At 31.9% G+C, this 72,089-nt stretch overlaps 1 protein-coding gene across 3 annotated transcripts; it reads left to right on the top strand.

The window, feature by feature from the left end:
- Positions 1-17,318: 17,318 nt before the first annotated feature.
- LOC115878412 (proton channel OtopLc-like) lies at positions 17,319-62,298 on the top strand. 3 transcript variants are annotated; one of them, XM_030894926.1, is made up of 14 exons: positions 17,319-17,681; positions 17,905-17,924; positions 24,985-25,185; positions 30,657-30,732; positions 30,793-31,036; positions 35,416-35,536; positions 35,596-35,866; positions 38,745-38,920; positions 51,128-51,332; positions 51,386-51,517; positions 53,657-53,900; positions 57,412-57,667; positions 59,597-59,850; positions 62,136-62,298. In XM_030894926.1, exons 1-14 carry the CDS (start codon positions 17,540-17,542, stop codon positions 62,197-62,199), a joined length of 2,406 nt encoding a protein of 801 aa, XP_030750786.1. In that variant the 5' UTR covers positions 17,319-17,539; the 3' UTR covers positions 62,200-62,298. The 3 variants fall into 3 exon arrangements, with proteins under 3 accessions (XP_030750786.1, XP_030750785.1, XP_030750787.1); XM_030894925.1 differs by lacking the exon at positions 17,905-17,924 and having other exon boundaries at positions 17,319-17,701; XM_030894927.1 differs by lacking the exons at positions 17,319-17,681; positions 17,905-17,924 and adding an exon at positions 24,644-24,670.
- Positions 62,299-72,089: the final 9,791 nt, after the last annotated feature.

Below are 72,089 nucleotides of genomic sequence, written 5' to 3'. Positions count from 1 at the left end.
ATGTTTGTTGATATTCGGCCCTTTCTTCAGTCAACAGTTTAGCAAAGCATTCGTCCCATTTTGGTAATGTAATTGGTGAGATGATATCTTTAGTCTTCTCTTTTCGAAGGGACCTTAATATTCTCCAGCTTTCGGTACTTCTAGTAGCTCCTATATATGTATTAATTCTTGTGCAGTTTCTTTCCCAGCTTTCGTTTTTCTTTTTTGTTATAGCTGTCCGTACAATTCTTTGTGCTGTTTTGAAATTTCAATTTTGAATGTACATAACTTTTTCAAATACAGTTCATGCTAATATAGGATCTGCATTGGCCGCACATGGATCGGGCACATTTGATTCATGAGATTTGTGTTTTTTGTCATTTCCTCATTGGCATATGGTTGCCATATACCACATCTCTTTCTTTTCTGGTATTGATTATTTAGTGTTCTCTCTTCTATAAGTAAGAGATGCAGAATCGGAGTTCTGGTTACTCTTCGGAGAAAAATCAATGTCTCGATGATTTTTATTTCACTTAAGCCTCTTTAAATTCATCAAACTACTCAATAAATGCTTCCTCAAAATTAGCGTCCCAGTGAGGCACATTTTTTAGACTATCCACCATCCTAATAATGAAACATTCTTGGCGTGGTGGTGCCACACAGACCCCAATGAAACTTTAGCCACCGCTGATAGGAACAATACTTAATAAAATCAAGTGCACCTTTAACAGTTGCATATTGGTACCCTAACTTGTTTTATGTTTAAATAGCGCTTGGGGGGTCCGCTGGACCCCACCACGCCAGTTGAGGGTAAATGTGTTGTTTTCATGTTTTTAACATAAATTTATAAAATAAAGTCTTATTGAATAACAACAAAAAAATAAAACTAAAATTCTTACCGTGGCGTCGCTTATATCTTCTGTTTTAAACTAGCCTGTAACTTTACAGTCTTTGAACTGTTCTTAACACTTTATATCTTACCTTGGATGTTCTTTAAATGTCACTTTAATAGAAAAATATATCAATAGTGGTTTCATATATTTAATCAAAATTAAATATTGGAGATTTACGCCGGCAATAAAGTTTAACGCTAAACCTTATTAGAAAATAAAAGAATCTCTCTTGAAAAGAAGATAACCGTAACTGTTACCGGTATATTGGACACTAGCTTTTTGGTATGTTATTAAATTTTTAGTGGATTCTTTTTAGATGGAGCTATACATGCGCATAGGCATACCATGTTTTATTATACTCACATTATATGACATTCTTCTTCCCAGTCTTCTGACAGGCTTCTCTTTATATCACAGTGACTGTGGTAATAAAAAAATTTAGACCAGAAAGTTTATTTGTCCAAAAATTTTAAATATGTTTTTTTTTTAAAGACTGTTAATGTTAGGTGATAAAGAGAATTTAAATATGCAATAAGAAATAATGGTACCTATTTAAATTAAAAAAGTTGCTGTCAACTTCCGGTATCTCCGTCAGTGCGGCCATATTGAAAATATTTTTAGTCGATAGATTTTGTTGTGAAACAATGATGTGCAAACTGTGTCTAGAGATGTGTCTAGAAACTTCTAATACACGATTAGCTTGGAATACCTAGTATATGTTACAGTGAAAGTCGGAAATTCAGTGATTGCTAACATTTACTAGTAAATGCTAACAATTACGCATTGGACCAATGAATGTTGTATTTTACAGAGGTTTGTCGACTTTTCCTAGTATTTTCTAACATTTACTAGTAAAAGTAACATTTACTAAAGGTTGCCAGTAAAAGTTATTCTATTGCACAGGGCGAGTGTGGCGAGGAAGAACGTTGGTGGAAGTTAGAACCAATAAAACTTTTAAGAATATTGGATCACCTCAACATTCAAGCCGATCCACATATCTTAAAATTACAATTTACTTCTTTAGTATATTTATTAAAAATTATAGAAAGTAACGACATAACATTCTAAATACTAAAAGGGAAAACATAGTAAACATTTTAAAGCGTACCAAACAATTAAAAAAAACATTCATAAACATAAGATTACTTATTGGTAATCTTATGTTTATGAATAAACAAAATAGTTATTTTTTGTAAACGTTCCCGCGTTAATCCAACGGAGCCTAATTGTCCCAGCAGTGGTTTACTAATAAAAAAACTTCCTAACGAACAAAACAATGCTTAACATTGCGGGAAGTATATCTCTTCCCGTGGTCGGAAGCAAAAAGACAAAGAAAGAAACTATTTAAAATATCTAAATGCAACTATTCGAGAACACTTTTTAGTTTTTTTTTATAACAGATAAGTCTACAAAAACCATTCTTATTATTTTTGAAAAATTTAATCTATTACTGTAAAAATATACAATTCTGACGGTGTTAAGGTTAGGAATGATGAAATGGACATATGAATATTTCTTTTTGTCTAATGTTTTCAGAGTAGAATAAAATAGAAATTTTTACAGTAATGGATTAAATTTTTCAAAAATAATAAGAGAAAAATTGTAAGAGACCTTTTTTGTAGAGCATTCAATTCTGTACAAGAATGTATGATTGTTATCTGATTATATGATAAAGGCTGCGAGAGAACAAGATAGAGAGAAAAAAATTATTTGCAAAAAGTGGCAAACTCCCATGTAATTTAAATGAGAAATGAATCGTCTTTGGGGTAAGGTTTATTGTGAATATCAAGGGTTTACAATGGTCTGTTATTTTTTTAGACAATAAAGAGGTCTTCGTGGGTGAAATGATCAACTTTGTAAATAACGGACACCTTAATCTACAGATGCATGAGGAATACATTTGTTTTTATTAGATTGTATTAAAAAAGCCTCTTATTTTTTTTAGAGGCTATCGCTTCATTCTTTTTTTTAATTAATATTGCACAGGAATAAATAAAAAACAACATAAATAAAACAAAATATTTTATTAATAATACCACTGAATTTTATACCTTAAAATTTGATTAACTAACTTTAATCTTAACTTTGTTAGATACCCTGCTGGCAAGTGAAACCTTGGTTCGGCGTTTACATGTTGTGTAGGGATGAATCGCTATGACAATTTAGTAAACCGGAGAGAACAAAAATATGAAGTATTTATTACATAACCACTTAATCTGACGCTAGATTCTATGAGCTTGGGAAAATACTTACCTTCTGTCTTTATTCAGTAGGTACATCTTATTTTGCTAAGCGTGTTGACCGTAATCTTCGTACACACGGAAATCGGTACCCGAGACCAGAAATACCAGCCCTAGTATAACATTATTTGTCACAATGACCAAAATTATCATTAGTGCATCTCGAACGGTAGTCTCAAAGCTATTACCTAACACCTATCATCTCTTCTTGTTGTCCGATGTTTTCCTTGCTAGCTTGAGTATACATATTTTAAAAATCAATAATTATTAATGTATACAGAGTGTCTTAAAACTGAATGTTTTGAATTTAAAGAAATTTATTTATTTCCAAATTAGAGGGTCATCTCAGTTTCTCATCATGGATTCTCTCTATAAATGGGGAAAGGCCTCCACTTAAGTATGTAATGGTGTAGCTCTACGACATAGTGTTCGACATATTAGAGAAGAATGTGTCTTTAAGGCCTATGAGATTTCCTGAAGGCAACACTAAGTATAATTGATTATGTAAAGAGAATAGATGTTTGTTTGTAACAAATTTGTTTTTTTACAATTTTTTAAATTTTCCTTTTTTATATTTGTATTTAACATTTACAATTTTTGTTCTTATTTATTAAATCTTTGATAATCAGGTGTAATTTTATGTGTACTAAAGCCATAAGCTAGATAAATAAAATAAATCTCAGTTCCATATAAAGCAGGACGCACATTATCGCGGAACGGAATGAATCGGAACAGATCGCAATGGAACGGAAATTTTAAAAAATATATAATTAAGTTAGAGGCCGCACACTACCGCGGACCGGAGCCGCGAGGAATGGATCGGAACGGAAGGGAATCGCTGGGATTGCTTGCCGAGCGAATTTTTTCCGTGGTTCCACAAACCCCTCAGGTTTTCAATAGAATGTTTACAAAATACGCACGATGCACAAGAATTTTAGACAGGTTAGAGCAAGTTATTTATTATATTATCACGCAGTTCTGTGTTTGTGGATACGATGGATGAAGAACAATTGATTAATTTTATTCGTGGTTATCCACATCTTTATTTATTGAGTGATAACAATTATCATAATCAACAAATGAGAGAAAATGCATTGGATGGAATTCTAAAGTATCCATCGCAAAAGAACAACACACACTAAAACTTAAACCAAGCCAGTCTAGTCGTAAATTACTCAAATATGTACAAATAATTTTTTCCGAGGAAGTCCGCGCTAATGTGCGGTGATTCAAAATTTCCATTCCATTCCGTTCCGATCCAATACGTTCCGATCCATTCCGTTCCGCGATAATGTGCGTCCTGCTTAAAGGTTGATTCTCACTATACATTCCATATCAGCTCCCTTCCGTTTACATAAAATATTATATTATGTAAATGAATAGAACCTTTTTTTCCATTTCCCTTCCATTCCATATCCTTTCCTTCCATACATTTTTTTAGCAGACGGACTGAAGCGTATCGGAAACAGCCTGGTCAAGTTCTTAAAATTGTACCAGCTCTGTTAAAATTTTGCTGATATTTATATATTCTTTCATCTCTTAATTAAATCTATTACCTTTTTCGAAACAATTCTCAAATTTAATTATTTTATATTATTATTATTTTATTATTATTAATTTAAGAAAAATCTAATAAACGTCAAAAAAATTACAAGGTTCGCGAATTGATAGCAATGTGCGAAGTGACACTTTTTTCATTTTCCTACGTTACCATGACACGGTGCGCGAAGTAATGCGCGAAATGCCTATTTCGCACACTGCATGTAAATTACATGGTATTTTGGAATTTTTGTTTTTGGAAAATGAAAAACTAAATCATAACTAATTATTTATTTCGAAATATTCAAGAATAAACAAATAACAAATATCAAACTAAACACTAATGCATATTCTAGTTATTATTTATAATATTAACATTAATAGTACAATCAGTACACGAACCAATATTTATTCCCAAACTAGATAGTTCTGATTTTGCTTTAGATATGGGGGTTTTGGGACTTGCGACACTATCCAATTTTGATGTAGAGGTACTTGATCCCGGTATTTGACACACTAAAATTTTATTTGATATTTGAATTTTATTGTAGATAGAATCATCGACGTATCCCTCGGCTACTGTCGAAGATTTCCGTCCTTCGTGGCACTTCAAACTAAATATATCACCCCCTGCATTAGCAAGGAGTGTTCTCCGGAAACAATGCCCAGTGTAGGCTTCATAATCTAGCAGCTTCAAGTGTTTTGCTATCATGCTTGGCATCTTACCAATAGAATTTATGCCGACCACTTAGTTAACACATCTTTTATTTTGATATTTTAAAAACTACGACTTGTATCATTTCGTGGACGAAGAGCTGCGTATTTTCTGTAAATCTCAATATAATTCAAATTTGACACTGTCGGTCTATGTTTGTTTTTGTATCAAGTATTTTAACAATCAAAACTGAATCTTTATCTTCTATGTTATCGACCGTCATTTTAGTAAGTTCCTCACGGCGGCTAAAAGAAAAGCACCAGAAATACGAAGTATTAAAACGATCTAAAAAGAAATCGATGACGATGTTCAGTAATAAAAAAAAACATACATTTAACTAAAAATGTAATGTATGTTTGTAGAAAAAATGTTGTTTGCAACTCGTGCGCGAACTACTTTGGTGATTTCGACTAATTTTTCGACTAAAAAATCAATTATCGATCATCAAAGTAGCACTTCGCGCACTAGAAACAAAAATATCTATCGTAATGAAAATTGGAACTGATACGGAACGGTAGCTTATATATAGCGTCAATACAATAAAAAATACGGAACGGATATGGAATGGAAACGGAAGGTATAGTGAGAATCAACCTCAATGCGGACTTTTAATATTTTACATTTATTTTGTTATATTAAAGTCGATATATCTTACTGAACAAAACAAAAAAAATGCTAAAATAAGGGATTTTATATGGAACGATATATTACTCTCTCTTAGCATTTCCGGCTATTTAAAATGCATAGAGAGAGAGAATATTACGCCGTCCGATAGAAGTTCGGCGATAACCTATAACTCTTAACCTATAAAATATTCATATTCGGGGAGCCTCGTAATTCTAAATTGACCGACCGCCGACTAGAATGGAATAACTTCTCAAACGAAACAAATTGCGTATCGAATTGAGAGTTAAATTGTTCCGCTTTGCTAAGAACAGGGTATTAGATCTGCCTCGCTGTCTTTTTGATATATCTTAAAAGAGTTCCGGAGTTATTCGATATTGTAGAAAGGCGGAAACGCCGTGTCTATTTTATATTTCGTAATGCTTTTGGGTTTCAAAGTAGAAGAAATAATCGATTTGGACGCTCTCATAATATTACTAGAACTAGATAGATCCTTAAAATTAGAAATGTTTAAAAATATCGATATTAACAAACATCGATATTGGAGAGCGTGGATTAATGTAGACTGAAACCAGTAGAGGTTAGTCTTCTATCTAGCCACGCATCCCTTTGACCTGGTCCCGCCATCATAGGATTTAGGTTTTTGGTGAAGTTATCTCCTTTTGGTTTGGGCGGTTAAGCTAAGATCCCCTCCCCACACCCTCTGTCCGTGATACATGAGAATCTATTATCATTTTATCATTTTCTCTGTTTAAATAGTTTACGATTTATTATTATTTTTTTCTATTTTTACCCAGATTTTTAATACAATTAGGCTATAACATCATAGTTACCATGACAAAACAAAACTATTTATTATCTTTAACAAGTAGCTTAATAATTAGTTACAATTGTTAGTATTTGTTAAAATTGATTAACTTTACTAAAATAAACTAAAATCGCAGTCTTGAATAGCTTGGTGTATTTCTATATTATGGAAGATGACTACTGATATAGGATTTTTTTTCGACACACAGTAGTTTTTTTTTCGTAGTTATTCTGGTATATTTCGTAAAGATAATATTACTACTGCCGCGAAACCGTCCCATTACACTCTGAAAATAATATGTAATATAATATGAAAACGTTTTCTAGATAATCTACATCTATTCTAATAGTACTTAATGAAGTACTATACTAAGGGCTGGCAAAGTCTTGGGTCGAGATTTCCGTATGTAAGAAGAGTACAATGCGTTTATAATGTACTGAACAAAAAGAGAACGGTAAACACGTTGCCAAAAGTATGAAATAAACCGAGAAACTGTGCACATCGCTAAGATACGTGGAAGGGGATTTGTCGCAGTTGACCGGTCGACCCAATAATCAATACCTCTGTCAGTACTTAAAGTTCTAGGAAAAGGTGCACGTCATGCGTTCAGCTTCACGATTTAATTACGTCTCGTGATAGGTACTTAATTTGTTTATTTATTAACGAGTCGTTGTAATTTTCCCTATAGCATGAATTTTTTTAAGTGCAAGCTAGAAACACTTGCATTTTTGGTAAAAATAAGTGGAATTGAGTGGGTGTTCGATAGTGGTCGCGCTATTAGAACTCTGAATTCAAAAATCGATATTTCGAAATCTATTAGAAATAATAGATTGTAGTTTTTTCAAGAACTTTGTTAATATTTCTGCTGTATTTTCTTTGTAGACAGTATGTGAAAATCTTTATCAATAAAAAAATTACACGATTGCTGAAAATTGCTATGCTCTAAAAGTAAAAAGATGGATTGTTTACAATTTTTGAATGGAAAAAACAACCTTATCGAATTTTTCTTATGTTATTGTAAAATATCCGATCTTGAAAATAAAAAAAAGTTTCAATATCTAAAGTGGTTCTTGAGTTATGGCCTGTTATGTGTTAAAAAGTTGAGTTTTTAAATTATCGCTATTACTGACGTTTTCTCGTTATAAAAAAAATGATACCCTAACAATATCCTTATAATACCATTTCAGATGCTCAGAAACATGTCTAATGATTTTATCTAGTTATCTCTTGAAAAAAAAGCCTTTTAAAAATAAGCGGTTTGCGATCGTGATTTTACTTTACTTGATAGGGAATGGCGTATCGGCAACGCCGCAACAGCACACAGTCGCGCGTCGCGTCGGTCGGTCGCATTTCTCTCACTCCGACTTAATAAGATCCCTATGCGATTTACTTCCACACATGCAAATGCCGACCCAAAAGTAACAGTTGCCAGCACGGTATAATATAATATAGTACTGAACCAAAAAATATGTTTTTCTTGGCTTGTTCGTGTATATCAGTCACATTGTCTAATTCATTTCAGGAAAATTTTTAACTGTTATCTCTACCATTTATACTTATAACAACAAATTAAACTAAAATTCACGTTTTGTTCTTGGTTTGCTTAACAGACATGAAATTTTGATAATTATTACTTCTTGTCGTGGTAATTTTTAATTTTTGGATGACTAAATAGAATTACTTTTTAGGACCATTAAACTTATCATGCAGGCATTGTTTCTTAAAGTCAAGAACATTAAAAAAAACCATGAACAACAAGTAATCGTGAATGTTTTGTCGGTATAAAAATATAAATATTGATTAGGTTTGTTTATTTATTATTGTTTTCTCTGGGCCAAGATGATAGCGGCGAGGGGTATGTTGGAATACCTCCGCAGCGGTTTTTTGGTAGTAACGTTTGCGAATTGTGAGCTACTGCTTAACCTGGTGGCAAATGATGCCTAGTGCCTCGTTTGCTTCCCTTTTTCTTTTTTCAGGATCGCTAGTTCATCGTTGCTGATTTCTCCCGTATTGATGAAGCCGCCCACCAAGCGAGAAACCTCACATTACATTTGCAACATTGCAGACAATCCCAAAACAGCTTGCTTTGTAATGTTGATTTGTAAACGTTTTGCCGTGATTGATGAAACTTTGCTACAGAAATATTGTTTTTGAAAGGCGATAAAAATGTTTTTTCTGCAACATTGCAACAAAGATTCAAATGAAAGATCCGCGCAAGTTCATGTTCATACCGTATGATCGAAAAAATACGGCGTCCAGCTGTAATTACCCATATAATTTTACATATAAAATGACAGCGATCTTCAATTCATAGCCATCGCTGACGCCGTTTTTTTTTATCATAAAGTCATAAATAAAGTTAGGTTAGGTTAACGTTAAACTTGTTTTTGACGTGTTTTGTATTACGTTCTATGCTTTTTGAATGAGATTTTGATGAATATAAATGTAAGTAAACAAAGCAAGAGTAATGATATATAAAACAACTATAAAACAACCCCAGAGTAAGTAAGTAAACAAAGCAAAACCAAAGCAAGAGAAATGATATATAAAACAACCCCAGAGTTTCCAACTGACACAGGAGTACGATAAGGAGACGTGATATCCCCAAAGCTATTTACAGCAACACTAGAAGAAATCTTCTGTCAACTAGACTGGACCAACAAAGGATTAAAGATAGATGGAGAATATCTTAATCTTCAATGGAACAAAATATGCTGGGAATAACCTTGGAATAACCAAGAAAGACCATAAAAGAAAAGGGTGAATACGACAAAAGACCCAGGTAATAGATGTCATCCACAGAATCATATCCCTCAAATGGCAATGAGCAGGATACCTGGCAATAAGGACGAACAACAGATTATGGACCACAAAAATTACCGTATGGTAGCCACAAGGAATTAAGAGACCTAGAAGTAGACTGAACCTGAGATGGGAACCTGAGACCATAATATTAGGAAATTAGCAAGGATAAATTGGGTCTACATAGCCAACAAAAGACAAAGAATGATGATGAGACGATAAGTGTAAGTATAATTTTATTATTATGTGAGTATTAATAACCCCTAGCTATGAATAAGTATAACAAATTGTGTTGTTTGTTTTTAAAGGAAATTTTATATTTTAGTTTAGTTTTTAACCAAGTGAAAACTGAAGTAGATAAAACATGGATAAAACCAGGGCAAACCTATATATTCTTAATATAATGATAAAATCACGAACAATATTCATTATTCATTATTGTCAATGTTGGATTACGGTTGGACATGCGGAAATGTGTTGGTACACGGACAGATCCAAAAACGAAAAAGGATCTGGAGCAGGAATTTACTGCAGCAGTCCAAAGACTGAGATCTACTACAGTCTTGGAAAACACACCACGATCTTCAAAGCTGAGCTATATGCTATTGAAACCTGTGTGCAACTGCTGGTAGAACAGCAATACACCGGGAAAACAATATGCATATTTTCGGATAGTCAAGCCGCGCTGAAAGCACTTGAGGCAACGAAAAGCACGTCTATGACGATTCTTCAATGTAAGAAACTACTCAATATACTGGGAGATAGAACAAAGTGTCGCTAATATGGATACCGGGACATGTCGGCCTAGAGGGAAATGAACGTGCTGATTCCCTCGCCAAAATTGGTGCAGGCTCGCCATTCGTGGGCCCAGAACCGACACTTAGCGTTCCTAAAAATCTCGCAAGAGACAGGATCTGTGAATGGGTTAGGAGTGCGACGTTCCGGGACTGGAATGACAGTCCCGGAATGGAACATGCCAAGAAAATCCTAGCAGGGCCATCCAAACATAGAACAGGAGAACTTCTAAAGGCCGGTAGGAATGGAACGCGTGTGCTCACTGCAGTGTACACGGGCCACTGCCGGCTGAGAACTCACCTACAGAGGACGGGACTGGTGGAAGACGCCGAATGCCGACTCTGTATGGAAGATGACGAAACAATGAAGCACGTTATGTGTAACTGCCCCGCTGGGAGCAGGACCAGGTTTGAGATGTTTGGCAAACCCATTCTAGACCTATCAGACCTAGGAGACATATCGCCCTCAGACATAACGGCCTATATTAGGAGGCTGGGTCTTGAGGGTGAACTTTGACGCTCTTGTAAATTAGAGCGTATAGAAACTGAGCCACAATAGGCCCTCGCGGCCTCAGTGGAGGGTCCCCCCATGGGACCCACTCTTAGTCAATACAATACAATATTGGATTGGTTAATCATTTGAGATTTTTAAAATAAGGACTTAAAATAAGGAACATCACAAGAGGTAAGTTTCTCATGCTATATATATATTTATTACAACTGATTGTTTTTTATTTTTACTACTTTAGAAACAATTGGATATAGATTGGAAAACTTTACCGAAGAGGAATTTGAAACCATGAATAAGACAATTCAACATGCGAAGACAAAATATGAAAGATCCAAAAAATCAATTAAAATATAAGTTTGCTTTTCCTTGTACATATATTTAATGTTATACTTTCCTTTTGTATTTTTGAATAAGAAATATATAATAATGTTTAAACTGTACCTATATATATTTTGTATTATTTCAGACCTTCAACTTTTAAGATTTTTTTTAGAAATTCGATTCAAGAGGTCAGAGTTGAGTAATTCCTTATTTAATGAGCAGCCGAAAAGATCAGTAAGTTCTCAGTACTCAGTACTTAACAGTATTTTTGAAACAAGTAAGTGATCAATTTCTAGTTTCTATTTGTTTTCTTTTTTAAATTAGTTCGACAAATTCGACTTTCTTGGTAGGGATATATTTACCGAGCATTTTTAATTTTTCTAAGTCAGTGGATATAGAGATATGCATATTTTTATCAATATTGTTTATGTTTTTCGTTAATACAATATTAGTAAAAGTAGGTATATTATACCTATCTGAAAGTCTACAATTTAATACCCATTAATGTTTCTGTTGATTATAACCTATTACTGATGTATTATTGTTAACATAAAATTGCATAAAATTGCTAATGTTGCTAATGAAATGTTTTTTTATTGCAAACATTATCTATGTTTTTTGCTATATTACTGTAGGTTAGCAATAAGTCAGTTAATAAGTTATAATAAAATAGAAAGTTTTTTGGATAAAAGATTTAAAATTAACAATATTACTAATACATCTTAAATTAGTACTTTCCTGAACGTTACATTAGCAACGTTTCAATAATCTTGTGTTTTTCAACCTTGCACTGCAATGTAATTTGGCGGAAGATTAAGCTACCCTGCCACCTTGCCTAAACCTCCCTACAATGAAAAAAGCAATGTTACACCTTGCTTTGCGAAGTTTTGGCAATGTTCCAGCAATAAATTTTGCTTGTAGGGCGGAAGGCAGAAACACTGAGTGTCTACGGGTAGTCATATTTTAGCAATGTTTCATGGCTAATCTTACTGTAGGTTTGCCCAATAATTTCGTTCTTGTTTTTTATTGTAGTCCCTCGATAACATCTTTTGTTTGAAACTTTAAAATACATAAAAAAAATTAAGGTGCCCCGTTTTTCGTACCGGTGAGTGTATTTTCCAATTTAACCATCGATCTAAATATTTCTAACACACTTATGTATGTAATAAATAACTATTAAGTTGTTTAATAGCGAATTGTAAAAACAATTCAAATGAAAAAGAATCCAAGTTAGCGCCATCTGGTGCTTTCATGACTTAACCTAAACGTTTTTCAGGAAATCGATAATTTCAGGGCCTCTACTTACTTATCGATCTCAAACACGAAATCTAGGCCTTCTGGACAGTTTCCTATTTTTACTGTTTTGTTAGTTCGGCACGATACTTTTAGATGATATTAGAGGGAAGTTTTGATACAATCCCTAATAATTAATCTATTTACTAAAATTTTTATTCCATTATTTTTTATATTTCCCAGCTGATCAAAATTCTAAAACGCACATGTATTAAAACTTTTTTTAGTTTTACACGATCTGTCAAAATATTATTTTATACAGTACTTTTATAATCCCTTATCAAATAACAATAAGTCATGTTAATTACTATTTATTAACTTAGAGGAAGTTGATATATTGCTGCTACTTAATTGCTACTTGGAAATAATTGTGTCGGCACATTATCGCAGGAGAATGTTTTTTATCTCTAGATAAGTGTTAATATACTGTAATATCATCAATTATTATTATATACATACATACATTTAATGCAACTATCCGGGAGTAATAGTATGTATATTTGATAAATAAACCAGAGCGATATAATAAATAAGATAATAGTTAGTAATTCTATATCGGATGATCATGAATAATTATCATTATAATACAGTGAACAAATCTGAAGATGCTATTCGGCACTCCTTTATTTTGTAGTTTAGTTTATCATTATATACAAGATGATAATGAAAGCATTACACATAATGAAATTTCATTAATTTTAAATCTAAATAGAGAATTTAAAATCGTACCTTGTATTTGTCACATATCTTATAAATATGGTAAATACATTAAGTTAGTGTATTTACCACATTTATAACTACTGAAGAACAGCTGGACCGGTTGTAATGATATCTAATTTGTTGGATTATATTTTAGGTGCTTATTTTCTGATCTTGCTGTACTTGAAGTATTCCACGGTACAGTGGCGGCTCGCCAGGGTAGGCAAGGTAGGCGGCGCCTACCCTACAATTTTTTCAGATTTTTCTTTACATTATAATATTTATTTTACTCTATTAATGTTGCCAATACATATATAAATACTATTAATACACGGAAATGAGTTGTAACAATTAATATTATTTTAATATTTGTAGTCTTTTATATTAATATATTAACTACCGCTGGCGTATGGCAGCGTTAGAAATCAAAATGATTTTGACCGTTGGAGTATAATGCCTGCCGTCTTTGTTCGGCGATTTCTAGCATAGAGAAAGTTAATAGTTTAGAGAGTGGTGAATCGCGTGGTAAAATGTTGGGAGATTGCGCTTTTAGCGCCCTCTACTTGGCTACAGGTACGAACTATGAAAGAGCGGGAGATTTAAATTATTATTTTTAAGGCAATTAAAACTAAGAGTGCCCTTAACCAAAAACAGTGATATAAATGGAGATACCTACTCAAATTTTATATTATCATGATACTAAAGGATATAAATACAGCATTTATAATCCTTTTACACCTTTTTATTCAAAGTCTTACACGCTAATATAAAATTTGACTATCTCCATTTATTTCACTATTTTTGGTTAAGGGCACTCTTAATTTTAATTTTCCTTTTTTTTATGGGAAAACGATTAAATGGGAAGAATTGAATGGGAATGGAAAGAATGACCAATTATTGTATTTTGTATTAATTTATAATACCCCTATTCTACTAGAATAGGGGTATTATATCTAGCTACATTGTACTTACAGTTAAATAGCTACATTGTACTAGTTATATACATATTTACAGTTTTATGATGGCTATTATTTCTTTTCATCGTGCTATCAATTGATTCGCTCCGACTTGAGTACTATACCTCGAGATGGCTCCAGGAATTATTTACCTTTATAGGCCTAGAATATGAAGAATCACAGTAGAATTTTTGGTTTTACTGCCTATTAGAAACAAACCTACCCCCTTACATCAAGGGACATACAATTATGCCTTGTTCTCGGCCATGATATTCCTTCCATTCTATATCCAACATCCAACTTAGCAGACCTTCTGGTTCACAACAGGGCCTAGACTGGTCGGATGATATTTTAACAGAATTGCCCTTGATATCTCTTTCACACTTTCATTTAATAATTAAATAGGAGGATGGTATAATTTCTAGAAAGAATAGCCAGTGAAATAAAAACTTAGGCATGGACATTACCTTTCTTACCTTTGTCTGCTATTTTTTAATAAAAAACAACTGTTTAGTTTGCAGAAAAATAAAATTAACAATCAAAAATTTCTTAAAAAATGATGAAGCCTTGTACTACGCCGCGTGCCGCTTTTTGAACAAACAACAAACAAAAGAATGCGGTTAGCGGCGTTGCCAATGTCAATTTTCTAAACTACCCAAAAATCTAAATTAAATTCGCCAATTTGGGGAGAAAAATGTCCCGATTCACCAAAAATTCCCCATATGATTATTTTAACAAAAAAAAATAATTTTAATAAAAATAAAATATTTATTATATATGAGAGATTAAACTGTAAATTACCTCCTTGTTTTTTAATCCCTTCCCTAGTAGTCATTAAATAATTTGAGGTCACTAAATTTTCTTTCAACTGAAGCATTTGCAAAGGGAAGCACAAGTAAAAAGCAGATTATAATTTTTAAGTTGGGAAAGATATATCGTCCCGCTCCGTTTTTAAAGCTAAAAATTTTACGCCATTTATAATCAGCAATAAAATGTTGAAACTCCCTTTATTTTCGCCCCCTATTGCTAAAATCCCAACAAAACTCCCAATCGGCTCCGGATTCCCCAAAATTTGGGGAATTCCCCACAAATTGGCAACGCTGGAGGTTAGCGTGTTCTTTCTGAATATGCTAAGACTAACGGACTAGTGTCGAAACACAGATAGCTAGATGGACGTATTTCGGCACTTGCGTCGATGCGCTACAGGTACATTTGCCTGCGCGTCGTATGTCTTCTGGCAGTCTTTTAATTTTTCTGTTTGTCTATGATTTCTAGCATCGCCTTTCAAATTAAATTTTGATCTCCCACTCTTAGCTCCCACTCAGCCGTCGATGTGTGTTTTTGTCTCTCTCTGACTCATCGCTCTGTAGCGACGAAAATCGATGACTACGTCGAATTAAGGCGGGGTTTAGGCGATATCTTCGGTCGCCTCAGTTCTCAGCTTACGCGTGAAGCTCGATAGGTTTTAGAAATTCGGTGGTTCCCATATTATATTATTCATCATATGTTATCAGTATTTAAAACTTTAATTAAAATGTGTTTGTCGACTGCCTATTATTGACTTGAATTATTGTGTACAGTGCATTTGGTGTTCCTGTTAGTGTACACTGCATTTGGTTGTTAATTTCTCAGTTAACAATGTTATATGGATAAGTATTAATTTAGATTCAAATTTGGAGCAATTAATTTTGATTTTCAATATGATAATCCTATTCATACGATTTATGCGACGTATAAATACATTCATACCATTTACAAGTACTTCGGTTGAGAGACACTTTTCATGTTTGAAATTCATTAAAAATTACACTAGAAATTCAATGAAAACTAAACGTTTATCGTCACGTGCCTTACTTTGAATGGAAAGAGATATTTTCATAGCCCTTCAACAATCTGATAATTTTACAGATATAATAATAAATAAATTTTCTTTATTAAGAAATCGGCGAATCAATAAAAAAATCGATAAAATCGAATCAATAAATAAGCTTCAGTAAATATTTAGTAAATATTTAGTATTAAATAATAAACTAAATAAAAACTTTGATATCCTCGGAGAAATGAAGCCTTAAAAATAGAGTAATTATAGTATATTAGTATCTGTATATTAATTTGAATGTTGAAGAAATGTGTCCTCTTTATTTTAGTCATTTGCATCTTTGACTTACCCATATTCTTAAAGTTTAGAATACCTAGAGAAGCTGAACAAGTTAAGCAACGAAAATAAAGTCCTCCCACTCTGGGTGCCCGCTCACCAAGGGACAGACGACAATAAAAAAGCAAATGATCTAGCTAGAAAAGGAGCGAACACTCCACTATTAATCCGTAGATTTACGGACTTTGGATACAGTACGTTTAATAATACGAATTTTCTATCATTAAACAATTTAATATATTATATGATTAAACAAAAAACGGCATCAGAGTTGCCTTGGAAATGAAAATCGCTGTTATTTCATATGGAAAATATTATGGTATATGTCGTCATTTCCAAACCAACTAAACGACTTTCTCAAGAATACGAAATATTCAGTAACTATGAACGAATTTTTATTTTTGTTGTTTATTCTATATTTAACACGAATAAATTTTCAATGCATAAACGCGGATTTTTCATCCAAAGATATTTTCGTCAAACTTATTACAGATATTACACATTTTAATACGGCAACACTGTCGCTGTCAGTTCCACACTGTCTTCCATATATCTTCGCTAGCCGAATTGGAGAGAATGAGTGTTTTATGCGTTGGCCGCAGAACGAGTAGAGGCTCCACCATACAGCACTTGAGTTAAACGTAAGGGAAAATCAATTCAAAAGTATAAAATTATTTATTGTACATGCGACATATTGGATCTAAAATTTTCCACCTAAAAAGATTTTATTTTCTATCGTACAGAGGATACTGCTTATCCTACACATTCCAACTGTATGTTTGAACACAATGTCTTCTTATTGTTTTAAAGCATTACTACTGCATGTCTGTTTGTAGGCGTTATTTAAAACATTTTTCAATTCGCTCAATACATACCAGCCTTATCTGACGGTATGACTACAACATATTGTTTTAAACAAAACTAGCGCCAATCGATTATAAATTTTCATTATTCACAACGGTAGGTACTAATCGACACATTCACCTAAAGTCAATAAATCACATTAAATAAACAGTGTCAACTTCTAATTGTTCACTTGAATCATAAATTCATCCAATCTATTCGATAATCCCTTTATCATCTGTTGACGTAGCCAGCATAGATCAGTCGACCTGAAAATAGTATTATTTCTTCGCAAAATTGTCTTGAAAACTGATCAGAATTGGCGCCCAGTTTGATACGTTTGTTGGTGCTGGATTTTGATCGGGTTATGATGGGTGAGAACCCTGTTACTGACGAAGTGCAAAATCCGTATCGTCTGGCTAGTTTTGCTGCTGTAATACCAAACGTGGAACAATTCAAGATCATCAAGAAGAATGAAGATGATATCAAAGATAAGAGCAAAGAAGAAGATAACTTGGAAGAAGTAAACGTAAGTTTCAGTTCATTACCAAAAACATATTATCATTGTTAAATTCGATGTCACATTTCATTTTGTTTACAAGAATTTATGTGCCTAGTTCATTCTTTAGACTGTTGACTTATTCGGTATAGGCTTTCCGGAGACTGAGCTGCGAACAAATCTAACACAGCGGGAATACTGTTCCCAGGAAAATGCAAAGAGCAAAGAAGAAGATAACTTGGAAGAAGTAAACGTAAATTCTAATTTCCCTCATCGTGAAATGGACCAATCAGCTAATCTAATTTTTCGAATAAATTTTGTTTAGACAAGTGATTAGATCCCAAGACCAGTTTTCCTTTTGGGTTTTCTTTTTGTCGTTTATCACTAAATCTGAGAGATTTTTGGCAACAGTTCATTTAAAAACATTGATTTACAACTCTTATGTATGACTTAATAACGATTTTAATCGGTGAAAACCCCTTATTCGATATTATTTTGAACAAATAAGTGGAGAAAAATACGTCAGAATTTGATATGTTGACATGCGAAACGGTCCTCGATGCATTGTTGGGATGCGTAACCAAGGTAGCAGAAGCACAAACATTACTTACGAGACGTCATTTTGAAACGTCTTTAAATCTTTGCCTTTGATCTTTGCTTTAAATTTTATTTACCGCTGTAGTGAAAATGAATTGTTTGTAAAAAAATGTTGTCCGAAAATGTTAAATTTTATAGTTAATAAAATTCTTATAGTTATTTGCTTCACCTTAAGTCATTCGCTTCATTTCTAAGTCATTCAGGAAATAATCTAGCCGTATATCACTCAACCTATAAATTTAATTCATTAAACTACCTAAATAATTTTTTGCATGATTTTGCTTTTTAGAAAATAGTTTCATGCACAATAACTTTAGAATAAAAACCATCGACCGCTTCGCGGTCTCGGGTTTTTATTAAATTATTGTGCATTCAACTATTTTCCAAGCAAAATGACGCGCAAAATATATGTGAACAGTTTAATCGATTAAATTTATAGTTCTCGTGATATAATATACCGTGCTGGCAACTGTTACTTTTGAGTCGGCATTTACATGTGTGGAAATAAAGCGCATGGGATCTTATTAAGTCGGAGTGAGAGAAATGCGACCGACCGACGCGACGCGCGACGGTGTGCTGTTGCGGCGCGGCGTTGCCGATACGCCTTTCCCTATCAAGTAAAGTAAAATCACGATCGCAAACCGCTTATTTTTAAAAGACTTTTTTTTCAAGAGATAACTAGATAAAATCATTAGACATGTTTCTGAGCATCTGAAATGGAATTATGAAGATATCGTTAGGGTGTCATTTTTTTTATAAGGAGAAAACGTCAGTAATCGCGATAATTTAAAAACTCAACTTTTTAACACATAACAGGCCATAACTCAAAAACCACTTTAGATATTGAGACTTTTTTTATTTTCAAAACCGGATATTTTACAATAGGTATGTTTACATAAGAAAAATTCGATAAAGTTGTTTTTTTCCATTCAAAAATTGTAAACAATAAACAATCCATCCATTTACTTTTAGAGCATAGCAATTTTCAGCAATCGTGTAATTTTTTATTGATAAAGATTTTCACATACTGTCTACAAAGAAAATACAGCAGAAATATTAACAAAGTTCTTGAAAAAACTACAATCTATTATTTCTAATAGATTCCGAGATATCGATTTTTGAACTCAGAGTTCTAATAGCGCGACCACTATCGAACACCCACTCAATTCCACTTATTTTTACCAAAAATGCAAGTGTTTCTAGCTTGCACTTAAAAAAATTCAAGCTATAGGGAAAATTACAACGACTCGTTAATAAATAAACAAATCAAGTATCACGAGACGTAATTAAATCGTGAAACTGAACGCATGACGTACACCTTTCCCTAGAACTTTAAGTACTGACAGAGGTATTAGCTTTGTTCGGGTTCTTGTTATTACTGATTCTGAACCGTCCTAGAACTGTGATGCGTATGCGCAGAAGGAAATATAATATGAAGACATTATTTCATTTGCACATGTGCTGCAGAGCTCTAGGACGGTGCAGAATCGGTAATAACAAGAACCCGAAAAAAGCTATTGATTGGGTCGACCGGTCAACTGCGACAAATCTGCTATATCCCCTTCCACGTCTATTAGCGATGTGCACAGTCTCTCGGTTTATTTCATACGTTTGGCAACGTGTTTACTGTCCTCTCTTTGTTCGGTACATTATAAACGCATTGTACTCTTCTTACATACGGAAATCTCGACCCAAGACTAACCTTTGCCAGCCCTTAGTATGAAAATATACATACCGTTTCAAAAATGGTCTAATTCAGATATTGTGTTAAAAATGTTCATTTCAATTTATTTCATACCATGTCGTGCATCGGAACACGGGAGAGAGGAAACCCCATGTAAAATTTAAAAAGGTAAAATATTATCTTCCCAGATGATTTTATGCGAGAATTTAATGTTTTCTAAAGCAACTGTTAATATTGCCTTATATCTATCAAAAATAGTAGATAAAATAGTACTTCAACCGCGAGAGTAGATTAAATGGTACTTTAACAGCGAGGATAGCTTAAAAACTTTATTTCTTCTCGCACGTTTTTTAATTGCTTCCATTTTTGAAAATTTTGTATTCCTTTTCATAAGTTATTCGGGATTTAAATGGAAGTAGTTTGGATATGGCTTTTGTCGCCTCAGCCTGAATATCTGTTGGTAATTTACTTACTTCGTTTTGAGTCATTTCTGGCTCCAATTCAATCAGCAATCGACACGAAAGATAATTAAAAAATATTGACTCAAAACTGACAACTAAAGAGATAGCTTTATTTATTTGTCAAATTACATGGAAACCAACGCCAACCCAGCACAATATTTTTTCTACTCGTCATAAATTCCTTGAAATAATAATTTCTGAATATTTTTTAAAACGTAACTCGCTATGAAAAAAAATATTGTTTTATACGCGACGATAAAATTGCATTATCGTCTCCCGAAATTAATTCATAATTAATCTTTTCAGTCAACGATAAAATACAATTTTATCGTCTTAAATAAATATAAAAAATTACTATAAACTTTTTTGAAGAGGCGTTAAAGTCGTCTTTCGTCTAAAATTTCGTTACATTTGGAATAGACATCTAAAAGCTATTTGCAGAAAGCTACAATTAAAATACCAGCAAAAATATGATTTTCGATGTCACATTTAATTTTGTTTACAAGAATTTATGTGGTTTGGAAAAGATGCTTATTTTTTTCTGAATTGGAATGATCAAAAGAATTAGTTGAACTGAGAATAGTATTCACTTGATTGCTGTTCATTACTTGATCAGTCGCTGGCCTCGCTCATACTATATACATTCACTTTTATATGAAGACAACATCATATCACATCCATAACATCGATTTTTCTCCTTTTTGTTCGGTTTGGTTTGGTCAATAGTAATAGTAACTTTGTCTAAAAGAGTCTAATTCCCAAAATGATGTAGGTATGTTACCATTTTGCTATTAATGCTTACTAAAATTCTATACGAAGACGTCCGGTATTAAGTAACAACAGTATAAATTATATATATTTTAATTATTGTAACAAAACATTCCAGGACGATTAGATATATGGTATTTTATGTGTGTTTATTACAAGTTTTTAAAAACAAGGGAATAAAAGGTCATAAATTATTTTCATTTATATTTCTATATTTGTCATAATACATGTATATAAGATCAAGAAAAAAATATTTGTTTTGCGGATAAGATAAGCAAATAAAGGAATGGTGGTCCAAAATTACAAAATGTACTTTTCTGATAATTAATAATATACACTGAAAAAAAGGATCTCTCAGTCGAAATGGATATGACTTTGACCCAAAAGATTGGTGCTTTTCAATAGGGCCAAGAACGACGTTTCTTTGCCTATTAACTATCTTTTTGCCCATTAACTATCTTTTCATAAGCTTTAAAAATTACTTTAGAGAATAGAAGAATCTATCTGTCCAAAGTATTTCACTATTGACCCAAAATGAATATGCAAAGAAGTTCTTGGTACAGGAACAATCGAGGGAACAATAGTCTCTTTGATTCATGCAAAATTTCTTGATTGAAAAGGGACATTTCTTGATTATAGAGACACTTTTCTTAAACCAATAGCGAATACTATTGACTCAACTAAAATTTATTTTGATATAAGAGAACTCTATACATCATATATACAGACATATTACGAGGTATATTATTTTCTGATAAATTTAGGTTTTCCTGGTCTGTAGTAAAAGTAAACTGATATTATTTTCCTCGATAGTAGTTATTTCTGTTTCTTCACTCCTTGGTATTTTTAGGGTGGTTCATCACTCTACAAATTACAAAAAAATGTTACATCACGATTAATCAAAGTAAAGAAAATAAATTATTAAAATTATAAGCTTTGGTCACATTTTGATTTTTGACGACTTGAAATTCTAAAAGTTTTGTAATTATTTGCATAAAAAAATCGATACCTATATTCTTATTCTATCTATAGTCACGCATGCATTATCTATACAGGTTCATTAGGTAAATATCTCTTACCTTCAAATATAGCAAATAAATGCTCTAATTTCCATTTTTTCAGAACCTCCTTTAAATAATCCATATATCCTAAAATTTGTGCATAAAAAATGACAAATGCATGTTAATAACGATCACTAATTTGTTATACGATATGCGTTTAAAAAGCAAATTATGCAAAATTCCAAGTAACAAAACCCGTGCGTACTATATATGTGCGATCTATGAAATCTGACGTACGACTGATCGGACTGCCGACTGATTGTAATATACCGTCCTTCGTCATCGTCTTTGTGTGTCGTTATTATTTTTCATCAAAAGAGTATTTTAGCTATTGGAAAAATGGCCATGTTTCTTGAATGAAGTACTTCCTAACGTATTTTTCTTATTATCTTAAAACAAAGTAACTTGCACTTGGTTGAATGAAAATAGATTCAAGAGAAATTTTCGAATTTTTCAGGAGAACCAGCTTTCTTGAGTTAAGAGAGTTTTTCTTCAGGCAAATTATTTTCTTTTACGCTAATATAAATTCTCTTGCCACTAATTTTTTTGTCAAGAACGATGACGACTTTAGTTCAAGTCTATCTTTTTTATCAGTGTACAGTAAGGTTTTGCTTTGGGTTCCGATTTTCGGGTGTACGAGGAGTACACTCAACATGCTCAGACTGTACTGAACAAAGAAATAGCCAGTATTTTCGTAAGCAGAGAAGGGGTGAAACAAAATTTTTCACCCCTTCTCGTGGTGAGAACAAGATACTGTGGGTGGGAACCATACATACATAAGTATGGGGGGTAAAATGTATTAGTACAAGAAAATAGGCCTTTTAATACAAAGTTTTGGTAAAAACTTGAATTTTTCATTAATGACATTTGCTTCCATGACATTTACCGTCTAACTTCATCCACAAAATTCCACCATTATCCTTTTTAATTGGTATTTTTTTTCTTTGATCATAGATTGTCAGATAGTTATTTAATTTCAATTCTATTAGATATTTATTAGATTAATTAATATGACATTTTTAATAATCATACGTTAAACAAAAAGTAAAATATCAGCATTATAAATAATTTGCAAATTTGGGCATTATATATATTATAACATTATTAATTAAATTTTTATTCAAACATTAAACGTAAACTCGTAATTAATTAATTTTAATTTTTAATGTGGCTAAGTTTATTACGATATAAATTAATTACAGAAGTGGGATGTTTAAAAAAATAATATTACAAAAATAGTTTCTCTAGTATACTTCCTACAGTGCCATAGTCTATACGAAGCATTGGCTACCTCTCGCATGTACTTGTTATGTGTGTCATCAGTGTTTCACAAGTACATTATGTACAGGGTGTCCCACTAAGAATAGCTCTCGGCTGTATCTCGGAAAGTATTAGCCGTAGGACTTACGGTAAAAAATATTTATAACTAAAGGAGCTAAGAGAAATTGCTGGAAATTATTTTCAAGTTAGTAAAACGACCGCTAGGGGGCGCAACTGCTATGGAAAATAAGAAAATAGAATTTTTACAGAATTTTGTCTAGATAATGGGTACTAAAAATAATAGCTTCATAATCTTCAGCAAATATTGGATTTTTTTTGTTAGAACCATTTTCCCCTATCTGCTAAAATAAAGTGGCGGGGGGAAGGTTAGATCTATCTTTATTTAAATGTTAATAACTCCGGACTGGATTATCAGAATCCAACAAACGAGTGCTCGTTTAAAAGAGCGTTTCTTAGTCTATATTATACCATAAAAATAATAATAATAAGGTTTTGAGCGTAGACGCTAGGGGGCGCTTTCTTACAATTTAACAAACATAGCGCGTTTTTTCAAAAAAAATAAATAAATACGATAGTATATGTAATTTTAGCTGAGAATAAAGAGTAGTAAAAGCTTAAAAAGTAAGCGAAAACCGCATCATGATATATTCTTTCAAACCGAAGGTATTAGCAAAATTATAATAAATACCAAAAAATAAGCCCTTAATTACCTTATTGTTTAATAACGATTGTTTTCTAAATTTTCAAAGTAAAATGACTACGCTATTTTCGACTTGTTTGAAAAAAGGTAAAGAGAAAATGTGTCTTTTTTATCGAGATCTACCAGCCCTGTGAAAATATGCGCACTCATTTTAGATTCACCCTGTATAACAGATAATTTCTATAAAACTGTAGATCTGTCAACAATGCCTGCATGCCAAACCCTTCTGATAACACTGCATGTACCTGTTCCATTTTTTATTCAAATAAATTTTATACAGAATCATTAATAGATACTCGTATTAACAATACTTTTTTATCTTTGTAAATGAAGATGATTCATTGATTTATGATTATGAAAATATATTTATATTTTGATGATATGTACAATTTATTATTTTTTAAGATTGATCTACTTAAACAGGTAGTCTACACATCTCAAATGGAAGTAAATTAGTTTTTGTTAATCCTATATTAAATACATTATACGATTAACTGATTAAATTCATTAAGAAACAAAAGCTTTATCCTTTTTTAGGTCTTAGGGAATTTCCGCCAATGATATAATTCTATAAAATTCAATTAATAAAAGTATTATCTTCATTCTTATACCAAATCATATCGAGCGAACTAAACAAGCATTTTATTTATTTTTTCTTAGTTAATATTAACATTGTTATATTTATATTGAATGATAACTATTCTTAACTAAATATATTATATTAAGAAAAAATGTTTTAACTGAATTTTAATTATTTACAGGCACCAAATTATCCTACCCCTCCAATTCCAGTGGCAGAAGAAGTTACGGATTCGCAAGTATCTTCAGAAGTCGTTTTAAGGTATCCTCGTCGGACCGATAACAACATGGATAATAGAACAAGCACGTTACGATCACAACATTCACACTCAACATCAGATCTGGTAAAATACAGATCGCAACCCTTAAAATACTACCCTAAGGTATGTGTAATATATTATTCTTTCAAAAATGCATACACTAATATAACCTAAAGTAGACATAAATTAAAACAACTTTCGTTGCACGTCATCAATAACACCGTGCGTCGTCTTATGGAGTTTGCTGGTGGTCGTATTATGATGTGCAACGAAAGGTATTTTAATTTCCCCATAGTATATCATCATCATCATTATCATTTCAGCTTATTCAACCATTTCCAATTATGATATAGCTTCCCTTATAAATTCTCTTTGTAGTTGGGTCCATTGTTGGTAATGTGGGTCCAAGTTATCCCTGCTAATTTCCTAATATCATGGTCCTATCTCAGGTTATTCTGTCTTCTTCTAAGTCTCTTAATTCCTCGTGGGTACCATATGCTGTAATTTTTGTGGTTCACCTGATATCCGTTCTTCTTGCCAGGTATCCTGCCCATTGCGATTTACTTTTACTTTGGTCTTTTGTCGTATCCACTTTTTTACTGTCTCTCTTGGGTATTCCCAGTATATTTCGTTCCACTGAACGTGATGCGACCTGCAGTTTCTTTATAATGTCCGTTTTAAGTGTCCAGGTTTTTCATGCCTAAGTCACAATTGGTCGAATGTTTTCTTCTTTAGATAGAATGGGATTCTAGATTTGAATATGATTGAGTTTCTTCCATAAGTACTCAATGCTAACTTAATTCTTCTGTTGATTTCTGGTAGTAGAGATCCCGAGCTGTGTATTAGTTGTCCTAAATATATATATTCTTCTACTATTCCCAGTGTTGTTGTTTTTTTATTAAAATGTCTTTTCTTTCCACTAGTTTTCTTGTACATTACTTTAGTTTTTGCCAAATCCTTTGTGAAACCCATTTTATTGCTGGCTGTATTTAGTTCATTAGTTTGTGCTTGTAGTTCTTCAGGATTAGGACTGTCATCAGCGAATCTTAGATGGATAAGATATTCTCCATCTATTTTTAAATTTTTGTTGGTCCAGTCCACGGAATATTTCTTCTAATGTTGCTGTAAACAGCTTTGGGGATATCGCGCCATCTTGTCGTACTACTTTGCCAGTTGGGACCTCTGGAGTTGTTTTATATACCATTACTTTTGCTTTAGCTATATTAGCGGGAGTTTTTTTATAAGGGTTGTTAATATCTTGTTTCGCTAGAGCTTCTATTATTGCCTTAAGATATATCAAGTGGAAAGCCTTTTTAAAGCCTATAAAGGCTATGGCTAGTGGAAGTTCGTATTCTTTTGTTCGGCTGTTAGTTTTTTTAGTGTATGTATGTGACCAATCGGGGTGAAGCCGCTTCTAAGGCCTGCTTGTTCTTTCTACAAGTATAAGGGCGGTCCGAACTGTATACCGGAAACTTTGGCAGCATATTCTGCATGTAAAAATAAGTAAAAATGTTCGTATAAATGTCCTAAAATGCTTAGTTTCGGAGATACAGGGTTTCCTACACCCTGTATCTCCGAAACTATTCATTTTTATTTCGATCTTTTCATAATAATTGCTGAAATAACGTCAATATTTTTATGAAAATGGGTGGCTGGGAGTTTTGTAATATGAGAAATTTGATTTTGTTGTCAATACGACCCTTATTTGTAGGGAGCGCCACCTACATGTGTTTTAACTGTTATGAAGAGTAATAACTTTTCATCCGTACCTGTATAAAACTACTGAGTAAAGAAATATACATTTACGAGGATTTTTACGTAAAAAAGGTCTCTTGCTAAAAATTGCTACGAGTAATGGTTCTCCAGATATTTGGAAATTATCTATACCTCTCATCACTGACATGAAAATTAAACATGTTCACTAAATAGTTATTAGACTGAAATCATAAATCTGAAATATTTTTGTATCAAAAGTTCAACAGAAACTGTTTTATCATCATTTTTCCGCAGAAAAATTTATGATTAATTTAAAAAATAAAAATTTTCCAAATTTATTATTTCAATCTAACTATCTACTCAACGTGTTTATTTTTTTGTCAGTAATGACATGTAGGTATTGACTATTTCCATTCGAAATATCTTGAAAACGGTTGCTCGTAGCGATTTTTACCAAGAGTTTTTTACGTAAAATGTCACGAAAATGTATATTTTTTACTCAGTAGTTTTATACAGGTACGGACGAAAAGTTATTACTCTTCAAAACAGTTGAAATACATGTAGGTAGCACCCCCACCAACAGGAGTCGTATTGACATCAAAATAAAATTTCTCATGTCAAAAAACTCCTAGGAACCAATTTTCATCCAAATATTGACGTTACTTCAGCAATTATTTAGAAAAAATCTAAATAAAAATGAAACTTCTACACCCTGTATCTCCGAAACTAAGCATTTTAGGACATATATTTATACGAATTTTTTTACTTATTTTTATCTGCAGAATGTGCTGCCGAAGTTTCCGGAATACAGTTCGGACCACCCTGTATCAAAAAGTGGATCGAAATTATTTTTTAATGCTATATGTAATAAAAACGCGCATATTTGCGAAACCGTTTTACCGATACTTTTAAATTCTAAAAATACTAATTTTTTAATTATCCATCTAATCATCTACATATACATATAAAATGCTAATATTTATCTGTGTCGTCTCTACTGAAGTAACGATTGCTCTAGAAAGTTGCTTTTTTTACTAAAAGATAGCTAATTGGCTCTTCTAAAAACTGTCGTAGCCGGATTTTTTATTTTTCATTTAATTAAAAAAATAAAATAAAAAGTATTTTTTTCCTGATGTCGTGGTGGATGCGCCAGGCTTCAACTAGTAATATATATTTTAACAAAAAGGAAATGATGAGTGTACTAAAAAGATGAGGAGTGCAATTTAAAAAAACTTAAAACTTTATCATCAGTTTTTTATGACACCCTGTATACAACAAAATGTTATCAGGATATGCACATGCACCATTATAAAACATGCAACATCTGTATAAAAATATTTGCTTATCGTCAACAATAATGGCGATATAATTACGATACTTCCTTGCACTAATGGGCCGCCACCCTGTATAAGAAGGACATAATATAATTTACCACTAATAATCTATCTAAATAAATAAAACTTTATTATTATCTTTTTGATGAAGTAAAACTCATATTGTAGAAGATAACAGTGAGCACTTTCTGGAGAGACTTTAAGTAAAGAAATTGTAAATTTACTTGATTAAAGTCAATCGAATTTCATCCGTATTTTCACAATTTTCTCCGAAATCGACAAACTGAAAAGGAAATTTTCACCACTTAAGGACGCCGAGTTGTTAGATTTGGGTCATTTATCTTTTTTTTTCGTTTTAGACGCTTGTTGTTTCTCCAGCTTATAAAAATACGGAACGCTTTTAAAGTGACGGTTCCTTTATCCCAAAGGGAAATTCGAACAGACAGCAGCAAGATATTTTTATTTAATCAATTTAGTCGATATATAAAAAACAAATAAATAATGTTTTAAACAAATCGCTGGTATAAAAATGAAAGTGGTAAACGGAAAATCCATTATTAACAAATAATACTTTATTAACGTGTATTTTTTTGTTTTTTTTACATATGGACATGAACAATAATTCTGTAATATCAATTTGTGGAGTTTATGAAAAAAAAGTTCATTGTTTACTATTGAGACGACTTGTAGGCGCTGGTAATGAGCGCTTATAACCAGCTTTCTTTGTATCCGTACACTTACAAACGTCTGTTAATATTTTGAGGTTTTAACTGTTGTTAATGTAGGCTGCAATTGTGTGGAGAGCAGGTTTTCAAATATATACAATGTTTATGTTTGTAAACCTGCTCTTGTACAGGGTGAGTCAACGATAGAGTAAAGTCTATTATCTCATTTGTTTCGCTGTTTACAAAAAAAGTTAAATATAAAAGTTGTTGGGAAGATTAAGATACATATTTTAAAATTATTACAGAGTATACAGGGTGCTTCCTAAAAAACGTGGCGGGTATAACATGATTTTTTAAATGCAACTCCCTATTTTTTATTTTGTTTTTAAATTTCATAACTTTTTTATATATAATGTTATATACCTAAAATTAATAGTTTTTGTAATATTTGAATTTATTTCAACAAATGTTAAATTTCAGTGTGATAAAAAATTGTCAGTCATGCCATTGTTTCTAAAGTTGGACAACTAAAATTTGGTAGGCGAGTTTTATAGAGATATAGAAAAAGATATATGTAAAGATATTTTAGTTAGATGTTACAGGGTGTTTAAAATATATTTATGAATTTCAACTACCTACTTAAAATTAAAAAATCGCAATTTTTTATATGGTACACCCAATATATTATCATTTTTTATGATAGTTTTTACAAAATTCTTCAACTTTTATAAAGTATACCATATACCTATTTTTAACAGTTTGCGAATAATTCTGAATTTTTCAATTTTTACTTTTGTTTTAATTCATTTATGTTACAACATCATAGTTGCCATGACAAAACAAAAATATTTGTTATTTATCATTAACAAGTAGTTTAGTAATTAGTTATAATTGTTATTATTAGTTTATATTAATAACCAAATAAACTAAAATCACAGTCGTGAATTTTTTAATGTATTTCTATATCTATTATGAAAGATGACCCTTTGATTTTCCCTTGGAGCGAATAGCCATAGATTAGGGCAATATTAAATTACCTAGTTGAACACCCTTACCTAGTTTAACAAATTAAACTAAAATTCAAGTTTTGTATTTAAGTTGCTTAACAGACATGAAATTTTGATAATTACTACTTTCTATCATAGCAACTATGATGTAATGTGTAAAAATATGGATAAAAATAGAAAAAATTGGTATATTATAATAAACTATTAAAGATAGGTATATGACATACTTAATAAAAGTTTAAGAATTTCGAAAAATCTATCAGAAAAAATAATAATATATAGGGTGTACCATTTAAAAATTTTGAGATTTTTTAATTTTCAGTAGTTGAAATTCATAAATATATTTTGAACACCCTGTGGCATTTAACTAATATATATCTTTCTCCATCTTTATAAAACTCTCCTACCAAATGTTGGTACTCCAACTTCAGAAACAATGGCACCACTGCAATTTTTTTACCACATAGAAATCTAACATTTGTTTAAACAAATTTAAATATTACAAAAACTATTAATTTTAGGTATATAACATTATATATAAAAAGTTATGAAATTTTACGCAGAATCTAAATTAAAATAAAAAATAGGGTGTTGCATTTAAAAAAATGTATGCTATATCCGCCACACTGTTTTGAGACACCTTGTACACTATATAATAATTTTAAAATGTGTACCTTAACCTTCCCTATAACTTTTCTATTTATTTTTTTTTTTGTAAAACTCGAAACAAATGAGATTTTATTCTATCGTTGACTCACCCTGTACAATTACAAAAATTTGAAAGTTGGCCCCAGAGTATTTGATATGTACCCGCCTTCATATTAAATTTAAAATAGGCTATATCAAATTTATATATAAATTCTATCTTTCAGGAATCTAAAAATGACAAGACATTAGTTCTTCCTATAAACAGATCCAGACCTTTATCTTCAGTTGCATCATACGATGGTAATGTTTGTCAATAATTGTAAACTTTAAACCATTTTCTATATAATATTGTGCTTACAGGTAGTTTTCGAGAGCATAATAACAGGCGACCAATTTCAAGCCACCCAGACGATTTCAATCCATACAATGAGCTAGTAAGAACGACATCAATAAGCAGCGCACTCCGCCATGGGACATATAATAATAATGGTTTTGTAGAATCTAGTGGTGATGTTATTAATGGTACACTTCGCAAGTCACCATCTAGCTTTATTTCGGAATCACATCCACCTAGTACACCGTTGGAAAGGAGAAGAATGTTTGTGTAAGTAAATGTAATTACAGTGAAAGTGGAAAATCCAGGAAATAATGATCACTAAAGCTTCATTCAGAACCTCCCAATTAGTTTACGATCATTCACAATGTCTAAAAAACACAATTAAAATTAATAAAATATCCTAGCAACAGCTTGCGATAGTCTGTTGTATCCATAGAGAACGCATAATATTTAGCTTATAAAACAATAAACTTCTGATTTCTAACCAAAATTTTTCTTGACGGGTGACGATCAGGGACGCGAAAGTGAAATAGCAAAAGCGGTTCCACCGTTTCCACGGAAATTTCAAATAAAATAGTTCCTGCCTCAGGCGCTAGGTGGTAGTGCAATTAATTTTTAGGTTAAGAAGTTGCTACTAGTTACTGCCAGATGGCGTTAAATCAATTTTTTTTGTAGTTTCCATAGTTTCCAATGGCCATTGTCATACTATTGTCATATTCTCAAAAAATATTGTCGTTGTCATAACGCCAATTATAATATTATCAAATGATTATCAAAACGTTTTTCGAACTATAATTTGTTATATGTGTTTTAATTAGACAATTCCTTTTGTATGTGGTCCTAAAAATATAATGTAAGTCTATTTTTGCCATCATTTAAGTACCTATTTATATTTACTCCATTTACAAAACTTTGGGTGTATTACGTTGGTCTTGTTTTATTATAATAAACGATGTTTAAATATTTAACTTATAAATAAAAACTTTAAATAATAAATAATATTTAAACATGTTTGGCTTTAATTTTATTTACTAATTGTATAAATTATACTGTTGAATCTTATTTTTTATGCATCACAACGATACTTGTTATTAGTATTGTTGAAATTTAATTATTTTAGACTAAAATTCAATAAATACCCTCATTTAAAAAGCCCGCGCTTCGATCCGTTTAAAACAAGCCCTACTCAATAGATGGCGCCACTTCTGTAGGACCATTTTTCAGTATGGCAGAGTCCATTCTTTTTCTAGCTAGGTATATTCTTTGGTGACGATCTCGCACTCAGTGATAAGATGTTCTAGTGTTTCCTCATTTTCCCCACAGAATCTGCATTAGCCGTTGTTTCTCAGCTTCAGCTTACTGAGGTGTTCGTTGAGGAGACAGGGTCCTGTTAGAAACCCCGTAAAAATTCGAAGATTGTTTTTACTTAAATCCAGGAAAACCTTTGATTTTTCTCGGTCGTACGTTCTGAGGAACTTTTTTGAGTGTCGTAGACCGTTGAAGGACACCCATTCCGGGTTACGGATGGAGTCTTTTAGATTCTGCAATTATATACGCTTTCAGTTGTTTTCCGCCTGGGAAACAGAACGGTTCTGGTCCAGTTAGTGGAGTGTTTGCTCCTTTTCTAGCTAGATCATTTGCTTTTTCATTGTTTTCTCTCCCTTGGTGAGCAGGCATGCACCCAGAGTAGGAGGAGTTTATTTTCTTTGCCGAATTTGTTGAGCTTCTCTAGACATTCTTTGACCATCTTCGAATTGATGGTTACTGAGTTGATTGCGTTTAGTGCTGCTTGACTATCAGATATCGGACTATCTTCCTGGTATAGGGGGGACAGAATATTTTCCATCCTCCCTGTTCCACCCTCTACGAATTTTAAGTGGATAACCTCACGGTTGACTACACCCAACTTCTTCAACTGGCTCACAGAGTGGCAAAATTTAAAAAAGGTGGTCATAACTGGTTTCCGAATATTATCAGTAAATACATTAGTTTTAATCTAAATCGGGTCGCGAGGCATCTACCTTTGAATTGGTACAAAATATTTCTCATTTTTATCAGTTTAGTATGTCCAGTATTTTATCAAGCGTGTTTGTTAGTGAACATCGATAGGTTTCGAATTTTGATACGCTTGCTTTGGAGTATAATTAGTGGAAAAGTCAAAAGTTTGTTAACTTTTTCCAATAATTGAAAATTACTACCACTAATTATGACGTTATGAATCCATTATAATTAGGTAAACAAACTTCTACGGCTAATTGAAACATTTTTAATTTATACCACTGATTTCGAGGTTCTGAATGAAGCTTAAGAAATGCTAACAATTACACATTCGGCCAGCTTCAGTGATTGCTGGATTTTAAATTGTGTGGGAAGGATTCCCCCTCACACACAATATTAACTTCCGTTAATCACCCTGACCTTATAGATATATTTAGATAAAATCTAAGATCTATTATAGATCTAATATAGATCTATTGTGTTCCCATTTCATGAGTTACAACTCATCATACAGTCTCAGGGATTTGACAGAAACCAGTATCTGAGACGGTTTTATAGAGGTTAGTTCTCCACCTCCGATATCAGTCGTATCAAAGCTTATTGCACGAATAACTACCGTCTCGGCGGATTTACTGATGAAGTGTTCTGGTGTTTCCCCATTTTCCCCACAGAATCTGCATTTGCCGATGTTTCTAAGCTCCAATATACTGGCGTGTTCATGTGTTCATTGAGAAGACAGAGTCTTGTTAAAAACCCCTTGACAATCTAAAGATTATTCTCACTTAAATCAAGGAATATCTTTGATTTTGTAGGTCGTATATCCTGAGAAAGAGTGTCTTAGACCGTTGGAGGATTCCCATTCGACGTTACGGATGGAGTCTTCCAAATTCTTGAGTTCTGCTTTAAACCAGTGAATGCTATAGCATTCACTAGTATTTTTTTTTTCAAAAATTAGTTGTTGCACTTTTACTGGCATACTGTCAACATATTAGTGAATGTAAGTAGTTACTAGTGATTGTTAACATTTTGACTTTCATGGATATAACAATACCTGCAGCGGATAGAACTGACACTAAAGGTAGGTTCACTATACCTTCCGTATCAGCTCCCTTCGGTTTCCCTTCCATTTACATAAAATATTATAGCATGTAAATGAAGAGGACAATGCACACTCTGCGTTCCGTTTCCCTTCCGTTCCATATTCTTTCCTTCCATACGTTTTATTGCCGGACGGACTGTAGCGTATCGGAAACAGCGTTGTCAAGTTCTTACATTTGTACCAGCTCAATTAAAATTTTGCTGGTATTTATTCATTTTTTTACCTCTTAATTAAATCTATTACCTTTTTCAAAGGATACAAATTTTTTAAATAAAACTTTCGTAATGATATAAATTGTACAATAAAAAGTATAGAACTTATACGGAACAGAAGCTTACGTATAGCGTCAATACAATAAAAAATTCTGAACGGATATGGAATGAATATTATTGCTCTCATTGAACAAGGAATGCCCCAAATGGACGTAGCAGAGATAGTAGGTGTTATCCTGGGTATTCTATCGAAAACATATGCAAGGTACTTGGAACAAGGAACTCTCAAGAACAGGCCCAGACAAAGTTGTCAAAGAGTCAAAACTGAAGAACAAGACCGCTTTGTGTGCAAATTGCTGGAAGAAATCCCATTGATTCTCATCCAGAGCTACAAAGACAACTTCTGGCAGCTACAAATGTGAACGTTTCAGTTGAAACGATAAGAAAAACACTTTTCGTGCTCGTGGGCTGTACAGTAGGAGAGACTTACGAGTCCCACAGTTATCTCGGAAAATAAAATTTATCGGCTAAATTGGTGCCTTCAACATCAAAACAGGACAATTGAGAAATGGAAAAATGTTCTTTTATTAGATGAGACCAGAATTGGCCTAAGATCAGATGACCATCGAATTCGGGTTTCCAGAGCTCCAGGAAGACAAGCGAGACTCCACGCTGCTAAATCTGTAAGATATAAAAGAGGAATTGTAATGTTCTGGGGTCTTAAAGGTGTCATAGTTTTGGACTAGCCTGCATGTTTACCAGATCTAAACCCTATCGAGTACTACTTGTGGGAGCAGCTCAAAAGAAGGGTTAGAGTTCGTCGAAACAATCGAGGAAATATCGCACAGCTTATTGATACAGCATAAGCAGAATGGGAAAACATATCCCAAAACAACGTTGATAATTTAATAAGAAGCATGTTAGCGCGGATAGAAGCTTGCATAAAGGCTAGAGGTGGCAACACGGATTATTAAAATTATTATCAATTTTCTTTTTGTTCCAAACCAAAAAAATATCATTGTTTATTTTGGGAACTGTTTTTTTTTATTGCTATATGGATTATTTTTCATTAAAAGTCTTTGGTATTTTTTAATTTCAAGTTGCCGTTTGAGCCACGGCGATCAAACTTGGACAGAATTATGAGCGGTTTCTCTTGGCCATCTTGTCTATTAATGTTATTAACAATAACCCTCTTGTTATCACCCTGTACACAAATATCTTACCTAAAATACAATCAGAAATGTTGTCATGTAAAGAGCACCTCTTTTTTGTATGTAAAAATTAAAAAAAACAGGTTTTTGAACAGAAAATATAATATAATCATATTTATTTTTCAGGGAAACACTAAGTACGATTGCAAGTATTATATACGCTGTACTCGTTGTAACACTAGGAGTATCGTTATACGTAGTAGATTTTCTTGACATAGAATCCCAAGATATGCATCTTTTGGCTGAGGTAATTAGAACTATAATTTCCTAAACAGATTTGTCAAATAAATCTATATTTATTTCTAGGGTCTCAGCCTGTTTGTTTTACTCGTAGCCTTACTCTACCTGCTATATCTCACTGTGGATATTTCAATTTATATGCGCAAAAAAGGACAGTTCGAAAAACTAACCGAAAATTTTCCAGATGAATCTCTAGAGATAAAATCAAGTGAGGAAGGGGTGCATTACAATACCGATCTACAAAAAGCTCTTGCTCTAAATAAGTATTTAGATCATAGATATTGTTTAAATAAAGATAGGCATTCTAGCAATTTCTACTTAAAAGTTGGAGCTACAGGTATGTACTACAGTAGATAATATTTAGAATCTGGCAAGTTAAAGGAAAATTATAGACACTTTTAAATTAAGAATATTATAGTTATTTTTTATACAAGACGATAAAATGGTATTTTATCGTCTCGCGATTTCATCGCTCGTGAATTAATTTCGGGAGACGATAATGCAATTTTATCGTCGTGTATAAAACAATATCTTTTTCCATAGCGAGTTACGTTTTAATAAATATTCAGAAATTATTATTTCAGGGAATTTATTACACGTAGAAAAAATATTGTGCTGGGTTTGCGTTGGTTTCTATGTAATTTGACAAATAAGTATAGCTGTGTCTTTAGTTGTGAGTAGTGATGTAAAAATTAATCGTTACAAGTAACAGTTACTTTACGAGGACTCGAAGTAACGCTTACTATTTGAATTTAGGACTCGTTACTCGTTACTAAGCTAATTCGTTACTTTTGCGCCGGCAGTAATCGTAATCCCTGGAAATGCACGAACCGAAGACTCCTTACTTCGACGTAGGTCTAGCTATTATCAATATGTTTATGGTTAAAGTGTTGTGTTGACTTGACGCCGGCCGGTGTTTTGGATGGCAAATGTGTGATATTTTTATTACAATTATTATGGGGGGGATTGGCTCATGCCGACCCGGAGGCGGTCTGTCCCTTTGCCGTTTGTTGTCGCTTTTTATTTATAGAATTGAATTGTTTATTTAGATTAACATGTCTTAGATATTAATAAAAAATGGATTCACGTTAGTCACAAAAAATGTTAACATCTGAAAAAGCAGAGCAAATATTTTTCTTCTTCAAAAGAGAATAGATATTTCGCCACTTACACTGTAAGAAAATCTACAAAATAAAAATAGTAATTTTTAGTAAACACTGCTGCGTTAACCCAAAGGACTTTTTTGAAGAGATGAATCCGCCACAGAGGAATATATACATTTTTTTAATATTTTTACATTTTAACAAAAATATATACATTTTTTTTAATATTTACTCTTTAATGTTTGTCTATTTATTAATGTAATACAAAGAGAGAGAGAGAAAATATAAAAAAATACTTTATATTTATTATACACATATTTTCTTTGTTTGATTTGTTTTTTTTTTATTTTTAATTTTATTAATAGTTCATACTTTTATTTAACATATCATTATAAAAATATTATACATATTATTAAAAACATATTATTCAGTACTTGAATACCGAGTATTGAAATTATCCTATTAAGCCCTTACACTAGAAGAAAGTAGAAACCTCTTATAGGTTAAACCGAGCATGCAACGAAGATCGCCGCGCACAATAAGTAACGAAGTTCCACGTCAAACCCAAGTCTTCCAACCTGTACACAAACAATGATTATAAAGTAACGATACTAAGTACCAAAGTAACGAGTAACTAAAGTAACTAAAGTAACGAGTCCAAAGTAACGAGTCCTATTACCAAAAGTAACTAGTAGTTACGAGTCCATAAAAGTAACTAAAGTTTACATCACTAGTTGTCAGTTTTGAGTCAATATTTTTTAATTCTCTTTTGTGTTGATTGCTGAATTGGGACAAACGCCTTATCCAAACTACTTCCATTTAAACTCCGAATAAATTATGAAAAGGAATACAAACATTTTTAAAAATGGAAGCAATTAAAAAACGTGCGAGAAGAAATAAAGTTTTTAACCTATCCTCTCTGTTAAAATATCATTTAATCTACTCTTGCAGTTAAAGTACTATTTTATCTACTATTTTTGATATATATTAGGCAATTTTAACAGTTGCTATGGAAAAAAATTATTTAGTTTAATGCTATGGGAAAAGTGATAATAGTTATTGAAAAATGTTATACTTTAACAACAACAAAAATATGACATTAATCAAAATTAATAATAACCATATATCAAAGAATGAAATCGAAATTATATTATCATAAAAACGCGTTTTAATTTTTAGGACTTATAAAAATATCAACCATATTTTCAGGATTTTTTTAATTTTCTCTAAAACGGTATGGAAGGGTGTATTTTTCTCAAAACGTCAATAATAAAAAAAGTTTTTTTTTCTCTCTTGTAAAGACAACCCGGGGACATACTGTAAACAAACATACTCTACAAAACAAAGATACCAAAAATATACAAACCGAATGTCAACAGACAAATCTTAGTTTATCACTTATTAGATAATAGTAATAATACAGATAAAAAAAGTAAACTAATAATACACAATACAAGTAAAAAACTTAGTTAACGAAGATTAGTAAGAAAAAAAATTAGAAAGACTAAATAAGTGAAAATATTTTAGGGGTGGTATATTTCAACGCCAGGAACATCTATGGGTTTTTTCCGCAAAAAAAGATGTTAAAAATCGTACATTTTCTTTTAAATTTTCCTGTATATTTTAGAAAACTTTTTAGAACTGCTTGTTCACCGCAATTTTCCGACATTATAGTTTCTTAATTTTTGATATCACCATGATTTTTTATCCGGTGGCTCTCAGATTTTATTTAACAACAAATAAAACTTGAATAACTCAGTTATTTTGGACATATCTGAAAAACGGCAGAAAGAAAATACATTTCTTTTATCGAGATCTATATACCAGACCTGAAAATATTTGCACTTATTTAAGACTCACCCTGTATAAGACGGCAATTTTGGTACCATACGAACAGTCAGGTATGGACGGCCGTCTGACAAGTGTATTTTGTGGTTACATAAATTTTGATTGTGATAATATTATTGAATACTGAAAATTGCTATTGGACATCTTCAGGCTAATGGGCCACCCTGTAACGTCTGTGTTTAGAGATTCATAAATAGTGTCTTATTACGTAGTTGAATGTGTAAAGTTTACTTTATCATTTATTAATATATTTCATTTTTCCAGGATTCTGCTTTGGTCATCTTATTCACAGCATTTTAATTCTAACATATCGTGGCATAATACTGAACTCGAAAGATGACGTTCGTAGTGAATGTGTAAACATAGCTACCTACATAATCGAAGTGATGTATCCAATATATTCGATATTGCTGTTGTTCTTTATATTCAAATACTCTAACGTAAGTCTAATGGTCGATTTATACAAGGTGGCGCCTCTCATACGCCGCGGAAGCTCCAAGGAGAACGGTAGTTTATATCGAAATGAAATTTTGGCAGCATATCTAGGTTAACTGAGAGCATTTTATAAAAATATATAGAATTTTACAGGGTGTCCCCAAAGAAAGTTACACATCAAAGTTGTGTTTTTTCTAATGGAACACCCTATATATTAATTGATTTTGCGGATTGTAGGAAAAAAATAAAAGTGAGTTTTATTAAAGAAGCATATACCTAAAATCTAAGGTTTCTGACATATTTCACATTTTGTAAAACTGAAGAATAAATTTTAAGTGTCGATAATATACAGGGTTGTTCACCACATACGACACGGAATATTGTAGCTAAACGATTAGATTTTTGCAAATTGTAAGTTTTGGGTTCGTTGAAGGACTATTAGAGCTACAATTTAAAAATATTTTTACAAGATACAGAGTGTCCCAAATAAATAAAAAATATCAAAGTTGTATTTTTTTTAATGGAACACCCTGTATATTATTACATTTTTAGTTTCTACGATTAAAATAAAGGTAAATTTGATAAGGTCTATTACACTTAGACCTTGCCGTTTTTGAAATATTTTCAGTTTTGTGAAACTGCAGTATAAATTTTAAGGCTTCATTTCTCCGAGGGTATCAAAGTTTTTAATACTAAATATTTACTGAAGTTTATTTATTGATCAGTTATTGTGTTGCAATAATAAAAATTTTACTACCTTATACAGAGTGTTTAAATATTAATTTTAAATATTTATTAGCTTTAAACGGCAATAACTTGTTTAATTTAAATGGAACACCCTGTATATTTTATGAGAATCACATGCACATTTTAATTGTCTATGAAATTGCATTATATCATTTTTTACCTATCTCTTCAAGTTTCCGTAAAAAATGCATTTTCTTGTAATTTAGAACTTATGATAGGAAGTGAAATTAAAATTCATTAATGTAATTAATTCACTTATCTATTAAAAAAAAGAACGGGTTATACATTGCAGAGAGCTTTCAAAGTTAAAAACAGCCGCTTCGTTCACTTCTCTCTTGTCGCTAACTGCCTTTCTGCACGTAGGCCCGAATTCCATTCGCGCGCATCTCCCACTTCTTGACCGTTACGACGGCGCTCAGGGTCGTCTTCGGCGATGGCCTACGATGGTTCAGCCCAAACCGGACGCGGCAGACCACTATGCCGATAGCGACCGTAAAATATTGTTACAGTCTCCCCCTCTGGTTCCGTGGACATTGAAACGTCGAGGGACCAGCACTAGTGTGGTTGGTTTTCTTCGGGCGGCCTCTTCTTCTGATAGGAACTTTAGGTTCTGTAGCGTCATCTCCACGATACTTGAATATGTTGCTACAGTGATAAATGCCTAAAGGTTGTCCTGGAGTATCAATGTTGGCAATTTCATAAGAGACGGGCGAAACCTGTCTAGTTATGACATAGGGTCCGTCCCATAGACTTAAAATAAAATATAGACTACACTATTTACATCTCAACGCGGTCAAACAAGCTTTTTTGTACACATATTTACTTCTGGGTACAGTCGACCGAGCCTTCCTCATCCAGCCTATGTTGTCACGTCTTTAATATTATCAATATTTTTTTCTTGTTATACACATAAATTGAGATATTAATACTACAGTTTAATAAAGCAGGTTTTAATATTCCATAGATGTATTAAATAGTCCTTATACTACTAAATTATAAGTCGGATACTGTTTAAAAAGGATAAGTTCTTTACAATATGACAACACCGATTAGAGGCGAGGGAGCCTATTCATTCATTTATTACCTTGTAGTACGCGTCGCACGTGTGCGCTAAAGCTTTGTGGCCGCTATGTCCCCGGCTGTATTAATGCATTTTCTTAGCTTGTCGTCCTTAAGTGTCTATTTTATTGACTTTTTCTGTTCAAGAACTATAAAATATGGTTCGCCAGTGCCAAATTTGCAAGAAATTTGACTTAAATAATCCATTTAAGTCTTGAAACGACTTTCGACTGGTAGGCAACTCTCAATTTACCCATTGGGAGTCAGTGGCGTTGTTGTAGAAAGGCGCTTATTTAGATAATATTTTAGTAAAATGTAAAATCTGATTTTTTTCTCTTACATTACATTATTTACTTACTTACATTGTAACAAAATCATAATTATAACCCTGTTAATAATTAATAATGTTTTATTAAAAATATATTCCGGTTTATTCTAAAATTATTTTCAGAATCTAAAATAGCATACAAGAATTTTAAAATGATATTACATTATGAAACAATATTTTTTAATATACCGGGTCGTCTCAAAAGTGGCTCACCCTTATAACTTTTTTATTTTTTCAGATAAAAAAGCAGATTTGTATGGTAGTAGGTATATGGCATAAATTAGGATTTATTGCCGTATTCAATTGTTTTTGGTCTCTTCCTGTTTCACCGATATGATTACATCTTTTGATTTTTAAAGGCGCCCTCGGTATATTGCTACTTTATTCGATAAAAAATGACATTCTGAATAGAATGACATATCATATGTCAACTTTTGACATTGTCGCTTAAAAACAAATCGTATTTTAAATTTCAATCCAGGGTGCCATGGTGTTGTTAAAAACACTAAGTTTTAATCAAGGTTTAATCAAGGAGCCTTGGAAAAATAGTTTTGATCATCTAATGAGTTTCGTGTCTTTTCTAGGCCGGTTAAAAGATGTACAAAAATTAATAATTTTTATTAATTTCAAAAATTACGTAATTTCGATTATAAAATTTCTTCTATAACGTGTATTTTATTATTTTTATCCTTTTTGGACTCTAAGACGTTTTTTCTAAACTTTTATTTAAAAAGCCTGTCCTAAATCTTAATAAAATATAAAAAAGTTTAAATACGATATATTTTTAATTTAACTATAGCTTCATTAAAATAAAAAAATTACCCGGCTATGATACGGAGAGTTCAGGTGTACTTGAGAAACGAAAGACAGTGTTGTGTTTCTCGGCAGAGTCGTCAGGGAACGACCGTTACGACAGAGACAACCTATCTATCGCTCGTGTCGCACTCGTTATAACCTAAAACAATAACACAACAATAACAAGACATTGTCTGACCGCATGTTCCAGCTATTTATGAATGAGATGCTCAGTCTATATTTTATTTTAAGTCTATGGTCCGTCCCTTTTCGGATCAAATTTAGTAGTACTCTGTTTAGTGTGACTACTCTTCGTATGTAGCGTCACAAAAACCTTGTCTCCAACATCAAAAGTAGGCGGTGTCGATCGTGAGTTATCGGCATACTTCTTTTGACGATCTTGACATTTTTCATGCTGGCCTTTAGCTTCTTTAATCGTTGTAAACATTCCTTGCAGGTAAGGTGTTATTTCTGGGATAAAATTTTCATTTTCCCTAACAGGCCGTGGATCATTCTGTACTTCATCCATTTCGCATTTCTCTTGCAAAGTTGAGGTAAGCAGCACTGAAACCGGTTGTTTGTAATCTGCTAGCATATTCGACAGGATGTTCTTCTGAACCTTCACATTGAACTAGGACCGCGCCTAAGGCGTAAGATGAGGCATCAGTTCGTAGCACATATGGTTTGCTAGGGTCGTTCTGCTGGAGTACTGATGCACTAGCTAAAGCTTTTAGTAAAGATTCAAATGAGTTTTTCTGATCAGGTCCCCAGTTCCAAGTAGCATCTTTCTTCAAAAGATTAGACAAGGGTCTGGACAATTCAGCAAATCTGTCGATGAACCGTCGATACCAGGAAGCGGATTGTAAGAATGACCGAACCTGCTTTACATTTTGTGGCGGATGCATCTTCGTAATAGCTGAAGTTTTCTCTGGATCTACTTGAATGCCATTAGAGGTGATCAAATGTCCCAAATATTTTACTTGGGGAGTCGCAAATGTACATTTATCACGATTCGCACGTAGTTTGTACGTTCTGAGTCTTTCGAAGACACGTTTTAAGTCTGTCATATGTTGATCAAACGTTTCAGATATCACCAGCACGTCATCGAGGCAGGCGAGTATCAGGATAGATGGAAGTCCACTTCGAAATCTGTCGATCAGCTTTTGGAAAGTTGCTGGTGCGTTACGCAGACCGAACGGCATGACCAGGTACCGAAATGTTCCGAACGGGGTCACGAACGATGTTTTGTCTCTATCTGTTTCCCGCACTTTCACTTGATGATATCCCGCACGTAAATCAATGGCTGACATGTATATAGTCTTTTTGGTTGCATGCAGTAGATCGTCCATTCGAGGTAACGGATAATGCACGGGTGTCGTAATAGCGTTCAAAGCTCTGTAATCGCAACATACCCTAGTTTCGCCATTCTTCTTTGGAACGAGTACTACCGGTGCTGACCAAGCTGACTCACATTCTTCTATAATGTCATCTCGTAACATCTTGTCTAGTTCTTGTCGAAGTTTTTCTTTGTTTCCAGGCGTCATTCGGTACGGTGGTACTGAAATTGGTGCGTGTGACTTGGTATCAATATAGTGTTCAGCATAAGGAGTTGGTTCTCCCCCTAGAGCGAAAATATCCTGGTTGGCTTCAAGAAGGTCTGATAACTGCTTATGTTCTTCACTGGATAACATTATGGCTTCATCTGATCTCAAAATTGAAACGGAAAGTACTTCTATATTGGAAATTTTGTGGTCATCTTCATATACCAAGGGATACTTAGTCAAAATATCGTCTGCAAAACTCCAATTTTGCTGTCCGATGTCCAGAACAAGGTTAGCACTTCGAAGGAAATCTATGCCTAGTAAGGTTTTGTCAGCATTGGGTAGAGTCATAAATGTTGTTGGTATATAACGACTTCCTAGTAAAACATCAACTCTCAGAAGTTTTACTTCCTGTTCTTTCACGGTACCATCTGCAAGTTTAATCGTACTTCTGGTTTTTGTATACGGAACGTTGTGTTTCCTTAATGCTTCGTATAATGAGCCACTGGCAACGCTGTGCTTGGCGGCTGTGTCAATCAGTCCTTGACCATTCATTCCTAGTATGTTTATAGGCAAAATAGGACGTGACTGAGGGTAAACAGGAACTTCTACATTGTCAAGAGCACAGAATTCGACAGAAGCTGCGGTGTTGGAACAAGTTGGACAGTTGGATTTAATGTAGCCAGGTCTATTACATCCGTAACATGTCACTTGATTTGATATTCGGGGAGGATGACTTTCCAAGGTCGAATTTGGAACAGATGTCACTGGATTACTTGGTGAAGGCGCTGTAGTCGAAGTTTTTGTTGATGTACTTGCAGTACCTTGTTTCTTTCGGCACTGGTCTTCTGTATGTCCCAAATATTTGCAAAATCGACATTTTGGACGTTTATCGTTAGAAGGCCTGTCAAAATGATCAACAAACGTTTCTTCTACCATGCGACATTCTTTAAGTAATTCGTTAAAAGTACGGATTTTATCTCGAGGTACTTTTTCTCGTATTCGTTTATGTAACAAGCCATAAATCATATCAATCTGCGTCGACTCAGTTAGGGTATTTGCTGGAAGTTGCGCAAGCAATGAACGCGATTGACAGATAAATACATCAGAAGGTGTTCTAATATCTTGTTCTTTTGAAAATATTTCCCGATATACAAGATATGCTGGTTTTCTTGGACCGAAAGTTAGACGTAAAAGATCGAGAGCAGTTTCCCAAGTTGCGACAGTGTCTTTTACTCCGTACCACCACGTAGCGGCAAAATCATCGAGTAGCATAGATAAACCACGCAGAGCGTTCGCGTCGGACACTTTTGAGCAGTCTTTGAAGGTTTCTATAGCGTCTATAAAAGCATTTACGTCAGAGTCTTTGCTACCGTTAAAACGCGACGAACATGAAGAGAAATTCCCTGTTTCCAACGACTGTGTTGACAAATTACTGATGCGTGATAAGAGTGCTTCAAATTGTTGCTGCGTAAGAGTGACGTTTGCCTCTGCCATGTTACGTAATTTAGATGTTTTTCTACTACTGTGGCTCCGTAGCCAGTATCGGTTTTCTTCTGAAGGTTGCAGAGTGAAAAAAAAATGTTCAAAAACTTACCGAAATGATGTGGTTTTGGTTTTTTTGTTTTGTTTTTCTTTTCTTTCAACCCAAGGTGCTTGGATTGGATGATTTTGTTGAAGTTGGTGAAGCTTATCAGGGTTTAGTGTTGAATTTGCAGCCAAACGACGAGTTTGCACTATGCTGAGTAAATTTCTAGGAATTCTGTCCACACACAAATATTCCAGAATGTTCACTAGCACAATTTACAATGTTCACAAGCACTGTTTCACCACTGACTGTTCACTTTGATAAAAATGTCTATTTTTATCTTTTTAACTTTTAAAAACTCTTCATTTCACAATGTATGGCCCAAGTTGGGACGCCAAATATGATAGGAAGTGAAATTAAAATTCATTAATGTAATTAATTCACTTATCTATTAAAAAAAAAAGAACGGGTTATACATTGCAGAGAGCTTTCAAAGTTAAAAACAGCCGCTTCGTTCACTTCTCTCTTGTCGCTAACTGCCTTTCTGCACGTAGGCCCGAATTCCATTCGCGCGCATCTCCCACTTCTTGACCGTTACGACGGCGCTCAGGGTCGTCTTCGGCGATGGCCTACGATGGTTCAGCCCAAACCGGACGCGGCAGACCACTATGCTGGTAGCGACCGTAAAATATTGTTACAAACTCATTTATCAATATACCCATGAAATACTGACATTTTAGATTATTTTTAAAGATGTACCAAATTTTTAGTACAGATACTAATATTGTCGATATAGTTCGTTTATTTCATTAAACAATAAAAAAAACTGTTTAAATATTTGTTAGAGAGGACCAAATAATATGATTCAAGTATTCAAACTACATTAATTGACTGGTTGCGTTGATTAATGCTCCAAATACTAAAAAACTGAATTATGTATGTGTATTAGACAGTGTGGTAAAAAAACTAACACCTTAAAAATTATATTTCATTTTTTGACAAATGCTTATTTATAACAACAGAAACGTTCATTTTCATAACTTATTATTATATTGATTTCTGATTCAAATCCATATTTATTTAGAATAATTTATTAACGAACACAATTAAGTATGCAATTAATTAGTATTTGGCGAAAATACTGGTGGTATATTTAATTAATGGTTTTCTTTTTGCATACAAATTGGCTAGTAATATTATCGTTTTACCACAGCTCGGACGGTGTAGCGTGCCGCTTTGATCTTTTTACGCTCGGATTTGCGATTCGAAAGAGGGGGAACACTGGAGCGGCGAGCTCTCTCGCCAAAACCAATAGCCGCGTAAGCGCCAGTCAGCCCAGAGATGTATTCAAAAAAATTTTACACGTGACGTAAAAAATTATTCGACTGGTGCTAGAACATAATTTAGATACACGTTTTTTAAATTGTTGACTTTAAATAAATATGCATTCTCAAAGAAAAACATTTAAAAAACAAATTAATTAATTTATTTCTAGAAATAGTAGAAATAGTATAATAAATTCTAACTTTTGCGTATAATTTTAACAAAAAATACATCATAGGAAAATTTTGATTGATGGTTGAATTTAATTGTCTGAAATAATTTAACGAATTTACATAGTATATTTTCATTTAAGGAAAGTTCTTCAAAATTGTTCTGAAAAATTTTATAAAAAAACTTTTTTAAAAACAAGTTTTTATTTAAATACACTAAAAAGAATAAAATAAACGTTTTCTTTAAAACTTTTATTATGAACTTATAACGTCATTACACAATTTTAATATTATATAAAAGCTTGTCGCGAGATTTGAGTGTACAGTTGCACTCATAAAAATCTGGTACGACAACTTTTATCTTGTAATTCCTGGTCTAGTGGTCTATCATAACACAAACTTTGAAAATGAGACAGGGTAGACACAGGTTTTAGTTAATTTACTTGTTTATCGATGTAGAGAAATCTCGCGACAAGCTTTTATATATCTAATATTAAAATTGTGTAATGACGTTCTAAGTTCATAATAAAGGTTTTAAAGAAAAAGAGTTTATTTTATTCTTTTTAGTGTATTTAAATAAAAGCTTGTTTTTAAAAAAGGTTTTTTTGTAAAATTTATTTTCTACTTTTTAGTTATGCTGGTTTCTCAGTGCCACACACTTAAACTCAATTTTTTTCTTAAATAACTTTCTATGGGTATCCTAATAATATGTATATCGATTTTCATTAAAAAAGGAGAACTTAAAAAAAACGACAGCTGTCAAATTTGACAGTTCAAATGTGAGACAAATAAAATGAAAACCGACTATGGGGTAGGGGGCATCCAATATATCGATTTTTATCAAAATCGGACAAATTTGAAATTATTTGACAGCTGTCACATTTGACAGCTCAAAATTTTTTTCTTTCATTTTAGCCCACGGCCATCATCGATTTTTATCAAAATCGGACAACTTTGAAATTTTTTTGACAACTGTCAAATTTGACAGCTCAACATTTTTTTTTCATTTTCGCCCATGGCCGTCCTATATATCAATTTTTATCAAAATCGGACAACTTTGAAATTTTTTTGACAGCTGTCAAATTTGACAGCTCAAATTTTTTTTCTTTCATTTTAGCCCATGGCCATCCTATATATCAATTTTTATGAAAATCGGTTGACTTTGAAATTTTGACATGTCATTAAACTGTCATTTTTTCAAGATGGCCGCCCATATATTTTTTTTCATATGTATATACCCACAATATACCTATACAGGTTGTTAAATTGTTCATTACTCGCGGCAAGAGTTTTATGGTTGAAATAACCTCGGCCCGCTCGTCGATAGACGACGCGACGGGACGAGTCGGCAGAAAAATCAATAATGCATACGTTCTCAATAGGCAGTGTTGCCATTCTGTTTCCCTATAAGTAACTGTCGAGTTAACAACCTGTATATATATATATATATATATATATATATATATATATATATATATATATATATATATATATATATATATATATATATATATATATATATATATATATATATACCTATATATATATATATATATGCTCATATATATATATATATATATATATATATATATATATATATATATATATATATATATATATATATATATATATATAAATAAAAATAGAATTTTTAAAAAATCAAAAACCTCAAATGCCGCCATTTTGACAGCTGTCAAAAATTCGGGTCATGCCTTGCAAAAAAATGTATTGTCATCGGGACTGAACCTACATGCAAATTTCAATCTCTTACAATAAAAGGAAGTGGTTTTAATTTAGCTTACAAGATTTGCCCCGAACAAACATACATACATACATAGATAGTTACATACAAAGCAAGTTAAATAAAAGCTTATAAAAATAACCTCCAATGAGGAAACTAAATAAAAAAATGGTCACTTGGTATTAGCAAGCCTCCAAATAAGTAGTCTTCATCGTTTTGAAAAGCTCTAAAGTATGAATATACTTTTAAATTGAACATTAATTTTGAATTGAAAATTAAACAGACTATATTTTGAATTATTTCCATAATTATTTGTGCAACCAGCAGCCGCACATCCCGGAAAACCTTTTCCCATTCCATCAATAAAAATAAAATTGAAATAAAAGCACAAATACCTATGGTTGAATATAAGAAAAAAAATCGAATTAAAATCTTCCGTAATACGGCCCTACGCGCCACCGGTGGAGGCTATGCATCGACAGAATGAGGCTGACTGTCGGTCGCTTAATTCAGTTAGCGCATCGTCGGAGTGGGGCGTTTTAAATTCGAGCGTGGGAAAAATTGGCGAGTGTCAAAGCTATGTTATTCTGTAAGCTGTGGTTTTACTAAAGCGATAATATTACTAGCCTGTACATTTTGTACATTTGTTGTTTTAAAAACAGTCTAATAAAATGTCAATATTCCATGGGTATGTTGATAAATGAGGTCTAAATTATAAGAAAATGCATTTTCTACGAAAACTTGAAGGGATAGGTAAAAAGTGGTATAATACAATTTGATAGACAATTAAATTGTGCATTTGATTCTCATAAAATATACAGGGTGTTCCTTTTAAATTAAACAAGTTATTGCCGTTTAAAGCTAGTAATTATTTAAAATAAATTTTTAGACACTCTGTATAAGGTAGTATAATTTTTATTATTGGAACACAATAACTGACAATAAATAAACTTCAGTAAATATTTAGTATTAAAAACTTTGATACCCTCGGAGAAATGAAGCCTTAAAATTTAGACTGCAATTTCACAAAATTGAAAATATTTCAAAAACGGTAAGATTTAAGTGTAATAAACCTTAATCAAATTTACCTTTATTTTAATCGTAGAAACTAAAAATGTAATAACTTTGAATTTTTTTATTTATTTGGGACACTCTGTATCTTGTAAAAATATTTTTAAACTGTAGCTCTAATAGTCCTTCAATGAACCCAAAACTTACGATTTGTAAAAATCTAATCGTTTAGCTACCATACTCCGTGTCGTATGTGGTGAACAACCCTGTTTAGCTACCTAAATTTTAGTTAACCTTGTACAGCCTAATATTTAATTACAGTAACCATTGTATGATAAACCAAATTGAAATTTGACCCGAAAAGTTATACAGGGTGAGACAAAATTCATATGGAACATTAGTCACTTTTAAAAGCATGTTACTCCTTTATTTTAAATGGAACACCCAGTATATTTTTCTGGTGTTCAATGGGGAATTTATATCTTGAAAATATTATTAAGGTTGTCTACACCTCTGACAAAGATTTTCCTAGATATTTTCATTTTTATGATTTTGCGTCAGTATATAGATCTTTATTATTTATTATTTTATTTATACCTTTTGTTAATTTAACAAAAATTAAAGATTCTAGAGTAAAATACTCAACGGTAATTAAAAGATACACGTTTAAAACATATTTTAATTATTACAGAATTAAAACTAGATATCAACCTATAATTATGTGACAAAAATTAGCTAGATGAAATGAAATGCTCAAAATGCTTCCTTTCCTGTTAACTGCATAAAATGATTGTCTTTTCAAAAGGATCTTTTTATTTTAAAAGGCATATGTGGAGTTCTACCTCGAAATGCAGCTACAGTAATTCCCCTCATGTTGTCGACAATAGTTGGTTGAGTTTTGTATACACTGTCTTTAACATATCCCCATAAAAAAACAGACTCATCAGGGGCATTTAACTATTCTATTAATTGGCGAATACATACTGCATTCACCAACTAATAGAATTATATCAATTCTCTCTGATGTAGGATAAGTTTGCATTTTCGGCAAATTTCTGAGAATTTTTTTTTTACACAAAATGATAACTAGTTGTTAAAGTTAGACTAATTAGACAGCTATGTCGAAGTAACGTCAGACACATATCACAGCCACTCAGATTTTATCAAATAATAAAAATCTACTCATATCAAATCATGTAAATAAAAATATCTAGGAAAATCTTTGTTTGAGGGGTAGGCAACCTTAATAGTATTTTGAAGAGACATGAATTCTCCATTGATTATCGGAATAATATACTAGGTGTTCCATTTAAAATAAGAGAGTAACATGTTTTTAAAAGTGTCCAATGTTTAATATTAATTTTGTCTCACCCTGTATAACTTTTTTGATCAAGTTTTAATTTGATTTAAAGTACAATAGTTAATTTAACTACATATTAATCTATACCGGGTAAATTCCAATTTAGGTAGCTTTTATTGTAATTTAAAAATTGTTCTTTATTTTTAGAAAATGTTAAATATATCAAAAACCTTAAGTTTTAGTCATAGACTTCCCTTATAAAACTTACCTTTATTTTTCTCCCAGAATCCAAATATCAATTAATATATAGGGTATTCAATTACAAAAAACAACTTTGATATGTAACTTTTTTGGGAACACCCTGGAGAACTCTCTATATTTTTAAAAAGAACTCTCTATATTTTTAAAAAATTAGCCTACATACGCTCCCAAAATTTCATTTCGATATAAACTACCGTTCTCCTTGGAGCCTCCGCGGCGTATAGGAGGCGCCACCCTGTATAAAGTCATTTGTGAAAATATTCCACTAAGTCAATCCAATATTTTAACATTGAAAAATGCTCTTTTCGCTGGAATATCTTCACAATTGACTTCGTTTAAATTATCCATGATATATTATTCTTTTGGAGACTTACACTATGACCTACACATTTATGCTTCATTTTTCAGGTTATAGTAAACAAAAATATAACAGTTCATAGGTTTGGTTTCATGCATTGTCTGGCAGCGAGCTTATGTTTCTGGATTTGGACGATATTTCGGGAAACAGCAGAGTACATCGAGTACCAAAGATCATACAGTGGCTACGATAATAGTACAGAAAGTGCATCAACTGAGACATATTCATACTACGAAATTAGTGAAAATCTCACAGGTTAAATATTGCAGAATTTTTCAGTGAAACAAAGGTAATAATATATTTTTTAGAACTCAGCAATCTTGCTGTGATTACACCAATGAGATTTACGAGAATTTGTGACCACGAAGAACTAAACGTTTTGTATCAAAATTATTCGCCATATTTATATCCTTTTAGTGTTGAGTATAGCATTTTGGTCGGTAAGTTTAATATTTTTGAAATGTTTTTTTTTTCGACAAACTTCAGAAAATGTTTCATTTTTAATGCAATCTTTCAGTATTATCTAAAAAAGTAATGAACTTTTAGCATTTGTTTTAAAATTGATAAATAACTTATATTTAAAATTAGAGTGTGGAGATTCCTCTCGTAAAAATAAGGTTTATTTTTTGTATTAACATTTTATATTCTGCTTTGTTTCGCAGGGGGTTAAAATCTTCATCTTGTTTCGATTTATTATAATTTTCTTCCAAGTGTTTTTAGCGACCCGAATGAAATTTTGAGGGTAAAAGTTACTATAAGTGCGACATATTTTAATGCTAAAAAAGTTTCAACATATTTACCAGGGACGTGTATATGGATATAAAAATATGTGCGTCACTGACTTTCTCTTCTTTTGTTAGCAAAATTAAATGCTGATTAAAAGTTGTCTCTTGATATTTTATCGATTTTGGTCTCCTTGATGAGATAAACGCAATTTAATTAATTTTCATTAATCCAATTCTAATAGCAGCCTTTAAAAAAATTAACGTCATTAAGTTGCCAAAATGTTAAATTGCCAAAAAGTCAACTCATTCATTCATCATCAGAAAATATAAAAAAAAAGTTCCTGTAAGCATGGGTGTGGAAATGCATAGTTTTAAAGTAGCAGAATATTAAAACTTTCGAAAATAGGCTTTCTGTAATTATCTTAAATATCATTACTTTTTAGGTGATTTGCTGTAGGTAGCACTGCATATCTAAATTTTAATAAAATTTGGTAATAAATTGCATTAAATCAATAATTTATTATTTTTATATTAATTTTATTAATTATGATTAATAACATCGAGAAGATCGAAATAGACAATATATCAAATACAACTTTCAATCAATCGGCTCAATTCAACGATGTCTCACATACTTTTGCTAAGAAGATGAAAAAAACTCAGTGGCGTACATGTTTTTTTTTTGGAAAATATCAAATGACTACTCATATGCACGTCCCTGGTGAATTCGTCGACTCTTTTTTTATTATTAAAATATATTGCAGTCATTACCTTCAAAATTTTATTCGAATCGCTAAAAGCAATTGGCACAAAAATTATATCGAAATATAAATCGAAAAAAAATTAGCACCCTGTAGCTTCGAAACAAAGCAGAATCGGACCCATGTTGATATGAAAAATTTTATTTTTATGTGAAGAATCTCCCCACGAGAGATGGCACATTGCACGTTTTTGAAACACCCTGTATAATAAAATGAAAATATAAGGAAATATAAAAACTTCAGAAGTTCGGTTTTTGTTTAGTATTTTTTTCTATAAAGCCTCTTTGTATAAAAGCTTTTAAATAATTCACAATAATTTCAAAGCAACTCCATGAGTAAATCATATTTTACATACCTACCGAGTCGGGAAGTATTTCATTACTGATTAGTAATGAAATACTGCCAGGGCAGTAATGGAAATCACTTTCCATTGAGCAAAAATTTGTGATTATTTGATTTTATTTGTCAGCAAAGGTAATAGTTATTTACAGTACAAGTGTGTTTATGAACATGATTACAACAACGAGTGTGAACGATTAGAACGAGTGTGAACGTTCTAATCACACGAGTGTTGTAATCATGTTTAAACGCACGTGTCATGTACAAAGTTTTATCTACAACCGAAAAATAAGAAAATGCTGTTTTAATTTTCGTTTATTAGTCGCCCACCTTTAACACCTTTAACTATGACATTTGTCACATTTTTTTCTGAAAAGTCAGTTTGCCCTGTCAAGTAAACGCGAGCACATTTTGCCCAGAAAAATAATTTTAAAAATTAGAATTGTTTTGAAGAAAAAGTGTGTTATTAATATTTATAATAATTAGTAGTAGGAATTTGTATCAAAAATTAATATATTTAGATGTTCGTAGTTGTTTTTCATTATTATAAAAAGTAGTTGTGTTATAGATTCATAACACCGCCGTTGTGTTATGAATCTCATAACGTAACTGAAATACTAAAAAAATAGTGATGTAAAAACGTTATAACTAAACGGTTGTAGGTAAATCACAATATAAACGAGTCTCTTTTATATTGAATTATTTTTAGGACTCGTGTCATTAATAACTATTTTCTATTAATTTTTTGTTTTAGTTGGGATTTTGTATATTCTCTGGATGAACATAGGCCTATGTTCCCCCTCTAATCCAACCGACGAAGAAAATTACCATGGTGATGATCCTAGAGAATGCAAAAATTATAAACCTGTTGAAGCAGAAAGTAATGTCACTATTCATGCCGATTGTCATGCTGCCAACAAAGGACTGTTTGGTGGATTCATAATATTGGTATTTTCCATCGTCAGTGTTATTTTGTTCTTCATCACTTATTATAATGAGTAAGTGCAGCTAGATAATATAACAGTAATGGCTTTGAATAAAAAGATTAAGGAAGGAATGTATTGCTATCCATGCATTCGTGTTTTCGAGACGGAGATTTTTCATCCTTTTCTGCACTTATTTTATGTTATTTATTATTTATTCTATAATTAGTTTTATTTGAAATTAGCAAATCCAGAAGGATACTGTGTCAGAACTTAAATTCCCAGTAGTATTACTGTGAATTCTAGAAAAACCTGTCACATATGGTAATCGGAAAACAATTTCCGATGCAAGTGAGTGACAAGCGATGGCGACAGCGCTGCCAGATTGTGATGGATTTATGAGATGAATCTTAATTTAAAAGCGACAAACAATATCATTTTTTAAATAAAAAGATTTTTACGATTTATTTTTTAATAACTAGTATTTTAGTAATTTATTTATTTGTTTTATAGCTTATTTTACTTATTACATATTAGCAAAAAATTGTCCATTGTGAAGATTATTCTAAGCGTTATTATGGGTTATTTATTTATTTATTGATGTACATCTTACAATGCCATAAGTGGTAATAACAAGTGCTATTAATGCACTAACTAATAATCACAGAATTTAACGTAGCGGTAATAAAATTCGGTTTAAACTAATTTTTGCAGCTTTAATCTAAATAAAATATCTGTTACAATCATTTGCTCTATAAAGTCAAATAAAGAACTGCTTGGTATCTTAAATTATAGAACAAATTTAAACACATTTTTGCCAAAATTTCATTTAGTCAGGTTTATAGACTTTAGTGTCAATGTCGATATGATTGATGACGTGCATCGGAAAATGTTTTGCGATTACCATAGTTTAGTTGCGCAGCGTAAATTTAATTCGTAAACTCAGCTTTTTATAAACTTTAGTAGGTATTTGACATTTTATACAGGGTTAATCGAGGGGTTGTTTTTACCCTAACTTTAAAACATATTGTATATACATTCGGTTTACAACGTTCTACGACAATTTGCGATTCCTAACCGCCACTCTTCTCTATCTTGCCACATGTTATCATCAAGATGTCTTTGGTCCATTACCTTCCTTATTCCTTCTCTCCAGCTTGTTCTTGGTCTTCCTCTTCCTCTTCTACGATGTGGTATCCGTTTCAGCACTTGTTTTGGAAGCCTGTTGTCTGACATCCTTTGTACATGCCCGTACCGTATCGACTGTTTGGTTTTGATATCATCAACAACAGTAGATTTTGCTCCTATTATCTCCCGTATTCTTTCGTTCTTTACCATATCTCTTCTTGATGTTCCGGCGGCTCTTCTCCAGAAATCCATTTCTGTTGTTGTTGTTGTTTCGGTGCTCTGTTTTATAGACCATACTTCGCTACTATACCGGGTGAGTCTCAAAAGTGGCTCACACCTATAACTTTTTTATTTTTTGAGATAAAAAAAACGAGATTTGGTATATTAATATATGACATAAATTAGGATTGATTTACGTATTCAATTGTTTTTGGTCACTGCTTGTTTCACCGGAAATGACTACAACTTTTGATTTTTAAATGGCACCCTCGGTATTTTTTTACTTTATTCGATAGAACATAACATTCCTAACCTAACCTAACCTAACCATACTTCGCTACTATACCGGGTGCGTCTCAAAAAGGCTCACACCTATACCTTTTTTATTTTTTGAGATAAAAAAACGAGATTTGATATATTAGTATATGACATAAATTAGGATTGATTTACGTATTCAATTGTTTTTGGTCACTTCCTGTTTCACCGGAAATGACTACAACTTTTGATTTTTAAATGGCACCCTCGGTATTTTTGTACTTTATTTGATAGAAATTGACATTCTGAATAGAATGACATATATGTCAACTTTTGACATTCTCGCTTAATAAAAAATTGTATTTCAAAATTCAATCTAGAGTGCCATGGCTGTGTTAAAAACACTAATTCTTAGTCAAGGAGCCTTGGAAAAATAGATTTGATCGTCTAATGTTTTTAGTGTCTTGTCCTGGCCAGTTAGAAAATGGTCAAATCGTATTCTTAAACATATCTCAATTTTTTCAAATGGAACGAGGGTGGCTCATTAGCATAGTTGGAAAAAGCATTTTTTACGAATAATTTGATACCACACACTTGGTATTTCGAGTCAAATTTTCGTTACAAACCGCAAATTATAATTTCAAATAAACCATATGCAAAAATGTCAAAAGTTGACATATGATATGTCATTTTATTCAGAGCGTGATTTTCTGTCGAATAAAGTAAAAAATACCGAGGTTGCCATTTAAAAATCAAAAATTGTATTCATTTCCGGTGAAACAGGAAGTGACAGAAAACAATTGAATATGTCTATCACTCCTAATTTTTGTCATATACTAACATACCAAATCTCGTTTTTATAACTGAAAAAATAAAAAATTATAGGCGTGAGCCACTTTTGAGGCGCACCCGGTATATAACTCTGTGGTTATTTGCCAAAAGCTGATATGTCATTTTTCATCAATATTGAGATTTTGTCACCTTGGTATGTCAAATAGACCAAATTTTGTGTTTGGCAAAACATGATATCTCAATATTCAAAAATAAACATGCATATAATGTGGTCATTACTTGATATCTGTTTTAACTCTGTTTCAGTTTTGGGCGAAACCTGTTATGTTATACATACATGCAAAATGATGAAAATCGACATATCAGCTTTTGGCAAATAACCACAGAACTATACTTTTTACTACAGTATTATAAATTAGACTTTTATTTGACTTTTTATATTTTGGTCCCATAGAACTCCATTCATCATGGATATAGCGTTTCTACCTTGTGAATTTCGATCTTTGATTGCTGTATCAAAGACTCCAGTGATTTTTAAACTTAAATATTTACATTCTCCGCAATTTTTAATTTGATCGCCATTTTCTAAAATTATATCATCTGGTGTTCCTCCGATACACATACACTCTGTTTTTTTAATATTCATTTCTAGGGCCCCATTCTTCGATTAGTTTTTCTGTCGTATATCTTAGGTCGTCGTGATCTTAAGCAATTTCAACTTGATCGTCAGCGAAGCACAGCGTGAATTTTAAAACACCCCGTGCAATAATTTCGTCTGTAAATTCTCCAAAAATATAATTTTACGGTCAGAACCATAACTCCTGAGCATTTTGTTTTTTGATTCATGTCAATACATGCTTTGGTTAATAATAAAAAATAATTCTTATAATTTATCTATTTTTATTAGAGATATATGTTTTGACAATTTTAATAACTATAATAAATTGTACTGGCAAACAAAAACCAACTAATTATTGAGTCTACTCTACACGTTTTAAATAAAATTCGAACGGCACTGATGAACAGGGTCTTTCACTTCAGTTTGTTGGTATGAGCTTCTTTAATATTTTTATTCAAAAATTAGTGGTTTATACGAAAAGTCTTAAAATGTTTTTTGATAATGTTTTTTTGTTAATTTAAAACATTGGGATTTGAGACCTTGTATTTTTTTATTTAGTTCTTAATTTTGTAGATCAGTAGACATGGCAGAAAATGGCAGAATTATCAACAATTCGACAAAGATTGTAATAATATTTTTGATGATAGTCGGTGCAATATACGCATACAGTCAAATGGCAAAACTAGATGTAAATAAAGTTGCTCATAACAGCATGGACAATTTCTTACTTCTTATGTGCTTACCAGCGTTCTTTGTCCATGGTATTTTTAGTATTATACCAGCTGTCACTTCTGGAAATGTTTTAGCTGTTATAACTATAGTTTTTGAGGTAAATATTTTGCATTTTTATTAGTATATTCTTTTTTATTTATTAATTTAGTTCAAATTTGACTTTGGCCTTTCAATAAATAAAAATAAGTTTCATTATGATGCGGATTTTATCTGTGACACTATACAGGATGGCGGAGGCTCCAAGGAGAACGACAGTTTGTATTGAAATGAAATTTTGTGTGCATATTATGTAGGTTAATTCAGAGCACTTTTTAAAAATATACAGAGTTCTATAGGATGTCCCCAAAAAAAATTACATATCAAAGTTGTGTTTTTTGTAATGGAACTCCCTATATATTAATTAATTTCGGATTCAGAGAGAAAAATAAAGGGTCAAAATCAAAGGTTTTTGACATATTTAGCATTTTCTAAAAATAAAGATCAATTTTTAAATTACAATAAAAGCTACCTAAATTGGAATTCTAATATGTAGTTAAAATAACTATTGTACTTTAAATCAAATTAGAACTTGACCCATAAAGTTATACAGGGTGAGACAAAATTAATATTGAACATTAGTCACATCTAAAGGCAAGTCACTCTCTTATTTTAAATGGAACCCCAAGTATAATATTGCAATATATAATGGGGAGTTAATACCTCTTCAAAATACTATTAAGGTTTTTCAAAATACTATTAAAGATTTTCCTAGATATTTCCTTTGCATGATTTGATCTGAGTAGATCTTTATTATTTGATAAAATCTAGGTGTCTGACGTTACTTCAACATAACTGTCTAATTAGTCCAACTTTAACAACGAGTTATCATTTTGTGTCAGTTAAAAGAAAAAAAATACTCAGAAATTTTCCGAAAATTCAAAATTGTGCTACATCAGAGAGAATTCATATTCTATTAGTGAATGCAGTGTGCATTCACCAATTAATAGAATGCTTAGTTATGCATTCTATTAATTGAGTAACAGTTGTTACTGATTTTATCTAGTCTGTTTTTTTATGAGTATATGTTAAACACTGCTGAGTTTACAAAACTTGACAAACTATGGTCGACAACATGAGATAAATAATTATTGTAGCTGCTTTTTGAAGTAGAACTCCACATATGCCTTTTAAAATGAAAAGATCTTGTAAAAACAGAATCATTTTATGCAGGTAACAGGAAAGGCAGCATTTTGAGCATTTCATTTCATCTAGTTAATTTTTGTCACATAATATAGGTTTATATCTAGTTTTAGTTCTGTAATAATTAAAATATGTTTTAAACGTGTATCTTTTTATTATCGTTAAGTATTTTACTCTAAATCCTTTAATTTTTGTTGAATTAACAAAAGGTATATCACAGCCACCCCCAAAGTTTTTCAAATAATATAGATCTACTGAGGCAAAATTATAAAAATTAAAATATCTAGGAGAATCTTTGTCTGAGTGGTAGGCAACTTTAATAATATTTTGAAGATATATGAATTCCGCCTTGAAACCCGAAATAAAATACTGGGTGTTCCATTTAAAATAAAAGAGTAACTTGCTTTCAAAAGTGACCAATGTTCCATATTAATTTTGTCTCACCCCGTATAACTTTTCGGGTCAAATTTTGATTTGGTTTAATATACAATAGTTATTGTAATTAAATATCAGGCTATACAGGGTAAATTAAGATTTAGGTAGATTTTATTGAAATTTAAAATTTACTCTTCATTTTCACAAAATGTAAAATTCAAAATTTTTACAGTTTAGGCATATGCTTCTTTAATAAAACTTACATTTATTTTTTTCCTAGAATCCGAAAATCAATTAATACATAGGGTGTTCCATTACAAAAAACACAACTTTGATGTGTAACTTTTTTTGCTTTCAATTAACCTACATTTGCTCACAAATTTTCATTTCGATATAAACTACCGTTCTCCTTGGAGGCTCCGCGCTGTATGAGCGGCGCCACCCTGTATTTACAATAATAATCTTTTGTTAGATTGTTCAAATTTTAATTCAAACTCCATTCATAATTGACGGAATGGCAAGGTCGAGCAACACCAAAGAACTGAGAAAACAGAAACCAGGCAGAGAAATGGTGACGTTCTTGATTATTTGCAACATTGCTATGTGGCTCATGCAAACTTTTGAAGTTAAATCCCATGGACTGGATCAATATAGACAGGAGTTTTATACTAAAGAATTATGGTCAATAGTTGGTCATATGTGTTTGCCATTAATGATGTTTTACAGGTAATAATAATCTTTGTACAACTATAAACAAAATTGGTTAAACATTTTCAAACTTATATATTAAATTTACTGTTGTTTACGGTTGTACTTAGTGATGGGTTGTTATTTAACTATCTGTTATCTTATAACAATTATTTAGAAATAACATAACGTAACCGCTACTACTTTTAAAAAATAACAGATATAAAATAAGGGCACGCAGAGATCGACCGTTCGTGAAACGAAGTCGGCGCACTGCACCGCCACGAAATTCGATGCTACTCGAAGCAATTCCAAAAAACAACTAGTATGGAAGTATGGATGGACAACATGTTATTTCGAGAACCATCGATACAGGCGGCGATACAACGGACAACGGAGTGGGGTATGCGCTACAGCGCGGCCCGGCGAACGTAGCTGCATCGGTCGATGCCGTCGATGGCCGTGTTGGGCTTGCAACAGCTTAAAAATAATAGGATATAAAAGAAGCAGCTTTTTTGAAACAGTTGCGGGCATAACGCCTGGCGGTCGAGATAACAGGAGTGGGAAAGGAACGCTGCTGCATCGGTCCATTGTCGATGGAGGCTCGCAACGGGTTGGAGAATAACGTATAGAAAATAAGCAGTCATTTTAGATACGTTGTTTTCTAACCTGTTACGAGCATGCATAACAGAGCGGCGGTCGAGATAATCGGAGTGGGAAAGTAACGCTGCTGCATCGGTCGATTGTCGATGGAGGTTCGAAACAGGTTGGAGAATAACGCATCAGTTGTTTTAGATACATTGTTTTTCAACCTGTTACGAGCATAACGGGCGGAGATCGAGATATTATGGCGCTGTATGTTTCAGTACGTTATTAAGTTTCAATATTTAGGTATTTATTTATTCTGAAAATTTTTCAGAATAATATTTTAAGATTTTTTAAAAATGTATACAGAGTGTTTTGAAAAATCTGGTCATTGATTAATCACGATCTTGCTTAAAGCCCGTGACGTAAAAAGCTGATTTTTTTAGGAAAACGGATTGACTTTAGGATGTAGAGGTTCGATAAGAAGGGATTTTTCGAAACGGGGGTGAAACCACCCTCAAATATTAGAATATTTTTTTATTTAAAAACCGGTGAGTTTTTCGGAAAAACTCTTTAACACGTAATTTTATTTTGTTGGTTTACATATTTTAGGATTTTTAAAAATATATACAGGGTGTTTCATAAAATATGAGCATTGAGTAATCACGATTCTGCTTAAACTGCTTGACGTTTAAAGCTGATTATTGGCAAACGGATTGACTGTGGGGTGTAGAGGTTCGATAAGGAGGGGTTTCTCGAATCTCGAATTCCAAAAGGGTGAAAACGCCCCTGATTACAATATTTGTTATTTAAAAAACGGTTAGTCTTTCGAGAAAACGCTTGGACACGCATAATTCATTTTGTTTTTTTACATATTTTGATTTTTTTTTTAAATCATACAGGGTGTTCCAAAAAGTTGAGTAATTGATTAACCACGATTCTGCTTAAACTGCTCGACGTTTAAAGCTTATTTTTGGCAAATGTGCGTAAATTTCATCCAATTTGTATGTTAATGGAAATTCCTGCTTTGCTTTATCATCACCATTACAAATTATTAATTCGACGCGAACGAAGTCGCGGGTACACGCTAGTTTAAGTGTAAAATTAATTCGAACTCTAGTGTGTAGTTGGTTTACTTATGAAGAATATACTAAACATTTTCTTATATTGCTATTTTTTGACCGCAAATGGTAAAATCATAACTAAGAGCTTCTCGCCAGTCGAGTGAGATGCACCCTGTACACTGCTACGCAATTCAGGATCTACGCGGATCGAGGGGCAGGGCGTAGGTAAATCGGAATATATAGGTATAGACGAGTGGTGGAATTTTGGCTTTTTTTATATCGCAATTTGTAAACAGTGCTTATTTGTAAACAACCATCGATTTTTGAAAATTATTTTAGATAACAATCGATATTTAGAAATGTTTTTACACCCTGGAAATACTACCACCGAGCACGTCATTGTTTCAACTTGCAACTGCGTTAATACACCTGGCGGTGACCGCCTCATACTCTTTCAGATATTTAGCAATAAAATAAAGAAACCTGTTATTTTTAAGCTGTTATTTTAAGCTGTTTTTTATAAATAACTATAACAGTTGTTAAAACTGTTATCTAAAAATAACAGATTTGCCCATCACTAGTTGTACTACGGTTAATTAGTGATGAGAAGTCACTATTATTGATGAAAAGTAGCACTTTATTAAAAGTTGTCTAATTTTATTCTTTATTTTTTAGATTTCATGCTTCAGCATGCATATGTGATATATGGAAATTTGCATACATACCCTCGGGACACTGAGCATTATGAAATCGTTGGTGATATTACATTAAGATTATATCACTTCATACAAAACAATAATTATGAATCTAAACAATGTTTAAAATATATTCAAAAGTATGGTACCCTCCATTTTTTTGTTTAAGGCCACGTACCATAGGTTGAGTCTTAAATAAGTGCAAATATTTTTAGGTGTAGTATATTTCCACCCCAAAAACACGCCTATTTAGTTAAAAGACATACCTAATATCTTAATAAATATGTATAATATAGCAACATATGTAGTAGATTAAATTTACAAGAAATAAAACTCAGAAAGGATAAAATGGTTCTCAAAATTGAAGCGAAAAATATATACAGGGTCGTCCGAACTGTGTTCTGGAAACTTCGGCAGGATATTCAGCAGATAAAAATAAGTAAAAAAGTTCGTATAAATGTATGTCCTAAAATACTTAGTTTCGGAGATACATGGTGTAGAAGTTTCATTTTTATTTCGATTTTTTCCAAATAATTTCTGAAGTAACGTCAATATTTGGATGAAAATTGGTGTCTGGAAGTTTTTTGACGTGATAAACTTGATTTTGATGTCAATAATACTCCCATTTGTGGGGGGCGCCGCGCCACCTACATGTGTTTTAACTGGTTTGAAGAGTTCTAACTTTTCATCCGTACCTGTATAAAACTACTGAGTGAAAAAATGTACATTTCCGTGATTTGAAAAGTGACACAAAGAATGTCTCTTGGTAAAAATCGTTACGAGCAACCGTTCTCAAGATATTTAGAATGGAAATAGTCAATACATGTCATTATTGACAAAAAAAATAAACACGTTAAGTAGATAATATTTGACTGAAATAATAAATTTGGGAAACTTTTATTTTTTTAAATTAATCATAACTTTTTCTGCGAAAAAATTATGATAAAACAGTTTCTGTTGAACTTTTGACACGAAAACATTTCAAATTTATGATTTCAGTCTGATAACTATTTCAATTTTTTTTTATAACTATTTAGTCAACATGTTTAATTTATGTCAATGATTACAGGTATTGATAATTTTGACTCCAAATATCTCGAGAACCATTACTCGTAGCGATTTTTACCAAAAGACCTTTTTTACGTAAAAAACGTCGTAAATGTATATTTTTTACTCAGTCGTTTTATACAGGTACGGACGAAAAATTATTAGTCTTCAAACCAGTTAAAAAATATGTAAGTGGCGCCCTCTACAAGTAGGAATCATATTGACATCAAAATAAAATTTCTCATGTCAAAAAACTTCCAGACACCAATTTTCATTCAAATTTTGACGTTACTTCAGAAATTATTTGAAAAAAATCGAAATAAAAATGAAACTTCTAAATCCTGTATCTCCGAAATTAAGCATTTAAGGACATACATTTATACGAACTTTTTTACTAATTTTTATGCTGCCGAAGTTTCCGGAATACAATTCGGACCACCCTGTATATGTTTTTAATTTTCAAAGTAAATTATCTGGGTTATTTAGAAATTATTTGAAAAACTTCAGATCTAGCCCTAAAAATATTTGCACTTATTTGATTGATTGTATAGTAATTATAACCCAAAAAAATGTAAATATTATTTATTGTTATTATAGCATTAGGTTGTACATATTTATATTATATTAATTACTTACTGTGTTATTAATTAACTGCAGCACCTTTAAATAAATACATTTTTAATAAAAAAATAAAACTTCAAACATCTTTTCTCAAAAGCTTTTTGTGAAGTCATGGCCAACTATGGTTTCTGTTTCAAAAAAAACATAAGTTTGTGTCAGATGTCAAAAATGACAGGCTTTAGAAAAAATAGGAAAACACAAACTCATTAGGGATGTGATTATCTACAACTTTTATCTGAAAACGTTTTGTCTAAAATAGATTATAATGGAACTAGGGACAATTTTTAAAATAGCCAAAATTTGTTATTTTCAAAATATCTAGTAAGCCATGAACTTTTTAAAAAATCTGAAAGACGCATATTTATGACCCCACAAAACATCGTAGGAAACTCACCCTGTATGATCTAGGGTAGCATATATATCATCTACTCAAAAACGAGAAACCCTGTAAAATGCACAACAATCCAAACTGTTTGTGGTATTTGTATTATTAACAAATAACCACCTTATTATTTAGTCTCTATACAATATTTAAAACCAATCATGTATTTCCATTTAACATTCGCCAAATTCAATTTCGACCACAACTATAGTTTCGATGTCAAACCAACCCGAAGAGCGACTCCCCTATGAACAATAACCCGTCCACATATCCTATTTTAGAAGATTAAATAAAACTAGTTAACCTGTTTGATCATGCTTGAAGCCACACAGCCGCTGACTGTCGTTCGTCTATCTAGTTAAAAACGGGCGGAAACAGGCCATAAACATTCTTTTTTTTTTTAATTCATTATGATCGAGCTGGCTGCGATTCAGAAATGACGGTCCAGTAGGCTTGGCCGGCCGATTGTGTTTTTTCACTGATGCACAGCTAGCTACGATCTATCTATCCCATATGTATGTGTCACTTTAGGTACGTATAGATTTATTACGAAAATGGAATTGTTTGTGGTGATGATGACTTGCGATTAAAACAAGTCAAAGTCGAATAGATGGTGTCAATTGTTTCCGAAAATGAGAAAAGGGGTTTAAAATTGCTAAACAAAGTTCGTATTCGTCAATAATGAAAATATTTAAATAATTTATATAAAGTTATAAATATTTATCTCGATATTTATCAATATAGACGTTATTTCAGAAATTATTTGGAAAAAATCGAAATAAAAATGGAACTTCTAGACACTGTATCTCCGAAACTAAGCATTTTATGACATACATTGTCACGCGTTTTGGCCTTAGCTCGGCTCTTTTAAATTAAAAAAAAAGAAAAAAAAAATTTAGAAAAGAAGTAAAAAAAATACGAAGAAGAAAAAAATATTATTAAGTTAGCGATTAAGAAAAATAAATATTTATGGAATTTGCAGGGGTCTAGTCGCGAACAAATTTATGCCCTAGCTCAGAAAATTCGGAGAGTAGGGGCGGGTTAAGAGCGCCACTGACTTTAGACGGAAAAAAAAGTCAGAAATCCCCCAAGGTGTATTTAGGGCCTTACAAGTTCCACAAATACATAAATAAAAAAAAAGTAAATAAATAAACAAAAAAAAGTCAAGATCTTAGAGAATTATGTAGACATAGGGTCAAAGGAAAAATATAAAAAAATAATGCAAACTGATTAGTTTCAGTACCCTCTATTGAAATATAAAAGGAAAATATAGGCAACAGTAAATAGAAAATACCAAATAGCAAATAGTAAATTAAATAAATCAATAAAAAAAATTGTGCACCAAGAAAAATATATCTCACAATACGCAAGTAGCAAAATTACGTAAATACCTAGGTACCCTTCGTGATCACGTAAGATTTACAAAATAAAATATATATGTATATATCAGCGCAACTAAATTCAGCTAATATATCAAATTAATCAACAAATTAATAAATCAAATAAATAATACTAAACCAATTCACTAATAATAATAATTAATAATATAATTATTAAATAAATAAATCAAAATAATCAACTAATAATTATGAATTCATCAGTTCAAGAAATTTAGATATCGATAAAAAAAATGAATAGATTTAAATTTTAAATAGAGACAAAAAGAAACTGTATCAGCTGTATTAAATTTACAAAAAAAATTAAAGGAAAAAAAAATTAAATATTATTTTATCAACAGAATTAAGTACGTGAAAATTTATTCTAATTAAATTATAATGTAAAAAAAATTATCTACGTTCAGTATTCGTACGCACCAATGAAATTCAAATCGTAAGATAAGGAAAAAATAAAAATTGAATTGTACGATACCAAATAGTTGAAAATCTTCTAAATCAAATCAATCTTGGGCAGACACCGTCGGCTGTCAACTGTCAACCGTCGACTGTCAACTCCTCCAGAAAAGTAAAATGGATACAGCGAAAAAACTGCTCCAACAAAAAAACTGGCTCAGAGAGAAGTCTTCAACACAGAAGAAAAACTTCTTCGGCCCAGACAAAAAAACTTCTTCGGTCCAGACAAAAACTCTTCGGCTCCGACGAAAAAAAACTTCTTCGGTCCAGACAAAAAAACTCTTCGGCTCCGACAAAAAAAACCCTACGGAGAAATAATATTATAGTTTCTCCATAGTACGAGATACCTACCATAAAAAAAGGTAGTTTTTTTTTAAAGAAGAAAAAAGTGGAAAGAAATGTATTAATTTAAAAAAATAGGCTTTACCTGCTAACTCAGGGTTTTCTACGAATCCTCAGGTGATTAATATTATTTCTTCCCCTGGATGGAATGGGGTGCTCAATAAAAAAAAGGCGGGCTGCTTGGTTGACCCACGTCAGCTTTTTGAGGTGAAAATCCCGTCACCGGTAAACCGTAGCACCGTCCAAAAAAACAAAAGGTAAGATAGGATGCTGCAGTAATTTTTGAGGCACACTCGAAAATCCCCACAAGGGTAAAAATCAAAAACTTGACAAAAATGACCGAGAGGCCTCTGTACCTCACACTAGCTGAACATAAAGTGACCAAACCAAGGTAGTTCCAAGAAAAACGAAAACCTTTTTTGCAACAAAGAAATAGCCAGATAAAAACACGAGCCCTTGATAAAATATGGATTGCCAACCATGAGCTGAATAAAGACATGAAGAAAAAGTTATATATTAAAGGAAAATAAAGTTAATATCAATAATTTATATAATTAATAGAATAAATAAAGTTAACGAGATTAATGAAAGTTATATAGAAATTTGCTTATCAAAACATTCAAAAATTAATAAATAACAACAATCTAGAGATATTGCGCATGACTCACTTGCCGGATCGATACGATATTTTTAAGACAATTATGCTTAGAAAATTCTACCTAAAAATTAAAATAGAGCAACATAAATTTAATGAGTTTAACTAAGTGACAATAGGCTCAATAATTACTGTTGATTAAATAAAATACAAAAATATATAATCAATTTATTAAAGTATATTTTGGGTTGCCTAATAGTTAATGTTAATAAAAATATAAATAAATATTTGACAGTTCAATTCAAAAATTTCTAACCTACGTATTTAGTATATAAACAGAATTAACGGCGGAAAGAATTATTTTATCTATTTCGGCTAAAATAAATATTAAATTGTATTAAATCAAACTAGTTTTGTGCTGCAAAAAAAAAATGTTATTAAGTGTGAAATATGTTTAGTTAAAAATAAGGATGGAATAATTACTTTTGTTAACATGTAAGTACGATTTATTTATTCTTGGTTTACTGAATTGAACTGATCGATATTTCAGACTAATAATAATATCAATTAGCCTTAAATTATTAAAGAAAAGAAATAAAATAGTTTAGTGAAATTTTGGCACGTTACAACATTTATACGAACTTTTTTACTTATTTTTATCTGCAGAATATGCTACCGAAGTTTCCGGAATACAGTTCGAACCACCCATTTTTAATAGACCGTTTTTTAAAGAAAAACAAATTTCTGTTACCAAGAACACTCAAGATTTTTATAATATAAAATTATCATGATTAATATAAAATTAAAGTAATAAATATTTTTTTGCAAAAATGGTATTCAACTGCAATATTTCATTTTGTTTGGTGTGAACTAACAACTGAATATGCGGAAACAAACTATGTATATGAAAGCATTTGATTGTTGTTACAGTAAATTATATACAGGAAGGAAATATGTGGGGAACGAGGGGGAACTTATTGAGAGAATAGAATAACTATACGTTCAGTAGCCAACTGCTCCACATATCAAATATATTTTGTATTCAAATATCATTTGTATCTTCTCTCTCTTAGTTATATTTGAGTGTGTCTCTGTTCATTTATTCTGTATTACTGTTTAAATTATTTTTATTTTTGTTATTTACATGGATTTTGTAGTAAATACTGGAACTAGGATAAGTCAGTATTCGTGGTGTAAACTGGCATATTTAGTTTTTAAGTTGTAACGTTTTTCTAAAAAAAAATATTTTTAGTTTCTGCTATTTAGTTAATTATTAAAGAATTAAAGGTAAAGGTTAGATCACAGTGATCATATAATATTGCATATAGGTAAACAAGATATTACAGTTTACCGTATAATATTTTTACCTGGTGTTTTTTTGAAATGTCAAGAGAGCGACATCGACAACCTTACTAACACTTAAGCCCCGTTCTCAGAACGACGTCGTGTCGCTGGCGACACAGTTTGACGTTTCAAACAACCAATGGGAGCTGTACTAAATTTAAAATTGACAGCTGTTTGAATTTTGTACAAATCTGATTGGTTCTTTTGTCGTGTCGCTGGCTGTTGCAGTTCTGAGAACAGGGCTTTACAGATGTCTGAGCAATATATTTATTTTTGTTTGATTAGATTAGAAAGACGTTTTTTATTTATTATTATTTGGAGGCCATCAGACATTGGAATTTTGAGTTTTGGAAAATGAATGAGAACTAAATCATAACTAATTATTTATTTCGAAATATTCAAGAATAAACAAATAACAAATATCAAACTTAACACTAATGCATATTCTAGTTATTATTTACGATATTAACATTAATAGTACAACCAGTACACGAACCAATATATAATCCCAAACTAGATAGTTCTGATTTTGCTTGAGATATGGGGGTTTTGGGACTTGAGACACTATCCAATTTTGATGTAGAGGTACTTGATCCCGGTATTTGACACTCTAAAATTTTATTTGATATTTGAATTTCATTGTTGATAGAATCCTGGACGTATTTCTCGGCTACTGTCGAAGATTTCCATCCTCCGTGGCGCTTCAAACTAAATAATCACCCCCTGCATTAGCAAGGAGTGTGTCTGAAGTTCTTCGGAAACAATGCACAGTGTAGGCCTCATAATCTGGCAGCTTCAAGGATTTTCCTATCATGTTAGGCATCTTACCAATAGAATTTATACCGACCACTTGGTTAACACATGTTTTATTTTGATATTTTAAAAACAATCTGCGACTGGTAGTATTTCTTGGACGAAGAGCTGCATATTTTCGGTAAATCTCAATATAATTCAAATTTGATACTGTAAAGATTTGGTCTATGTTTGTTTTCGTATCGGATACTTTAACAGTCAAAATTGAATCTTTATCTTCTATGTTATCGACCGTCTTTTTAGTAAGTTCATCACGGCGCACAGTGTAACGAAATCGGGAAATGCCGGACATTAGCCCAAAAAACAACAAAAATAATTCATCAAGTTTTTATATAGATGGATAAAGGACATCCTAGAGCCCCACCATGTGAGATATTTCTTGAGTTGACCTCTTAGTCGGGGAGTTTTGGCGGGTTAAAGTTATGGTTTCCTTAATTTACCAAATCTGTACAAAAATTTCATACAATGAAATTTATTATTTTCAGAAGTTTCCTTGTGTTGTTCAATTCCAACAATTTTATCCGTAAAGAGAGGTCCTTTACCAACAACAAACCTGAAAAAAAATGTCCCAATTTTTTTCAAGTCTAGTTTCTACATGTTTATTATGACTTTCAAAAAAACGCTTACATTCGCGCAAGGTTATATATACAAAATATCATAGAGTGAACCTTCTAGTATATTGTTACATATAAATTTCATCCACCTGGATCCGAACCTGGAAGAAAAAAATAAATTTCTTCGCCAATAATTACGTTTTCCATTGATTCGACCGTAGTTTTTATACGTAATTTTTTGTGCTATAATTTCTTTATTGAAAAAGCTATACGCTTGCTATGAACATACTGAATGCTGTTTTAGGAGCGAGGAACCATCTTTACATTGGGGTGGGGGACTGTTTACAACAATTCAGAAAATCTCAACATTGGAGAAAAATTACTCAAGAGAATATTTTTTCAAACCGGCAAAATTTTCTTCGATGTATTTAACACTCCACCCTCAATGCTGCATCATTGTTGGTGCCAAACTATTGAAGATATATTGCACAACTTATTGATATATTCAGATCCTCTACTTTCACATCTGCGACCAAAGCACTCTAAAAATAAAAAAGTAGACTTGTTTCCGGAAGCGAAAGAGCTCTTGTATATGGATGTTTTATGTAAGTGCCTTACATATTATGTTATTTTGGAATAATATACATCCCACATAAATTATCGCATCACTTATTAATTTGGAAAACTGCAAAGTATTCTTAAATTCTCTTGGTTAACAATAATCTCAAAAGTTATTTGCATTAATAGCAACTTGTTAAGGAATGGAAAGTATATCATAACTCAGGCAAACCTTAGATTTAAGTTTTTCACATAAAAATGTGTTAAGCGTTTCAAGAATAAATACTACGAAAAATATAAGTGTTGCGAAATTTTTTGTGAGGTGTGTATTATGGTTTCCTTTGTTGAAGTTGAATACGTTTTTTTTTGCATATTATCATATTATTTAAAACTGTTAAATATTTGCCACTTGTGTCGTTCTCTATGAGTTTTGCAGTCTTATCTAATTTATCCCTGATTATTTGAATATTAAGGAATGTTGATTGAGTTTTGACATATTAGCGGGAGATAAATGATTGTTCGACAATAATTTGATAACGTTTTTGGTCCATAAGAGCTATAAACTCTTCGTAAATAAAGAAATATACCTGTAAAGTCTTTTTATAAAACTTAACCTGTAAAGTCCTTTTATTAACTTTAAACGTATTTTTTTACCTTCCATTACGCCTTTTTTTACTCTTATCGCCCTGTGGCAAAAATTCCTAGTCGTATTATTTAATTTCTGTCAAAAAATCTCAGCAAGAATAGTGATAACTGAAGAAAAATGCCAATGTCCCACTATTTTAGTTTTCGTTACACTGTGCGGCGGCAAGCACCAGAAATACAAAGTATTAAAACGACCTAGAAGGAAATCGATGACAATGTTCAGTAGTAAAAAAAACATACATTCCAAGCTCACACTTTTTTTTCGAAGTAATAATATAATAATAATAATTTTTAGGGATATCCCGATTTTAATGTTTGTAGAAAAAATGTTGTTAGCAACTCGTGAGCGAACTACTTTGGTGATCTCGACAAACTTTTCAACTCGGCTACGCCTCGTTAAAAAATTCAACTATTGATCACCAGAATAGCACTTCGCGCACTAGATACAAAAATAACTATATATATTATGTGAATTAGACAGTGTATTACAATGTCGGCCAATATAAACTCTGAAGTGTGTAGGAGTCTATGAGTAGATAGATTTTCGCAAGGATATCCTATACAACTCGGTATCGAATAAAAAATAAATATATCTTTATATATATCTCCTCTCGATAGAGATGACATTTGAATCCTTGTAGCCGCTTTTCCGACACGATTTAAATTGAGTTCATCTATAGGAATTCAAACCATCTCTGTGTATATTTTTTATTATTATTGAAAATGCTAATTTTATATTTTTTACGAAAATTTCATGCATTTTTTGAAATGGTTACAAGCTTTGCATTTCAGTAAAGCTATAAGAAATTTAAAAGCACTTTATCTTTAAGGTGTATCTATTCTCGATAGTTTATTATTTTTTTCCATAGCAACTGTTAAAATTGCCTTATATCTATCAAAAATAGTAGATAAAATAGTACTTTAACCGCAAGGATAACTAAATGATACTTTAACAGCGAGGATAGGTTAAAAACTTTATTTCTTCTCGCACGTTTTTTAATTTTTGAAAATTTTTGTATTCCTTTTCATAAGTTATTCGGGATTTAAATGGAAGTAGTTTGGATATGGCGTTTGTCCCCTCAGCCTGAATATCTGTTGGTAATTTACTTATTTCGTTTTGAGCCATTTCTGGCTCCAATTCAATCAGCAATCGACACGAAAGAGAATTAAAAAATATTGACTC

Source organism: Sitophilus oryzae, unplaced genomic scaffold, assembly GCF_002938485.1.
Source record: "Sitophilus oryzae breed Bouriz unplaced genomic scaffold, Soryzae_2.0 scaffold_1508_pilon_pilon, whole genome shotgun sequence".
Taxonomy (NCBI): Eukaryota; Metazoa; Arthropoda; class Insecta; order Coleoptera; family Curculionidae; genus Sitophilus; species Sitophilus oryzae.
This window is presented reverse-complemented; position numbering and strand designations above follow the sequence as displayed.

Bases quoted from the DNA above. Each gene is read 5' to 3' on its own strand.
- LOC115878412 (XM_030894926.1), top strand. From the start codon at position 17,540: ATGATGGGTGAGAACCCTGTTACTGACGAAGTGCAAAATCCGTATCGT. The intron at 25,186-30,656 runs GTATGTGTAATA...TCTATCTTTCAG, and splicing joins CCTTAAAATACTACCCTAAG to GAATCTAAAAATGACAAGAC. The intron at 59,851-62,135 runs GTAATAATAATC...TTTATTTTTTAG, and splicing joins CCATTAATGATGTTTTACAG to ATTTCATGCTTCAGCATGCA.